We start from the raw sequence: 72,089 nt of genomic DNA, 5'->3' as shown, positions 1-72,089 counted from the left end.
GGCCTCCCAAAGTGCTGGGATTACAGGCGTGAGCCACACTACGTCCAGCTATCAATCTTTTGTTATGGTTTTAAATTCTATTTTTAAAATATTTGCTATACAAGGTAATATTCTGTCACATTACTTTCTGTTATATTTATTGTCCATCTTTCATATTTGGATCTATAATCTACATGAAAAGAATTGTTGTGTATTATATAAGGTAATTAATTTTTCCTCCAAACGGATATTTAATTATTATAGAGCCAATTATTGATAAAACAATTCTTTCTTTTTCACAAGTCAAGTGATAATGTATGTATAAGTCTGTTTATAAATTCTTTATTCTGTTCAGTAATTTGTCTATCCTTGCACCAATACCACCTAACATATTTGCTATAGCTTTACAATAAGTTTTAATACAATGCAAGTCTTCCAGCTTTCTCCTTCATACAGGTTGTCTTACTTATTCTTACCCCCATAGAATGTTATATACATTTTAGAATCAGCTTGTCAGTTTGTTAAAACTCATGGGATTTTTAATGGAAGTGCATTGACTCCATTTTTTATTTATTAATCTACTATAGATTGGTACTTTTACTATTTCTTGATAATGCAACAGTCTTAAACTACTTTAACACTGCTTATTTTTGTTTCTACTTTCGTGCTATAATTTTCAGGCATTTTAAGTTCTACATACTTTTAAACCCCAAAGACATTATTTGGTGGTTATTATAATACATAATAAATATTCATTTAGTATTTTTCCTTATCTTAGTGATATCTCAGTGAATATTCATTTAATTTATGCATATATTTACCTTTTGTACTGCTTTCATTTCCTCTGTCATTTTTGGACTTCCATCTGAGATCGTTTTTATTGGCTAAAGAATTCCTTTTAGCTTTTACTTTAGTGTATCAGCTGGTAGCAAATTCTCTCAACTTTTGTTTAAAAATGTCTTCATTTTGTCTTCATATTTGAAGGATATTTTGGTGGGTATAAAATTCTAGAATGGGAAATATTTTCTTTCTACATGTTAAATATCTCAGCCAATTGTCCATTTGGCTTCCAGTATTTCTGTTGAAAAGTTAACTGTCAGTCTTATTGCTGCTTCTTTAAGGTTAATGTAACTTTTTAATATGGTCTCTTTTAAGATTTTCTCTCGTCTTTGATTTTAAGCCATTTGACTAGGGCGTTCCTCATATGGTTTTATGTCTATTCATTCTACTTGATGTTTACAGTGTTTACTGAATTTGTGGCTGGATAATTTTCATCAGTTTTGGAAAAACCTCAGAGAGTATCTCTGAGAATGCTGCTTCTGTGTCATCTGCTCTTCTCTTTCATAATTTACACTTAGAGATATGTTAAAACTTTTCACCAAGTCCCGTGTGTCTCTTATGCCCTTTTGTGGTGGTTTCCAAACTTTTTTCCCTTTGTGCTTCACTGTGACATTTTCAACTGGCCTACTCTTAAGTTCTCTAATAATTTCTCCTGGTATGTCTATTTTTCTGTCAAATTCATCTACTATTTATTTCCATTGCTGTAGTTCTCAGTTGTGGAAATTCCATTTAATTCTTATTTATAGATTTCAGATCGCTGGTAAACTTCTCTGTTGTCTTCTACTTTTTGTACATATTAATCATAGTTAAGTACTGTATGCAATACCTTTACATCTGAATTGCCTGTGGGGCTGCTTCTATTGTGTGTTTCTTTCTCTTGCTTCTCTTTCTGGCATGTCTAGTGATTTTTAACTAACTGCTGAACACTATGTATAATAAATTGTGGATTTGGGTGATGTTACCTTTCTCCAGAGAAATTTTAATTTTCTTCTGGCTGGCAGTTAAAGTAGAAAAAAAAAATCATCTGCCTGAGTAATGATTGAAATGATTGAAGACTTGATTTTGGTTTTCATAAGGGCTCATCTATATTAGCTCTGCCCTTAATTTTGAGGTATAGCCTTTAGACATCTCAGGTGAAGACCTTAGTTTTTACAGGGCTCCTCTTATTTGTTGTATCCTGAATTCCAATGATTTCTACATCTCCCTGCAGTACCATGAGATTGCAGAAAGTTCTGTGCTGCTTTATAGTCTCTTGGTGTTGGTCCATGCAACTTAGAAACTGGCAAACACCTCAGGTGAAAGCGAGGCACAACAGAGACCTCACTTCTCGGAGGTTCTCTTTTCTCTGCGATCCTAATCTTCCAAACCCACAATCCAAATTTTGCCTATGAGATTGCCAAAAATTCTGATTCATTGTTTCACTCTCAATCTCTTGGCCTCATTCTCCTTATGAATCAGCCAATACCTCAGAAATGAAAGCACCAGAAAATACTGAGCTTGCCTTTTCCTCGGGACCATGGCCCCTCAAGGCCTGGCTGCTTTGGTTGTTCTCCAATGCCTTCAAGGAGTAGTTTTCTTTTTCATTTGTATACAGCTTTTATAGTTGTCCTCACTGGGAAATATATTCTCATGCAAGCTATTTTATCATAGCCCGAAGTAGAAGTTGATTGGTTATTTTTAAATCCTCCAGTTGGCTGTAATACGTGATCCTAATTAAGAAACTCTGTCCTAACTTGTCGTACTCTCTCATACACATGCAATTTCCTCTGCCAGGAAAACCGTTTTACATCCTCTGCTTGACTGACTTCTAGAGGAGTCTTTTCTTACCTAAGGACAGATGGGGTTAGTGGCCATTCTACACAAGCTCATAAAACATTATGTCTATCCCATTTCAGCATTTATCCCACTGTGTTCTAATTTGTGTGCTTTTGCATTTATCTCTTACATCAGACTAGGAGTTCCTTGTGGACAGGAGTTATCTCATTTTTTGTTGCATAGTGTAAGTATTTAATAAATTATTTTGAATATATCATATTGCTCTTTAGCAAGCAACCATCTCCCCAATTGGGCTGTCTTTCTCACTCTTCCCAAACAACAGACCTTTCTCCCTTTTCAATTCCATGGAATAGCTTTTGGATCCAGCCCAGCACATATGGCCTTTTGATCCTCTGAGGCCAATTTAACTTCTCACCTTCCTTGGCTTAATCAGTACAAAGCATTACTAATCCTACTACCAACCTTGAATATCCTTCATGCTTCCTCTTTTATTTTCATATATGCATGGCATTATCTTTCTATTAAATATACATATGTGTGTGTGTGTGTCTTTTTTGGCCATATTAATTCAATCAGTGAATAACCACAAATTGAACTAGTAATATAGTCACAGGCTGTGATGGAAGGTGTGGAAGTTCTTATTCTTCAAAACTCTGCTCAAAGATTATTACCTTTTGAAAATTTTTTTCCAGATCTGCTATGCTTTGGAATGGTAGTGTTCCTGTACCCAGAATTTATGGGCTAATAAGAAAAGTTAAATGACCTCCTTCTTCCACCCAGAAAGTGATGGAGACTATTTCCTGCATTACCCTAAGGTGTTCCTCTAATGCTGAAATAGTGATATCATGTAGAAATTTTTCTAGATCTATGCTGGGAGAATGGGGGAAAGGAAATCAAAACTTCTTGACAACCCATAGAAAAATATCTTCCCACCAGAGCAGCTGTTGCTAAGTTGAGTTAATGTGTGTCCTGTCAGTGAGAAAATGGAAGCTTTAAGTGTCTTTATATCGTTGTTTTATTGCTTGCCTATTTGAGTACTGATTCACTTGTTTTACAAGTGCATAGTTGGCAAGGTTTGTGTATGTTTGTGTGCATGTGTGTGTACATGCGTCTGTGCATTTGTGTGTGTGCACATGTGCTTGGGGTGGGGGAATGGGGAGAGCAACTGTCATCCTCATAGTTATGACTCTAGCTAGGCTCCTTTCATAGCCTTACTGTATTTTCTCCACTAGAATTGGAATAATGTTATGGGCAGTAACAAAATAGATTGTAGAGAGAATCTAGCCTCTTGTCCGTCCTGTCTTTTAAGCATCAAGTGTCTTTTTGTGATTCCCCTAGAGAGGAAAATGTAAATCCTGAGGCCACTCCATGACAGTCTCTCAAAGGTCAAACTCAGGTGCAGTAAAGACATCCTAGAGAAGGACACTAACTTCAAAATGAAGGATCCAGGTACATAGCTGCATTTCTCTTTTCAGGGAGCAGGAAACTTATTTCATTTATTTTTGTATTTACCTTAGAGAACTAGATAGATTGTCATCTGCCTTGGATGGATGGGATTTGACCCCAGTCAGAAGTATGGGAAGGTATCACATGAGCTCTCTGGAAACTTTTCAGCCCTGGAAGAAATAAAGTGAGACACCCTAATTCCCTTTCAGACTTCACCTATATTTCCCCTACTTAATTCTGTATATTTCCAGTTCTCTGTAGGTTGACAACAACCACCATATTCCAGACTAATGATTACCAATGGTTGCAACTATTAAGACTCCTTTTTCACGACAAAAAAATTCCTCTTGGGCATACACGTTGTAAGCTGGACTTTAAAAATCCACTGTTTGAGAAAACACATGACAAAATCAACTATGAATCTGGTATCACATTTTTAAGATATATAAATCAGAGTACCATCTGCACATATTTAAAAATTAGCATAAACATCTCTGTGTGACATTGTATATTAAGTTACAGACAATATTTGATGTACATATGGATTTTCAGATCACTTGACATAACTCCCATCCTTTGTTCCTTACTCTCTTCCTCAATCCCTTTTGCTCACATTTCCTTCGTCCTGTGGCACTCTTCCTCAGGAACCTCATCTTTCTTGAGTTTGAACCTGATTCTTTTCTGCCTCTAAAAAATTTGAGGTCTCATCTCCCTTTTTCTGTCCGGCCTGCCCTTCCTGCCCCTCTCCAATAGCCATTGCTTAGCCATCCCTTCCTTTGAAATCAAACTGTTTCCCGTGTCCTTTCAGAGGCCTCTCAAACTTCCTCAGCCTTGTGCAACCTTGGCTTGATTCCTGGCCATCAGCATCTCTCACTCACCTTGAATCCACCGAGCATAAGAGGTTTTCTTAAACTATCCTTCGTGTTTGATTGCCTATTCTGGCCCCAATTAATTCTGTTTTACAAGTGCTAATTTTGCAGGAATTCATCAGTGAGTATGTGGAGACCTCTAGTTATAACTATGTCCTTTGTGAGTGACTCAGTTCTAGGCCCTATGTCTTGAGAGGTTTCAAGGACCTCAGAGAGTTGAGATCCTTGAGGTTAAATATTTACTGGGAAGGATAACATTATGAAGTGGGTGACCTTTGTATTCTCAGATAACTGCTATTTACAGAACCTAACACATCTATGCAAATTAGATGAGAGCATTTTGTGCCCTGGTTTTATTGTCGAGGCCAACCCCAGACCAAGTCAAACCAACAGCATGGCAGCAAAGGGCTAAACTTAACCATCCTGTAACCTCCACTCCTACAGGTTTTATTTTGCCTCATGGATCCCACAGAACTAGCCTGTCCCTCAATTGGACAATTTTTCTGTTCCCCCTTTGTCTTCTCCCACCCACTTCTGGGGTTGGTGGTCAGATGGTCAGACCTTAGTAGTCTGACTGCTGACCTGATCATTCCCCTGTGAACATTCCCTTGCTCACCCACAACCCTCTTAAAGTGCAGAGCCCAGAATGGAAAAGTACCATTCAAGATGCAAAGAGGTGATACAGAGTGTGAGGAACAATTGCCTCCTCCACACTGATCATTATGGCTTAAACCCGCACCTCAGTTTACAAAAGCAGTGTTGGCATGGGTGTCATAAGACCCTCCATTTATAACTACCTACTGGTTGTACATCTTTAGAAAGAACTTTAGCTTTTCTGAGCTGCAGATTTCCAAGGAAAAAATATGCCCAACTCTATTTTTCACCAAAAAAGTGCAAATTTAAATCCACAGTGCAGTATACTAGAACTACTAGGAAGATTAAAACAACAGAGCCAACATCAAGTGATGGGGACGATGTGGAGCAACCAGAATTCACAAACATTACTCAAAGAGTAAACTGGTCATCACTTCTGAAAAACTGTTTGACAGCATCTTCCATAGCTGACCCGGCAATGCCATCCTTAAGGATATGCTCAAGAGAAAAAACTACACAGGTCCAAGAAGAGACATGCCCAAGAATGTCCACAGAAGCACTATTCACACCATCCCTAAATTGGAAATAACCGGAATATCCTCCAACAATAAACATAGTGATGTAATCACACGGTGGAATACTATAGGAAGTGAGAGTGAATGAACCCCATGTACAGGACTTAGTATGAATGAACCTCACAAACAAATGCTGATTGAAAAAAGCCAGATGGCTGGGCATGGTGGCTCACGCCTGTAATCCCAGCACTTTGGGAGGCCGAGGCGGATGGATCACCTGAGGTCAGGAGTTTGAGACCAGCCTGACCAACATGAAGAAACCTCGACTCTATAAAATAAATAAATAAATAAAATAAAAAGAAAAAAGAAAAAAGCCAGACATAAAAGAGCATGTAGTACATGGTTATATTTACATACAGCCCCAAATCAAACAAATTTATTCACTGCTGCTAGAAGTCAGAATGGTGGCTACTCGTAGGGGAGGAATTTTGACGAGAAGAGAGCATTACTTCATTGTATCTTCCCAATAACTCTGTAAAATGTGTAATCTCCACTTACCAATCAAGAAAGTAATACATAGAAAGATTAAGCTATTTGCCCAAAGGTAGACATGCTGAATTAGAACTTGGATTAGAGGTGAGACTGACCCATGCTCTTACCCACTAGACTTTTTGTCTTAAATCAGGTCCGGGAAGTGTTTGGATTGATGAAGTCTGACCCAACTTGCTTGCCTTGCAGGACTCCTGAACTTTGGTTTGCTTTTCACCCATATGTCTACCTGCATACTGCCCATCTAGTACTGATGCTGTGCCTTTTCCTGACCTGCAATGACCACACAACTCTAGACTCCTGGCTGGAAAACCAGAATAAACATGTGCTGAATGAATATTCTGCTTCCGGCATTCATCTAGTGGGCCCTGTTCATGGGTCTGGCACTGACAAGATGCCAAGAAGAAAACTGATAAAAAGAAAAGGTCACGCCCCAAAAGAAAGCCTTTGTATACTACAGGAAGCTCCAACTTTCAACCTGCAAATCTCTGGAGTTTTCAACCTTCATGACTGAGTCCAGAGAAGAAATCTGACTGAGAGCTGGAGACCACCCCCTGACAGAAAAAAAAAAAAAAAATTAAATCAAGTTCTCAAGTGTTCCTGGTTTTGGCTTTCAGCTGTATGGTATTTCAGAGATTTCTTGCTCTTCTTAAAATCTGTTAGCAATCCCCAAATCTACAAACAGGCTTTAGAAGAGAGGGATGGGGAGGGCAGTGAGAAAGATTGTTTCAGGAGCAATCCATCTGTAAGGAAAAGCTGAAACTTAAATTAGATACAGCTGAAAATATCTCAATCCTACAAGATGAGTCTTGACACAAGTCCTGCAGTAGAAGCATTCTGTGTGTTGAAGGAATTACTCTAAGATGTTTTTCCTTTCCTGTTGCCCAGTTACTGGCTCGAAAAGCCCTCTTTTGAAACTCTGTTTTACACCAGTGCAACACCTTTTTGGGTTACCATCCTCGATGGATTCCAACAGGAGACATCTTTTTCAGTGGGTGGAGATAATGATTAAACAGGCCCCCTGGAATTCTGGCTGACCTGAGCAAGTGTGAATCATCAACACTCTGAGAGGACCCAGCCCCAGCCAAGGAGACCAGAGTGACCACAACAAGACTAAAAATCATCCAAATTAAAATTGAACAGGACCAATGAACTCACTGGGTTTTCCCTCCAAGAAGCAGTACAGATTTTCTGTTTTACCTCTTTGGCTCAAAATGATCAAATACTCAACTTCTCACCACTTCCTCTTCGAAGTTCCTAAAATTTCAGAGTTTCACAGACAGGGATAATGTTTGCTGGGTCCTGATCCACGTCAGTGAAACAATCCATCCGCTCTTATTCTCAAGAATCCCTGTTTTCATCTCTGATTTTCAGTTTTCCAGATTTGTAAAATGGCAACTAACTAAAATGAGTCTGAGTTAAAAATGAAAGAAATGAAACTTCAGTTTATCACGATGTTTTCTCTTACTTCAAAGAAGGTCTGGGTGATACCAGATGCCTTAAAACCAAGTAGACCACAGGATATCAAGAAATTAAGGGACAGTGTTTGCAGATTCAGTCAAACTCCAACTCTCCTACAGGGTTTAGCCTCCCAAAATGCTGGTTCACTTCTTCCACATGCCAAAGAAAAGTTTCCATTTGCAAAATCAGCCAAATCTAATCTGAGCTCTCCTGTTTGTTGCAGCTATCTATAGTTACTGTGCTCCACCAACAGACCACTTCCTCCGGCACATTCTTCAGGAAAGTCATATAATTTATTGGCATAATGGTCCTTTTTCAAAAGAAGTATTTCATTTTAATAAAAATGTGCATCACCATATTTAATCAATCAGGCTGATTGACAACAGCAATAGTTGAGTCTTGCAGCAGATGCTGCTGCTACCTCATTCTTATTCCAGTTTCATTTCTCAATCAAATCCATGTGTAAAAAACATAATGTGCTGCCAACACAATGTAATAAAACCTCAACTGAAATGCACACCAGCACGTCAGAAACTGATAACTCAAAGTATGGGAAAAATTAACTTCAGAAAAATCACTTATGACACCCGGGTATTCAAGTTTTATGGACAAGAGATGCATCATCTCACTATAGCTAACATGAATAGGCCAAATTCATGGATTTGTCCTGAAACAGAAAATAATAATCTCTAAAGCAACATTTTCCAAAATCTGGCAGTAGAAGCCTTTTTAGGCAGCCCAGAAATCATCCTTAAAATTGGCTGAGTTTGTAAGGGATGCACCATTTGTGTCGAGGAGCAATAAATTAGAACTTGAGCAGCATTATTTTTTATGGTGGTAAAGACTGGTTAAAGATGATGTATCACTGGTTGTCACAGATAGAACCAGCAGTTTTCAAAGTTAATGATTCATAAAGGAATAAAGGTAACCTAATTATATCAATACCAGGGACAGACCCAGTTACTCAAATTTGAACTCCTCCAGATTTCAGACTGGGGGATGTACTTCCATAACACTTTATTCTTGTAAAAACCTGAGTTAGGGAGCAGAGATATGAGTCCCTGCAAAAAGTAATGGATCCATAGTCCAGAGACATGTAAGTGTACTGGGTTGAATGGTGTCCCTCCAAAATTTATGCTTACCCAGAACCTCAGCATGTGACCTTATTTAAAAATAGAATCATCACAGATGTAATTAGTTAAGACGAAGTCATTCTGGGGTAGGGTGGGCCCTATATACACTGACTGGTGCCCCTATAAGAAATCCACATGAACACATAAACATACATGAAGACAGACATGTGAAAACAGAGGCAGAAATTGGGGTGACACAGCTACAAGCCAAAGATTGCTAAGAATTGTCAGTCAGCAACCAGAAACTAGGAGGAGGCAAAGAAGGATTCCCAGAGCCTTTAGGGGGAACATGGCCCTGCAGACACCTTGACTTTGTACTTACAGCCTCCAGAACTGTGAAAGAATAATTTCCTATGGCTTTAAGCTATCCAGTTTGTGGTTGTTTGTTACAGCAGCTCTAGGCAACTAATACAGTAATAAGGAAAAACCAAGACCAAATGTCCAGAACCAAGGCAGGGGGCAAAAGTCAGTCACACGGATCAGAATGCCTTTCCAGGATAAGAAATGTAGGAAGCTGGGTTCCAAGGATGGCTTTCATCATGCTGTTTCCTCACTCAGAAATATTTCATGGCCCACATTACCTATGGAGAAACTCGTGATTCTTAAAAATTCAAACCTTCCACAATGAAGGTTCTCAAACCACGTCTCAACATGATAAACAGATCATAATATAATGTAATAATGTAAGCATTTAAACAATATCCACAGCTCAGCTAAGCAAACCTTGCATACAAAAACGAAGCCTGAGACCTTTTGCTGAGTTAGAGAGCAGGGATGTGAGTCCTGGATAAGAGAACAGATCCACAGTCCATCAGGGAAAACCACACATCTACAGCTGATTCTAGTCCTTTTATGCATGATCCGATCACACAGAAAGACATAGATATATTTCAGTACTTACACAGATATCATCTCCCACCACAACTAGTTTCTGAGTGCGACAAATTCTTACTCAACACCCAGCCAGGCATTGCCTGGGACTTCCGCAGACATTTGAGAGTGCTGACTGGCTTCACCCCCTTTCTGTGACACTGCTGGTGTTCACAATAAGCATCTATCTGAGGGCTGCCTACGCTTCCTTCTGGAATCAATGGGAAGCAATAAAGTGCATAAAGAGCCTCAAGTTCACAAACCAGCTGGGTTTTGAAGTACGTTTTGGTTGACCTATGCCCAAGGGCTGAGGTTCCAGCATGCCCCTGCAGTAGTGTCAGCTGCACCCAGGCCCTCCTGCTCTCATTTTCTTGGGTCTTTCCCAGGGCACAGGCTACCCCTGGATATAGGCGTGACTTTCACACAACTGGGGACTTTGGTCAGCATTTATTTGCCAGTCTTAGTCCTCAGGTTCTCTAATTATTAAAGCCACCGGTCCCCTTGATGTGTGCACACACCAACACAATATATTCATATATTACTGGAATCATTTTTTCTGAACCTTTGTCCCTCCCTTATCAGATATACACCCTTGGATGTCATCTTATGCTCCACTTTTCAGGAATCAGACTGGTCGAACCACAGTCTTTGGTCGGAGAAATCTCTGCCTCCACATTCCACTTGCTTAAAGTTTCGACAGCCCCAAAGGGATAGACAACCCTCCAAAAAGAGGAGAAGCCCAAGAGACTTTGTCCCATCTTGGCTTCAGTAGGAAGAAAGAAAATCTAACTCAGAAGCAAAAGAGAAAACCTAGAGTCATAGGCTTAAACGAACGACTCACATTAGAGTAAGACCAAGGAATATAAGAACAAGGTAAAAGCCAGGACACAAGGACACCAAGGGCTCCCTGCACAAGCATGGCCCTGGTGCTCCTATTTCTCACTTTCCTGCCAGAGGCTGCACTGAAAAGGGACAGGCACGAAGATGACTATGCATCCTCATCCAAGAGCATGCATGAGAGCTGTGCCTGCCACACACACAGACAGAAAGGCATCATCTGTGGAGACTACCGTAGCCTAGAAGGATTTTGTCAGACAAGAGGAAGGAGGAGAAAGTTTGGAGCAACAGCTGGACCGGGGGCCAGGAAGCAGATCACTGAGTTTATCACCTTGGTCGATGCCTTACCTTGCTAGGGCTTAGTTTCCTCACAAATAAAAGGAAGTAATACTTGTCCAAAAAGGATTGTGCAGTGGAAAGAGCTCAGCATTGGGGTTGATAGACCTGCTATTGCACTTAAGCTCTGCCATTTCCTAGCTTAGTATCTTAGACATTTTACGTAATTTCTGAGCCATAGTTTCTTCACCTAAAAATGGAGGTCATGAGAAAACACAATAAATCATATATATAAAGTTTCTGGCTTTACATAGAAAGTACTGTAAATGACAACTCTCATTATCTACCTCACAGTAATTATTTTTATTTTTATTTTTTATTGCATTTTAGGTTTTGGGGTACATGTGAAGAACATGCAAGATTGTTGCATAGGTACACACATGGCAGTGTGATTTGCTGCCTTCCTCCCCATTACCTATATCTGGCATGGGGAGAAATGCCAGATAATTTTTATTAACAGCAAAAAAGTTAATCCATGCTGGGTGATTATAAAACAGGGAGGCTCATTTTGTACATTGACTTGATTGTCATCCCTCTTATAATGGACACCTTGGGACAGCAGACACTTCAAATGATGCTGCCATTGCTCACCAAAAAAAGGAGACCCTCCACAGGAACAGAAAACCAAACACTGCATGCTCTCACTCATCAGTGGGAGTTGAAAGATGAGAACACATAGACACAGGGAAAGGAACATCAAACACCAGGGCCTGTCATGGGATGGAACCTAGAGGAGGGAGAGTATTAGGACAAATACCTAATTCATGTGGGGCTTAAAACCTGGATGATGGGTTGATGGCTGCAGCAAACCACAATGGCATATGTATACCTGTATAACAAACCTGAATGTTCTGCACACGTATCCCAGAACTTAAAAATAAAAAAAAGGAGATCCTCTCTTGTGGTTCTTACTCACAGCCTACAACCCTGTGTGAGAGTTTCAATAGCTAATTCAGAGACGTTCAGAGAGCAGTAAGAGTGAAATTAGGGAAAGAAGTTAGCAAAGTAATAATAAACATAATTCCAGAAGAGAAACAAAAATATTGATCAGAATTAATTAAAAGAAGACTAAGACCTCGCCATACCATGGTGAAATAGCAAATCACCCAGGATAGCACCCCTGAGATATTGGGTGGCCATGGGGAAATAAACAGGTAACTGTAAAGAAGTTTGAATCTAACTGGACCAGACTTCCAATCAGCAATGAAGGATGCTAGAAGACACTAGAATAAAGTCTTCAACATATGAAAGTAAAATTATTTTGGACCTAGAGTTCTATATCCAGCTTAAGAATAAGAAAAATACATCTTCAACATCTTATGGTTTCAAAGAAGAAAGAAACAAGGAAGAAAGAAAAAAGAAAGAAAGAAAGAAGCAAGAAAGAAAGGAAGGAAGGAAGGAATGGGAGAGGGAAGGGATGGAGGTAGGAGGGAGAGGGGGAGGGAGAGATGGAGGGAAGGAAGGAAGAAAACCAAAAAATAAGAAAAAAAAAATGCCATTTTCAGACAATCAAGGATTCAGAATATTTACCTCACCCATACATTTTCTAAAGAAATTACCTGGCCGAGCATGATAGCTCACCCTTGGAATCCCAGCACTTTGGGGGACCAAGATGGGACAATCACTTGAGTCCAAGAGTTCAAAGCCAGCCTGGGCAACATAGTGAGATCCCCACCTCTACAAAAAAATGAGAAAATTAGCTGGGTGCAGTGGTGCATGCCTGTAGTCCTAGATACTCAAGAGGCTGAGGTAGGAGGGTTGCTTGAGCCTGGGAGGTTGAGGCTGAGATTGTGCCATTGCACTTCAGCCTGGGTGACAGACCAAGATTCTGTCTCAAAAAATATATCTCTAAAAATTTACCTGAGGATATTCTCCCAATAAAAAAGGTGGGAGGGAAAAATGGGCAAAAACCAAGAAAGAGAGAACTATGGACCACAGAAAATTGTACAGCCAACCAGAATGTCAATGAAAAGAATTCATTGGATAGGAAGTCTACCAAAAGTCTTGAAGGCAATTATGGAAAACTACTGAGTTTCAAGAAGATTGTCTTAAGGATAAAAAATCTAAGAAATTAATAAAATTTCTACAGAGTTGGATGGCATTTGGAATATAGTCAGAGAGATGTATGTTGTTATACAAAAAAAAATGGGAAAAATCAAAACTCATGGAAATAAAATTTGTACAAGACCATTATGACATAAACAAAATACCAAAGGGAGATAAATTGTTATATCAAAAAGACACCTGTACTCATGTTTATTGCAGCCCTAGTCACATTAGTAAAACCATGGAATCAACCCAAGTGTCAACAGATAATTGGATACAGAAAATGCGGTGTATATGCACCATGGAATACTATGCAGCCACAAAAAGAATGAAATCATGTCTTTTGTAGCAATGTGGATGGAGCTGGGGCCATTATTCTAAGTGAATAAACTCAGAAACAGAAAATCAAATACCACATCTTCTCACTTACAAGTGTGAGCTAAACAATGGGTACACATGGACATAAAGATTAAAATAATAGACACTGCCTGTAATGCCAGCACTTTGGGAGTCCAAGGCGAGCAGATAACTTGAGGTTAGGAGTTCGAGACTAGCCTGACCAACATGGTGAAACCCTATGTCTACTAAAAATACAAAAATTATCTGGGGCATGGTGGCGGGTGCCTGTAATCCCAGCTACTCAGGAGGCTGAGGCAGGAGAATCACTTGAAACCCAGGAGGTAGAGGTTGCAGTGAGCTGAGATCATACCACTGCATTGTAGACTGGGAGACAGAGCAAGACTCTATCTCAAAAAAAAAAAAAACACTGGAACTTCACAATGGGAGAAAGAGTGAGAGGAATGAGGGTTAAAAAATTACTTATTGGTTACAATGTTCTGTATTTGGGTGAAGTGTTCCTAAGAAGCCCAAATCTCACCATTACACAATATACTCATATAAGAGACCTGCACATGTACCCCCATGAATCTAAAATCTAACATAAATAAATAAATAAATAGAAAGAATGAAAGAAAACTAAAATATAGTATAATTTTGAGCAATTAGAGGAGTTGGGGGAAGCACATTTGACCCTGCTGCTAGAAATGTTCTCTTTGACTAGCAAAGGATCTGTGATATTGGACCTGGAGAAAATTGAAAATGCACGCTCCTTAGTCCTGTACTAAACGATATCAACATAACATAGATGTTCATTTCTGGCTCTCAGTTTTCAGAAACTCTCGTAGACAAAGCATAGAAAACTGAGTGGCTACAAAACAGAATGTACAGGCTCTCCGCACTCATCGTGTAAAAAATAAAGGTTTAACTTGACAGAAACAAGGAGGTGAAAAGGGAGGGAAAAAAGGTTGGGAAGGAAACATCTTCATTTTGCAAAACAGGAGATCAAGAGATGCAGTTGAAAGTAACAGAACAAGAAATAGTAGTTTACATCTATTCCTTAAATGTATGTGGTAAGCAGTAGAGGAAGCTAAAAATATTAATAGAGCTAGCCAAAACGGGAGGAGAAAGGAAGGGGAGGTAGGGGTGGTGCAAGTGAGGGAAATCCTCATCTAGCCCATCGGGAAAAATAGATAATGTCTCCAGTTGACATAGTACCAAGAGTAACCTTAGCCTATTATTTTGAGGTATGGAGGTAACTATCAAAGTAAACCGAAGAGAATTAAAAGTTCTTGCCTCTAGGTATTGAGAGGAGGGACAAAGAGTGTTTAGGGAAACAAAATTGGTGACTCTTGTCATAAGTCCTTTCTGATGTTTTCACTATTACTATATGAAAATAATTTTCAAAATTAAAAACAAGTTTTATTTCACTGCTTTAAGCTGGGCAGGGTCCTGGCAGGAGACAGATGATACCCTCAACCCAAGTAACTGAACAGAATTTTAACAGAACCATTTGCAATTGTGTGGGTAGGCTAGGATAGGGAAACCCACAAGGCTGGCACAGTAGCCACCAGCATTAGGTTGCATTGACCACCCCCGACCTCAAAGGACAGGGGAAGGGAGTCTCCACTGAATCTGGCAAGAGGGTGGCTGTATGGCGAGGGCTGAGGCCTTTGCAGAGGACAGGATGATCCATGATGACCACACAGGGAGAGATCCCAGGGAAATACATAACCTTCTTCACCCTTCTTCTCCTCCCCAGGTTTCTCTTGATGCTTCTTGCTCGTCAGACCCAACCAGAAGCCAGAACTGTGCTGTCCAGTAAGAGAGCCAATAGCCACATGTAGCCATTTAAGTTAATCAAAATTAAATAAGGTTAAAAATTTAGTTTTTCAGTGCTCAGTAGCTAGTGGCTAGTGGCTCCCATCCTGAACAGGATATCTATAGGGCGCGTTCATCATCAGCAAAAGTTCTACTGGGCATAGACAATAAAGCATAAAAGAGGACCAAGGCCTTGTTCATGAAGCTTATCCTCTGGGGCACAGAGGAAAAGGAGAAGGATGGTGAGTAGATCCTGAGGGACAAACAGAAGGCGTACAGTCTGTACAGCACATTGAAATGCATCTTTTAATACAGATGCTGTATTAAAATATAATTAAAAACTGGAGTTTGGGAGCGTGTGTCAATGGTCAAATAAATGTTACAAACTCTACATACTGTTTCATTCTCATGGAGACTCAAGATACACATCAGCCTGGTAAAAGCTCTGGGAAATTCTGGAAATCTATTTAATGTTTGTTTAACAATAGGTGCTTCCCAAGTATTTTTGGCTAAGAAACTTCTTTTTTAATGGGAAGGGTTACAATACCAATTCACAAAGTTCTTTTGATAATGGACATTTATCATTTGTGGACTTCCAAGATCCAGTGATTCTCTTTATTCGGGGTGGGGGATCCCAAAGGAGACGGGAAGGTTGGATCTTTCTCCCCAGCACAGAAGCTGATTAGTAGCCAAGATGCCTGCTACCAAGGGACCTGAAATGCGGGGGCATCAGATCCCCCTCAGCCATCCTGTGGCTATGAAAGGCACCACTCAGATCTCCTGCTCTGGGGGGCATGATTGACAGCTCCAGCTGCTGCCTTCCTGATCCACCCTTGAGTTCACACCACCCTTGCCCTGCTGCTCCCAGCCAGAGACTGAGGGTCCTGCAGACACGGGTCCCTTTGAAGACATATTTGGCTTGAGCGCTTCTCAATGACCTGTCTGAGACCTTCCTATAGCCTGAGACACCCCTATGCACGCTCTCTTCCCCTGCCCCATTTCCCAGGTGTTACACCTGTACCTCTGTTTGAAAGCTCTCCCTGCCATTCTGGCTTCCTCTCCCTTTTCCTTCACAGGCATTGACCCCAGTAACTCTCCCACAAGTCTAATCAGGTCTTAGGGTCTACTTTCTGGAAGACCTGAACCAACACAACTCAAGATCTGGATGTTGAGTAGTGACTCCAATATGTGAGAACATACAGAAACAATTCAGGCCAGAGTCTAACGACGTGGGGGGTTCTTGGATGCAGCTTGTTTGGCAGGCTCAGTGTTTTCTTTTGGTCTGCTTTCACGAAATTTGAGTGTCTTTAAGTGTGGTCTGTGTTCTGCCCCACCTGCCACTACCCCCTATTATCTTACACCCATGCAAACTAGTTGTTCATATTACCTGCCTAACACATGCAGGTATTTGGACCTGAAATCTCTAACTTTATGTGTATATCTGCCTAGGGAGTGAGAAATCACACCGGATTGCTCACGGCTTTTCTGAATCCTAGCCCACTGACCCATGACCCCTACCCTCTGCCCACTGTTTTACAATGATTTAGAGGCCATTATGTTCTAGGTGATGTAATTGCCCCAGTTATCTTTTGCCCTCTTCATTGGACCTGGCTTCAGTTATTTTCCTATGTTAGAGATTCTCTTTGAGATACCTCTAAGTACTCCCTTCCCCGTCAGAACCTAATTTCTGGTTTCCAAGCCCTGGAGACGTTATCCCTGAGTATCTTCTGTCTCCCTTTCTCATCAAAGCCATCCCTACTGCCTGCCTCACGTCTGCCCCATGGTCTACCGCTTCAAACCTTGCCAATTAAATTCACCTCACCATGCGCAGCTCGTATCACTTTGGCTCTTAGCATGAATCCTAGAGGTCTGACTACACTCTGATTACGTGGTATGTGCTTTTATATGGGATGGATATAATTTACTTACAGTGAAATTTAAGTAGAGCTTGGACAATATATTAAAATCATTGAATCCTACATTGAGAAAATAATTATTTTTCAATCCCAATTATATCAAAGAGAAAGTTTTAGTTTGATGCTAGTTTAGTGGTTAAAAACACCACTCCAACTCTTTCTAATTTCCCTTTTCAATAAAGACCAAGCTGGCCTCAGACTCAGGGGCTTGGGCCAACCACATTGATCAGAATTTGATCATTTTTATTGTACTTATTTTTGTCATTACCTCCTTTGTCAGGGATATTTGTTTTCCTTTATAGTATTGATTTAAAGTTTATTTTTAAAGTAAGTTTATTTAGGGAAACAGTAAATCACTTTAAGAAAATATTGCTAATAGCACTAGTGGTATTAAACTGTTGCAAAAATCCTGAAACGGACAGATAGATAAATCAAGCAGGAGGAGTATTATCCTAATCAACCTGCATAGCCACAGTTCCACGCCTAGGTGCCTTCTATCTGGGTGCCAGTGGGTGATCTTTATTGATGAAGCCTGTTTAAGTTGGGCTTTCTTTTCTTTTTTTCCTTTTTTTTTTTTTTTTTGAGTTGAAGCCTCGCTCTGTTGCTCAAGCTGGAGTGCAGTGGCACAATCTGGGCTCAGTGCAACCTCCGCCTCCCGAGTTCAAGTGATTCTCCTGCCTCAGCCTCCCAAATAGCTTGGATTACAGGTGACCACTACCACGCCCAGCTAATGTTTGTATTTTTAGTAGAGATGGGGTTTCACCATGTTGGCCAGGCTAGTCTTGAACACCTGACCTCAGGTGATCCACCTACCTCAGCCTCCCAAAGTGCTGGGATCACAGGCGTGAGCCACTGCGTCTGGCCAAGGTTTTCTATAACTTATAACATAAACAGTCCTAATTAATTGAGGTTAAAGGAACATCAGTTAGAGTGCTTCTGCTCTCAAGGAGTAAGCAATCTAGCTGTGAAGCTGAGAACAGAGACTGGGTCTATTTACTCTTCTAAGCCCAACACCTAGCATGATGCACTAGACATAGAACAGGTGCTCAATAAATATTGTCAAAAATAAATGTAAATACAAGATGGGATGAATAATAGAAGACCTAATACCAGAACCATTGTGTGGTAATACAGTTGTCCCTCAGTATTCAGAGGAATTGGTTCCAGGACCCCCTGAGGCTACCCAAATACACAGAATCTCAAGTCCTTTATATAATATGATGCAATATTTGCATATAATCTACACATAACCTCCCATGTTCTTTAAATCATTTCTAGAACACTTATAATACATAATGCAATGCAAATGCTATGTAAAGATTTGTTACATTGTATACTTTACTGTTGGATTGTTATTTTCATTGTGCGGTTTTCTCAAATATTTTTGATTCACAGTTAGTTGAAATCCTGGTTGCAGAGTCTAAGATATGGAAGGCCAATTGGCTGCCAAATAAATGGGAGAGGCAACACATGCAGTGGCTTCAAAGGAGGAAGAGTCGAGTTTAAACTAATGAAGTAAAGGCAGGGATGGGAGACCAAAAGGAAGGAAGAAGCTAACATTTCTTCAGTGTGATTGTAAGCCACACACTGTGTTGGGTGCAGTGTATCTATCACCATGGTTAATACAACAACCCTTCCGGCTATGCATTGTTTAACCCCATTAGAAATAAAGCAACAGAGGCTCAGAGAATTGAAGGAACTTGATTAAGGTCACTCAGCAACTAGCCAGGCCAGACATATACCCAGGCTGACGGATGGCCAAGTTCACTAAGTCAGGCAGCTAGAATTGAGATCAGTGGTGTATTAGAATGAGAGCCATTGACATGAACATGGTTTACAAAATTTTAAAGGCTATAAAGATCATTCCAGAGGAATGTATGAACAAGGAGAGAATTGTGTCAACAAAAACTGGTGCATGGCAGGATTCCACTCATGTCCACAAACTTCAAAGGAAGAAGTAGCTAATTGAATCTGAAGTTTCATTCACCAGAAACTAATAGAGAATTTACAATAATTTCTATTGGATGGAAAGTAAGATCTATTGTGTACATGGTAGACAAGAGAAGCATTTAATCCCTTATCTTTCGAGTTAACATTGATCTTTAACACTGATTATGTGATAGTCTTCCTAATACAAATAGCAAGCGGGGATGGGATAGGGGAGCACATAGATAAGAAAAAAGTTCTCATGAGTTTTATGGAGATAGGAGGTAATTAATTTCCTCCATTTTTAAATGTATTTATTTATGTATTAATTAATTAATTAATTAATTAATTAATTTGAAATGAGGTCTCACTCTGTCTCCCAGGCCGGAGTGGAGTGGCGTGATCACAGCTCACTGTAGCTTCAACCTCCCGGGCTCAAGCAATCTTCCCACCTCAGCTTCCTAAGTAGCTCGGACCATAGGTGCGTTGGGGAGGCCAAGGTGGGTGGATCACTTGAGGTCAGGAGTTTGAGGTTAGCCTGGCCAACACGGTGAAACCCCATTTCTACTAAAAATAAAAATATATATATATTAGCCAGACGTGGTGGTGTGTGCCTGTAGTCCCAGATACTCAGGAGGCTGAGGCAGGTAAATCGCTAGAACCCAGGAGGCAGAGGTTGCAGTGAGCCAAGATCATGCCACTGCACTCCAGCCTGGGCGATAGAGTGAGACTCCAACTCAAAAAAAAAAAAAAAGGACAATTTTCATGTACTTCTTTTCCACCACCATATGTCAACTAGGAAAACCTCTACAATTGCAAAGCTTATCTGAAAATCTGACTATATTCAGGCAAGATTCAAGCCAAGAGAAGCCAAACCTAGAGACACACAGTTATGAACTATAAACCATTGATAAGGCCCTGGGGTTTTTCAGACTACTTGTGCCCTAACCAGCCTGTGGACTCCCACATTCATTATCCTCCCAAGTGTTAAGGCACATGGTATTAGGCATCCGGCAGTTTTTGTATTAGGAAGCCTGTCACATAAGCAGCATTCAAGATCAATGTTAACTAGCAAGATAAGGGATCAAATGCTTCTCTTGTCTAACATGTACACAATGGATCTTACTTTCCATCCAAAAGAAATTACTGTAAATTCTCCGACTATTAGTTTCTAGTGAATGAAACTTCAGATTTATTTAGCTTCCTTCTTTGAAGTTTGTGGAAGTGAGTGGAATCCTGCCATGTGCCAGACTTTGTTGACACAATTCTCTCCTTGTTCATACATTCCTCTGGAATGATCTTCATAGCCCTTAAAAGTTCTAAAATCATGTTCATATCAACGTTCTCATTCTATTTCACCACTGATCTCAATTCAGGCAATTTTTGTTGCACAAAACCTCAGAAGCTAAAACAATAAACATTATTTGTCACATGCCTGCTGGGCCCAGCACTGCTGTACACTGGGCTTGACCGGACAGCTCTGCTGATCTCGGCTGGGAGCACTGAGGCATCTGGGGGCTGGCTAGGGGTTGGCCAGTCTAGGCCAGCCTTGGCTGCAGTGACTCAGCTCTGCTCCAGTGTCTCTCGTCCACGTCAGGAATCAGCAGGCCAGCTCCGCATGTCATTCTCACAATGATGAAAGCCATGCAAGAGGAAAAGTGAAACAGGCAGGAGCTCTTGAGGCCGAGTACCTAGACTGGCACATCATCTTATCTGCCTTATTCCATTGACCACAATAAGTCACCAACCTTGAGGCCAGTGTTGGGGTAGGAAGGTGCTACACGGGGGCATGGCAATGGACATGGATATCATGAGGGTGAAGAATAGGGACCATTACTGGCTCCGATCACACCTAGTCTGCAAAAGACTTGGCTCACTCATTGGGCTACAAAGAGGTTCTCTGAGGATAATGACTATATCTATTTATATCATTTCATCTTTTCAATCACTCTGCAAAATAATATCATGGCCTCCAACTTATAAAAGAGGATATCAAGGCTCCAAAATATTATGAAATAAACTACTTTAAATCACCTGTCCTTTCACATTTTATAGCCATTGAAACGGAACTCTAGCACAAGTACCAGTTGCTAAAGTTCCCTATCCAGGGAGGGGCCTTGTTAATGGTCCAAATCTTAGCCAGGCATTATTCTTGTGACTGCAGGGAGTGTGCGGCTCTGCGCTGAGGCCACAGAGACTTTGATTAGTTCGAGAACCAGGCTTTAAGGAGAAGGAAACAATATTTTGAATACAAGGTGTTGCTCTTATCTTCTATCAATAGATAGAGTTTTGGGATATGCACCTTCCACTAAGGCTCACAAAGAAATTGGCAGCATTTAGAAAGGTCAAAACAAGTGATTCTTTCTTTTCCCTCTCTTTTAGGGTGAAGTAGCTGCATTGTTGGCCACTCTTGGTTCCCTACAGTGAAGACACCGCAGACTTTGAGGGTTTTTCTACAGAGGTGGTGGTCAGGATGGGTCCTGGGAGGTGGGAGGTGGGAGGTGGGTGCTGTGTCCAGCTCCGCAGCAGAGGTACTGTTGTGGCTGCCCTGGGGAAAGGCTGAGAACCTATGGGGAGTGTTGAGAAAAAATTTCCAGGAGCTTCATGGTGGCATCAGGCAGCAGGGAGTCCAGGGCTCCCCTCCACACACAGTGTGCCTCTGCCTACAATCCACACCATACTCTACCCTGTGTGCATATCACCTACTGAAGGAACCAAGCTTCAGTTCAGTTTGGTTCCAGCACCTTCAGCTGCTAATGCCATTTTGGGCATGGGAGATACTGAGATTAACCATAAATGGTCCTTTATAAAGATTACAGGATAGTGGGAACATCAGGAAAGAAAAAAACAGAAAGGAAAAGAGAAATGCTGTTGGGTGACACAGATTGAATAGCCGAGGCAGCGTGTAAGAGGCAGCAAGACTCTTCTGGAATGATGACTTCAAAGCTAGGAGTTGAAGTACAAGTGGAAATTTACCAGATAGAATCTGGAAGAGAGACTTCCAGAGAAAGAGAAGATGCTGACTCAATCCTGGCTATTAAAATGTCCACATTCCAAAAGCATGAGTATTGAATTCCAATGGCTGTCTAGAATCTCCAATGTATTGGACTCATCCAGACTCTCTGAGCCTTAGTTGCTTCATCTGTGAAATGGGAATAATCCTAAGTACCTGGCAGCAGTGTGCTGACAACTAAATGAAATACAGTACGTGAAAACATTTTATAGGCTCTAAAGTGTAACCTCTGCAGATGTTCATTGCTCTTATCGTCATTGTTAGTGCTACATACTATCAATCATTAATTTGGTGCCGGGGGGCTTAGTTGGAAACTAAGTATTCAGAGACAGATAAAGCAGATCACCCTGACCTCAAGGTGATCACAGTCTAATAATAATGTCACATTCTTGTGGGGCTTATTGTGTGCCATGTCCTGTTCCCAGCACTCTATAGCTATTACCTCATTTCATCCTCATGCCTGCCTGAGAAGCAGATGCAATGGTCATCTTCATTTTGCAGTTGGGGGAAACAGGAACACAGACGGGTAAAGGAACTTGTAGAAAGCCACTCAGCTCATGGGTGGTAGTGCCCAGATGTGAACCCAGACAAGGTGGCTCCAGAGAATGCACTTTCATCAGTACCCCACACAAGTAGACAGTCAGCTAAGAGAACCACAATGAAATGTCATAAAGGCTGTGAGCCTGTTATGATGCAGTAAGCCTGACTGATGTCCTGGGAGAATAAGGGAGTGTATGTTGAGTGAGGGGTTGGGGGAGTTGTCAGCAAAGTCTTCTTAGAGGAGATGGTTCCCGAACTGAGTTCTGGCTAAGAGGTGGGGCAAATTGTGCCCTACAAGAAGAGCAATATGAGCAAAGATCCCCAGTGCAGAGAGCAGAGCTGCCGTCCTCAGTGTGGGAGGGATAGAGAGAAGGGGCAGGGTATGGCTGAAGATGTGGCAAGAGCCAGGTCCCAAAGGGCTGGGGCACCAGGTTAAGAAGCCCCAACTGTCTTCTGAGGGCAGCACAGTGCAGAGGAGTACTATGTGTGGAGGGGAACCACGGATCTCCTTCTCCCGCCTGGTCCCACAATGAAGCTCTTGGTCATTTTTTGTCAAGCCTTCCTATAGGTTCTCAGCCTTTCCCCAGGGTGGCCCCATAGCACCTCTGCTGGGGAGCTAGATACAGCACCCACCTCCCACCTCCCACCTCCCAACATCCATCCTGACTTCCACCTTTGTAGAAAAACCCTCAGAAGACAGTCAGGGCTCCTTAGTATGTTTTCGGAGGCTCACTGCAACTGCAGTGTGGATAACGTACCAGGGGAGGGGATTATGGACAATAATAATCTCTGCTGGAGGCAGAGAGACAGTTCAAGGCCTGACACAGAAATCCAGCTGCCAGGACTGGTGTCTGAAGGTGGAGTTGTGGCAGAGGGGACAGAATGTTTGAGAACTGCTAAAATAAAGCAACTGATGAAAGAGAAAGAGGAAGACGAATCAAGAGTGACTACTGAAGCCCAGTCAACATAATAAGACCTCGTATCTACAAAAAATGAAAACAAATTAGCCAGGCTTCATGGTGCATGCCTGTAGTCCCAGCTACTCGGGAGGCTCAGGTGGGAGGATTATTTGAGCCTAGGAGGTAGAGGCTGCAGCAAGCTATGATCGCACCACTGGACTCCAGCCTGGGTGACAGAGAGAGATGAGAGATCCTGTCTAAAAATAAAAGGAGCCTGTTCTGGGTGACTGAGTGGGTCAGGATGGGAGGAAGCAGAATCTGAAGGTGAAGATCTGGGAAATGCTGACATTTAAGGGTGGGCCGAGGAGGCAGAACCCAGGGAAATCTGACACAAGTAAGCGAAAGAGAGGGAGAAAAACAAGCAAGTATCTTCCAAGAATTAAAAGGAAGTTGACAGGTGATGAATTTAGTTAGACACCAAGAATTTACTTCCAACAAGTGTTCTGAATCCTTAACTTAAGGAGAGTGTTTTTCCTTGTGATAGAAAAAGTCCTTGTTTTTAGTCTTATTTTTTTTTGTATTTGTCTTTGTCTCCCAGGCTTCACATTTCACTGCCTCACTCATTTAGTACTGTTTAATTAATTTCTCAATATCTTTGTCTACTCATTACTGTTCCCTGCACACACAGATGCAATGGGATGGAGGAGGAGGTTCTGCTGATTGGTATTTGCAATGTGCTGAGACTGATGAATGAACTGCTAAACACACTGTCACAATCACCAATAATAGTAGCAACTGACTCAGCCCCCATTTATTGAGCATCTATTACATACCAGGTGTTCTATTATGAGTTGCGAAAACATGGCCAATAACAAGGTGGACATGATGCTATTTCTCTTTTACAGAGGGAGAAACTAAGGCCTGGAAAAGTTAAGTGAGCAGCCGAATATCACATAGCAAATAATAAATGACAATGGAACATATGCATATAGCCCTGAGGCAGCCCCCCAAAATTTTCACCTAAAGACTTCCTTGCCATCCTTTCTGATTTGTGAGCAGAGGATGAGTTATGTGTGGAATGTGGAGAGGGGGTGAGAGTGGAGCTAAGCAAAGAGGGATATAAGAGGACCTAGGGAATGACTGTTTCCCAGCCCAATACTCTAGATCATTAGCTGTGCCCTCACTCACTTAGCACAGGCTCTTTCGGAAAACAGTAAGATTGCCATAGGAGAAACTGACCACACTGATGCAAAACTTTTGGCCAGCTTTCTTCCAGAACACAACTTATAAATCATTCGTTCATTTAACAAATATTTACCAAGCAACTTGTATGCCCAGTTCAATGCTTGAACTGGGCGTACAAAGACAAACAACAAACGAACCAACCAGTGGGTGAGAAAGAAGAGGATGTCTTCTTGGGTTGTCTCTGAGGAGGGGACACTTGGAGAGTGAGAATGGTGGGCAGGGGAGGTGGAGGGCCCTTTGGGCAGAGGAGCAGCTTGTCAAAGATCTCTCTTCTCACACTGGGTTTGCACCACTCCTCACCTCTTCACCTTGCAAACTCCAACTTATCCCTTAAAACTCTGGGAAGGTTTGCCTGACCTCCAGAGCTGGTTTCGCAGGTTTCCTGTGGTTCCTGTGAGTCCCGAACAAATCGCTCAGCTGTGAAATACATTGTGCACCCTGTGTGCAGTTCTGTAGTAACAGGTATTTGCAGACATCCCAGCCTGTCTGCCCCTAAGTCTGAGCTCTCTGGAGGAATGGTTGCGGGGGAGTCTTCTAGCTCTATGCCCCTAGTACGGGCTCTGAGTAGGTCATTGATAAACACAGTGGAAGTACTGCAGCATGCTGCAATTCATGTCTAAGGACACATCAGGACCCCTCGGGTGGTCTTGGGCAATACTGCCCAGTTAACCACTTTGCAGTTCCTTTTTGTGGAAAGTAATGGAAAGATTGGAGAACAGGCTCTGCCAGGGGACTTGAGCAAATCACTTAAGGTTTTGTTTTCCTCTTTTAACCAATGAGAGCGTTAGACCAACATTATGGGCCTGGAATGGTATATGGTTTCTCAGAACACATGGCTAGGGCTATTTGTGCAAGAGCAAGTCCAAGTTAGCCTAAAGTTACTGCTACTTTTTGACATTGTGATTTTCTTTGCAATGGTCAATGGTAGGTAGGATTGATTACTGTGGCTGTTCCATGGGCACTTGAAACTAAAATATATTCCCTCTAGTCCACATGGAGCAAAGAGCCCTTACAGAAGGAAACTAACAAGCACATTTGACATTTATTTAACTCTGACCTAAAATTCTGTGACATAATACTGCTCTTGTGTGTGATTCACTTGGAGTTTAATTTTGCAACAAGAACACAGCTCAAAGTGCCTAGTATAAACTAAAATATTGAACATTGGTAAGGAACTTCAATTTTTGAACAGATAAAATGATCACATGGTTCAAAAAGGAAAAATGACATAAAAGATGTACCTTGAGAACCTTGCCCCACTCATGCTTTTACCTGTCCCATTTCCTGCCCCCGTGAGTCACCAGCATCATTAGTTTCTCATCTGTCCTTCCAGAGCTTTTTAATGCAAATACAAGCATGTGTGGGATTTTGTCAAATGCATCTTCAGTATCTATAGAGATTATCACACAATAGTTTTTTTTTTCTCCTTAGGTCTATTTTGACAAACTGTCTTTTCATTCTTAGAATAAGCTGACTTGGTTATGAAGTATTATGCTTTAGGGATGCTGCTGCATTCTGATTGCTAATGTTTTACTTAAGATTTATGCATCAATATTCATGCGTGAGATTCATTTATCATTTCTTTTTTGTACAGCCTTTGTTATCAGCGTCACACTTGCTTGATAAAAAGAATCTGGAAATTTTTCTTTCCTTTTGTCTAGGCTCAGAAATGGTTGAAATAATGTTGGAGTCATCCATCTTTAAAGATTTGGTTAAATTTGATGGAGAAACTTCTAGTTCTGGTGCTTTTATTAGTTCCTTCTTAATTTTCTCTAGTTTTTTTCTATGAAAATCAGTCTATTTGTATGTTTTAGAGTTGGTTTCAGCAAATTATATTAACCTAGAAAAGTAGTGATATCTTTTAGATTCATAATTTTATGTACATGAAATTGTGCAAAATAGCTTTAAATATCTCCTTGGTTTCTGAATTATCTTCTTCTGGTTATTTTTGTGTTTGTTCTTTCATTCTGGATTTTCAATAACACTTTCCTATTTTGCTGTTTGGATTCATCCAATGATCCAGTTATTCACTTATCATTTAATTTGCTCTTCCCTCTGCTACTTAACTCATTTGATCCTTTTATTTCTACTTTCTTCCTTCTAGTTTTCTTTGTGGTTTCCTGTTCCTCTTTTTTTTCTATTTTTGGGGGTTCATTCTTAATTTCTTCAATTTCATTCCCTTTATAAAATTTTTTAGGCTATGACTATTTTAGGCTATTATTTATGCTTTAGTTCTTTCCTCTAGATTCAGAACCTAATATGTAGCATTTTCATTATCATTGTTTTTTAGGACTCTGCAAATTGGATTTGTAGCCGACTTTGACCCAAAATTTGTTTAAATGACAACTTTCATAAACTTCTCCAATTTTGCATTAATTTTTAGTTTTACTGCATTGTGAACAGAAAATGGTATCTACATTATTGCTACTTTTTGACACTGTGGTTTTCTTTGCAATGGTCAATGGTAGGATCAATTACTGTGGCTGTTCCATGGGCACTTGAAACTAAAATATATTCCCTACCTTCAGGACACATGGTACAACATCTATCCATCATATCTACATTTATGATTATGTCGCTTAGGTCTTTTTATATCTTTATTCATTCACAGTCAAATTGATTTGAGAGGATGTGCTGCTTTTTCGACAGTGAGATGTGGAGAGGTTAAGGAGCCAGTTTCTGGGGAGAAGTGGAGTGTAGAGAAATCACAAGGTCTGTAGATCATATCCAATCACACATCACTCCAGCCATATAAAAAGCCCCCTGCCCCAAAATTCAACAGGTCTTTATTTTCTAATTTTTATTGGTACTATTTGAAAGGAGGAAGAATCAATTTTTTATTCAATGATAATTTTTTATTGTTTTCTAACTTTGCCATAAATAAATTTTGTCTCCCAAATCAAGTTGGAAAATTCAGTCCTCCTTTTATAGCTTCATGATGGGTAGGACAAAGTCCTACTCATGGCTTGATGGGAGGATTTTAAATGGTGATGTTGGTAATAATTACACCTAAGCACTTACTATGAGACAAGTTCATACTTCATATGTTTTAGATTATTTAATTGTTACATCAATGTTAGCACCACCATTTTACAATTTTTTTTTTTTAAGTAAGGCACGTGGATCTAAAATAACTTGCCCAGGTTCAGACTGGTAGTGAGAGGCAGAGCCAGGACCCCAGCCAGAGCCACTGTGCTCTATTGCTTCTTTTAGAGATCAGCTCACCCACTGGCTTCACTACATGTGCAAAGAAACAGAGACTTGAGTCTGCTAGCAAGCTGCCGGCAGAGCTAAAACTGGACCCCTGGTATTTGGAGCTTTATCCAGAGCCTTCCTGCTGTGCAGCACTGCCCCTCACTATGCACAGAAGCTGTATTTGTGGTAGCAAGAGGTTGTCATTTGCTGGATGACATGGGTTAGTGGTTTAATAGCAGCTCCTGTCTACCTCACCCCAGAGGGCTGCAGAGCCAACACTATAGAAAATATAAAGATGATATAATCAAATGCTGTCTAAATAATGTATATTTTTTGAGTCCTGAATAAATCATTCAGCTGTGAAATACATTCACGTTTAATATTATTAGGATACATAAAATGAATTAGGATTGGGGGGATTGTAAGCAAAGAAAACTAAAATTCCACAAGGGCTAAATCCTTCTAGGTGGGAAGACTTGTATTTTTTCTAAGTACCTCCTCTCTCTCCAGTTCCCATGCACATGACCTTCATTCTTTGTTTATAGATTGTGGGTGTCACCCTTGGAAACAGGCACTTTCCCAGAACAAGTAAGAACTAATGTTAGCCAATAGAAGAGAATACTAGTCAGCCCTCAGGGGAGAGGATGGCCATTAAAATACGGTGCATAAAGGGATGAGCTGCTTGTGTTTATCCCCGAGTCCAGCTCGCGGAGTCGCTCTCTGTTGCCAAAAGTGATCTAACATCTCCCTGCATAGCTTGGCTTCAGATGGTGAGATTTTCTTTATATTTTCGTTCCATTCCACATTCATTCCAGTAATTATGAAAAAAAGAAAGGAGTTTATGACATATTCGGGGAGACTGACCCAGTGTATCAACTTTACTAAGAAAGGACATAATGGTTTTGGCAAGATAAGAGAATTTCATTTGGAAATTCCAAAGACATACTATCTCAATGGAATTACTTGACTCGCCAAAAATCAAAGTTGTTTAGCTGGCTGGGGCAGGGACCTAAGCCAGATGACTAAGGGTGACACTCCTGGACAACCCACACAAGAGGCTTTCAGAAAGGGATTCTGATGCTGTGGCTGGTAGTGTTCCACCTGCATTCATTCATGATGAGCCAGCAAGGTGGGATCAAAGCAAGCCCCAGAAACGCTGGCCCTCTAGTGACACAGAGTCTCTGTGAGGCATGGGAACAGAAACAGTGGTCTTTCTCTCAAATCGTGACACTATAAAGTAGTCCCACTACCTACCTGCTTTTGGCCCTACAGTAGAAACTGAATAAAATGTGTTCCTATTATCTTAAAGACCAAATTGACTCCCAAGCCCTCTAACCTAATATTAATATGTGGTAAATGCCAGATGAAGATGAAAGCAGCTAAAAATTTGGGATGAATTGCTTGGAGAGATTCTAGAATTTCCTTTCCCAGTTCTCCTAGTTTTCATTTCAAACAAGATTCTGAAATGGTTTCCTTGTGGTTCAGCTCAGCTTCAGGAAAATTGCTTCATTGGTGTCTCCAGCCCCTTTGGCCTAAATGTTCTTACTTGCAAAGAAGATTCCACTTAAAAGGAAGTACGGCCAGTTCATGCTTAACCACAGCAACTCCTCCTTTACACCAAATGAGAAAGTTGGGCTGGGTGGAAAAATGGCTGAAAATGGTGAGTTTTGCATGAAACTGAGTGAAGGTATTGTTTGAAAACCAGAGAACCCCAGAACCTTAAATTTCACGGACCTCCAAGATCATTTACTTCAAACCATACATCTAATTGCGTCAAAACGAATAAATAAAAAACAATCTCTGATCTGTATTGCAAGCAGGTTTCTCTTCCCACAGAGGAACACAGTTAACCATAGGGCAAGTATAACCTATATGTCACCGGAATCCAGCCTTACTTGGTAAAGGGAACATTAGCCAACCATCTTAGTCATGGTCATTTGTTTACAAAGAACAGAAAACCACTCAATTTTTAAATCATTTTTAAAGAGTTTATTGGAAGGAAAGCACAGGTTTCAGGGGAAGTAGAAAGACACATGCTCTCTCGCTCTCTCTCTCCCTCCCTCCCTCCCTCCCGCTCTCCCCCGTCCTCCCCTTTTCCTCATCTCCTGCCTCTGTTTCTCTCTGTAACTCATGCCTTTCTCTCACTTTTGTAGCTTCTACTTCATTATGATTTTTTGGCTCTGACATACGACGGTTTTTTGTTGTTGTTGTTTGTTTTGTTTTCTGTTTTTTGCATTTACCCTCATTTTTTTCATCATATTTTAAAACCAAAGCCATGGGAATTGGTTTTCAGCAATGGACACCTGACCTGACCAAAGCCAATAAATCATGAGACTTTTGCTGAGACTTCAGAGAGGTGGGATGTGGATGGGGGAGGACACGAGGCTGGAGCTGCCAAAGCCATTCTTCCCCTCTGAAGCGCAAGACTAAGGCCAACACAGCAGAAAGGGCGAAGGGCTGGAAAGAAGCTAAGTCTTGACGAAGTCCGAATCCCAGCTGTCTGTAAGATCAGTCCTGCTTTTCGATTTGAGAACCAATCACTTTATTTCTTGCCTAAGCCATCCATTAATACAGCTGTCAGCCTTGGATTTGCCATTGAGTCGACCCCATTTCTCCACCTGGCCTTGCGCTCCAGTTTCCCAAGTAGCCTGCTTAAGAAGGATGTGCTCAGGGAGGATTGCAGTTTAATTTCTAGTATATTCTTCCCAGAGTAAATGGGGGCAGAGGAAGAAAAAACAATCAACCTCTTCCATTTATATTCATTAATCAGAGTCCTTGATGTGACAAGTAGCCTAATCATATTTCTACTGTCCTGTCTTCACTAAGGTCACAAATGTCAAAATATAAAAGATCAAAGTAAGCAGAAGTCACTTAAAACTTCATAAATAATGCTTGTGATTTTTTTTCATATGCAAGTCTAATGAAAACTTAGAAAAAGATGTGAGTATTTCATAGTTATTCTCTTGTGAGCATGCCAACTTAAAACTGAAGGCTATATTTAATGACTTAAAGGTTCAAATTTAAGTCATAAATGAAATTGCACCTGTAAGGTGTACTTTACATTCTGCTTCTTCATTATAAGACCATATAATCCAATTATTTGACATGGAAATATCTCTACTTTAATAAGTTATGATGCAAATAATCTTTCACCTCACCTCGTTTCAAGACTTCCAACTTAACTGCACCACAAAAAAACTAAATCTCAGACTCAGAACTTTCTTTGTCAAGAATTATATTAGTGAAGTTGTTCATTGCCTCAATTAAAACTTACATTTGTTTAGAAAAGGCAAGAGCATAACTTTCACATATATCAGTTTAAGTTCCACATCTAACATTGTATAGGAATAAACCAGATTCCACCAACTTTCTCTGTTGACCCACAGGCAGTGCAGATTGCATCCTGGGAAGAACAAGGGCCTGGCTCCATCCCAGCTGTACATACTAGCTGTGTGGCCTTAGCAGGTTGTGTATAATCTCTCTAAGCCTCTGTTTCTTCACATATGAAGTACTGACCTTATACTTTACAGATAGTAATAACAACCTTATAGGTTTATTGGGGTCATGAAATGAGGTGGTGTCTGTAATGCATGTAATAGACACTCAGTGTTGGTTACCAGCTTCTACTTAAGGTAATAATTGCCCTTCATAATAGAAACATTCATAATTCATAAATGCGCATTTCCTACCAGTTGTCAACATATATGCCATGTTGCTGTAAACCTTGCATAGTTATAAAATTAAATTTCCATCTTTCATGAATTGAAATGTTAATGTCCTGCTAAAGCTACTGAAATGTCTGATTCTGCCACTGACTGGTTGTATAACTTGGGACAAACATGTAATCAATGTGTGGTTTTGCTTCTGCATTTGTAAAATGACAAGATTGGACTGTTCTAAATGAATTTTAGTGTCTCTTCCCACTCCACCATTCTTCTCTCTGAGTCTTATATGTCAGTTAAATTGCTGTTTAATATATACGAGTCATCACGGGATAACTGCATGTTTATTTTAAAGAAACTCATAGTCCTCTCAGAGGAAGAAAAACTGTTGACATCTAAAATTAGTCTCTCAAATAATATTACCTCATGAAAGAGAAAAAGAGGGGGTGGTGGTACAATTCGTGCTGAGATTTTGTAATTTGGGAAATGTCTAAAAATTGAGAGATGTAAGAGGTGATGACAGAACAATTCACATGCTTACATTTTGCAATTTTGGAAATCTCTAAAAATTATTTTCAAAAGTAGAAAGTGAAATTGAAGTTAGGGACATAGAAATAGTCAAAGAAAAGTGTGTAGCAGAACATACCATTAGGTTTACAATCTGCAACTCCATAGATAAGCCTCCAAACCCAAGTTTCCTTAGTTATTGGAAATCCTAATGACTGACATATTTCTATTTTTCTGGAAATGCAAAACAGACTTGTGTAATTAACTATTCTTTTGGTATTTATTTTGAAACCAACTGTGCGTTTCTTGGCCTCTTCACATACAAATAATGCCAACGCCTACGCAATTCCACAGAATTCTTGTGCAGTTCTCACTCGCTCTGCCCATTTTTTTTTCTTGCCGTCTTCTCCATTACTTCACAAATGGTGAACATTTCAGAAATGACAATCCCATTAGAAGAAGTCTCTGCATGTTTGCCTATAAGGCATGAGAGGAAAAATTCAAAAGATGAAATTTGCATAAAAGTGGGAAAGGGAGCAGAAATGAAATTTCTAATGGACACAGCAATGCAAGAAAGCGCTGTGCATGAAGAACCCAGCTTCTCTCTGACAGATGGTACACCGTGCATGCAGCTAGCTGGGCAGCGTTCAGGGGCTTGCTCCATTGCAAATATAGAAACAACAAAAATGCTTATTAATTTTTAAAGAGATGTGTAATTAAGTATGACATTCTAACTGATAGGGGTTTATCAAGGCAGAACAGCCGGATTTGAGGGGTTCCAATATAGGATACTGTTTAATTTATTTAAATGGTAAATTTTATTTAAATTTACCATTCCTAGAATGGTAAAACTTTAAGAACTTCAGTTTGTCTGTATGTGTGTCTCTGTGTCTGTTGGTTTATGTCTGTGTGCACGCATGTGAACACAATTGTATCTACGGCTTTAGGTGGTGCATACCCATTTGAAATTTTCTTGGAGCTTAGAAAAGCAAAGTTTGCAACCCTTATACTCAGTTGCCTTGGGCAAGCAAGAAAAATATCTGTCAAGACTCAGGTCTTGCTGTTGAGGCTGGAGTTGAGAAATGCCCTCCAAATGCCTTCAAGTCAACATTAGCTATGACAGAAGCAAGACTATTATTTAACAGTAGCAGCAAACGTCAAAAACAAACTGTGCCTGGCATTTTGACAAGACACTATTGAAAGAGAACCACTTTTTCAGCACTTGTGTAACCGTGGGGGAGAATCGACAATTAATATCCTGAGGTCTGGTAATAGGATTTCCAGGCTGCTTGGTGGTTTCCTTCTGATACAAATGAAAGGAGTAGGCAAGTGGAGGACATGGGCAAAAATAATTCGCAACAATGAGGCCTGGAGAAAAGGACTGATACATCAGAAATCAGGTACCTTGTGGCTAATTAAAACGTAACTCCTCCCTCAGGAGACTGCACTCTCGTGGTGGTGACACTATAAAGTATGAGGACAGAGCCATCATCCCTAGGTGAAAATAAGATGCTGACAAAACCCATCTCCTACCTCCCATCTCCTTTCCTTGCTCTCCAGCAGCCTCGTGCCACCCCACCGAGCTTCCCTCCATGGAAGCAGCCCCTGCTTGACCTGGTCAAACCTCAGCCCTGCCATCAATCAATTAATCAGTGTAATAACAACCAGCCAGTTTCTTTCCTACATCCTTAGGAACTTGCTCCCTGTTAACTAACAGATGAGTGGAGCTGTGGCAAGCCGTCACCAGGCAGTGATTGGTGTACTGTGCTTCCTCTCATTTTGACAGAAACATTAGGGAAGCAACCTAATCCAAAGAAAATGACAATGTGCTGGCTCCACACTCATGCTTTGAAGTGAATGAGAAGAGAGGGAAAGGAACTGATATTTAATTGGATGGCCCTTATGAGCTAAGCCTTTGAAATGTTATCACATTCAATGTTAACAGCGCTCAGACAAAGGTAGTATTGTGTCTCCATCTTATAGGTAGAAACCTGAAGTTTAGAAAGCATGAGAAACGTGCCTGGCGTCCCAGTCGGTAACTCACCCAGAGTTAAAAAGCCTGCATTATCTCACTCCCACAACTGACTCTTCCCTGGCTCTCTCCACCACAACCCAAGATCACACTTTGATCAGACTCAGAATGTTCTTTTTCAATAAGAGCCTGACAATGATGCTGCTTGAAAAGGGAACACCATGAACTGTGTTGGGTGCGGCAGTCTTACTTGCAGGCCTCCTAAAAGGAATCCCCATGGGCAGCTGTAGATCCTGCCTGAGCAGACACATGCCTGCCTGAGAAGAAACATGAGTATAGGTTTTACAGGAGCCACTTAAATCCTGAAAAAGAAGCCAATCCTTATGTTTTAAAAGTCCTCCCTTCTACCCACTTCCTCTACCTGCAGCCTTTACTACCTCCAGACCAGACTTTCGGTTCTTGAGAGTACATGCACGTATCTGTCCACATGGGTTTCCTGTCCACCATATCCAAGGAGAAAGGCCTTGGCCGCCTCCAGCTGGGTCTGCCCCTTCCTTTGAACTGCATCAGTACCTGTGCCCACACCTTTCAGAGCTTTCCTCACCAGTGTTAACACGCTGCTCTTCCTCTTAGAGAACGCACCATCAATACAGTCCAGGCACACGACTCCCACAAAACTAGCACTTACATAGTATGGGTCACATAAAAAATTGACAGCACCCAGCACAACCATTCATACATACTTCTGTCACACTAAACCTTTTTACAAGGTGAGAAGTCAAAACCTGTGAAAACTGTCTCTTTACAGCTGGTTGCAGTGGCTCACTCCTGAAATCCCAGCACTTTGGGAGGCTGAGGCAGAAGGATCGCTTGACCCCAGGAGTTTGAGACCAGCCTGGGCAACACAGCGAGACCCCACATCAACAAAAACTAGCATTCTACAAAAAGTAAACAAAATTAGCCAGGCACGCACCTGAGGTCCCAGCTACTAGGGAGGCTGAGGTGGGAGGACTGCTTGCCCCGGCTGAAGGTTGAGGCTGTAGTGAGCCATGATCACACAACTGCACCACTGCACTCCAGCCTGGGTGTCAAAGGAAGACTCCATCTCTAAAAAAAACCAACAACAAAAAACTATCTCTTTCCTATCTGTCAGATTTCCACATGCTATGGAAAGGGGCTTGAGGTCCAAGTCAAGGACATTCCCAGGCTTTCTATAAATGCTTTTATTAACTTTCTAAAGAAACTCAGACTCCAGAGTAGAGAACACATTCAACATGAATATGTCTACAAAGTCTTCCACTTCTATACTAAAAAGCTAAGATTCTATTCATACCAGAATGCCTACAATTGCAACTCACTTATTCTAAGCAACAGCATTAGAACTCTGTCAGAAATGCATATGCAACATGAGGCAGGAGCAGTGAAGGGACTTTCAGGGATGACAGACAGGTCTGTGGTGATGAGGAAAGTCTTGGGTCACTGGAGTGAAGTCAAACCAGGGTCTGAAACTCAGTGCTGTGCCACCCAGAAAAATGTGGACGTCGTCAGCCGTAAAATGAGGTCAATACCCACAAGAGTAGGCTGGGGAATATTCCCAGGAGGCACCAGGGAGATGCTCGGTTCATTCCCTCCCACACATTTTTTCTTTTAGATAAGACGAAAAGATGAAAGTGAACCCCTTTCTTCTTTCTCACCACTCCAAGAACTTAGATACAAAGTTTACATTTTATGCATTTTAGAGACCATAATTTTGTTTTAAACTTTGCCACCAAAAATATTTTCTTATAGTCATGTTCACTATGAATCACTAAGGGAGAAAAATATTCCAGTGATCACCAACATTTGGTTCTCCTCTCCCTTTGGAGGAAGGGTTATACATCCAGCCCCCTTGGAGTTAGGGCCACAGGATTAGTTCTGGCCAATGTGAGGAGCAGCACGTTGCCTCTAGGCCCAAGCAGAGAAGAGTGAGTATGCGAACCTAGGCCCATTCTTCCCCTGCCTTGGCAATGAATGAGGCTGCCTGTCTGCAGTGGGGCACAGTCTCCCACAAACCAGACTGTATGTCACGTAAGTGGGAAACAAAACCTGGCTATGTAAAGTCAAGTTGCCATTTCAAGTTGCTTTCATCAATGAAAGCAAGCTGCCATTTCAAAATCAGATTATCAAACATTTAAGGAGCACTAATTTATTCTTTCTGGGGAAAAAAGCTGAACTAAACTCAACTTTAGTATGAATTTTACATATATTCTTGGAAGATATGTTTCAACGTGCCCTGATGTGCCTTCTCAAGGACAGGCATGATCTTGATATGCACTAGGATCTGGGACTTTGAAAATTCCACAAAGATTTGTCTTTATAAACATCTTTGAGCTTCATCTTAAATTTGTCAGTCTGCAAGCTTCCCAAGTCCAGGGTGTGAAACTAAGCACCCTAGGTGCATCCAGCTGATTCTGAGGTGATGGGCCAGCACTTGGCCTCTCTGTAATGTCCTGCTGGAAAACCTCAAGCTTTTTTTTTTATTAATATAAGCAGAAAGAATCATTTCAAAACAGAACTGCCACTGTCATACTTTGGTGGAGCAGACATTCCCAAAAGATCCAGGAGTGACATGTGGTGACTATAAAGGGAATAGAAATGAGTTTGATCCAATGGCAGAAACTCCCAGGGAATGCATTTTAGAAATTTTTCTTCTGAAACAGTTTCAGCACTTGGGTTCTTTCTTTGCTTTGTCTACTCAATTGCTCATCAAAATGAATTGGTCCATGAGCACATTCTGTGCAAGTTTTCTCAAAAAGTGTTTCTAAAAGAGAAACAAATCTTGCAAATGAAACAGTCTCATGGAAGCACAGTAGCAGTGGGTGGATTTATGGATTTCAGAATGGCAATCGAAAACTATTGTTTTTAAATGGCAATATGTTTCCCAAGTGCTCCTTACTTTTAAAGCCCACCTTTGGGAAGGCTATAGAATGATTAGCAGCTACAAATGCTGCCATGTGAAAGCAGAGGACACAGTTACTAGAGCACAACTTTGATTTGGAATCAGAATTGCCCTTGTTCATGAAAATCCTCACAGAAACTGAAACCAGGGAAACAGTGAAAAGGAAAAATAGCCCATATATGGCAATCAGTTTTGACACGAGGCTCATCAATAGCCCAGTCTTTCCAAGGCACATCATTATCTATCTGATCTGCCAAATCCGATACTTAACAACATTGTCTTCAGAACAGTTGACATAGCCTGGAAAAGTCTATCTTGTAAATCACAAAGAAAGATGACAGGTTTCACAGATCTCATCAGTGATAAAAAGAAGGGAGGCATAAAAGAGCAGATGCCAGTATACTTGCTGGCACAATGAACTGAATGAACTATATATATTTCAAGGAGGAAAAAAAACCTCTATATCACAATTTTTATTGAGGCCCAGTAAGAAACCACTGGCTTAATCTATTTATCTCGGCTCCTAACTAAACCGAGTTTTTGAAACATAAAGACAAATGATCAGGCAGATGGGATGATTTTGTGGTATAAAAAAGTGGTGTGGAGGGCTGAATCAGGTCAGCAGGGTAGACATGCTGCAGCTTCTTCCACCTACCCCAAATCCATAGAAATAACAAAAATAAAAGAGATTTTTTAAAAAGAAAAGGAATCCACAACTATATGCAAAATTAGTATGTTCTGTGAACCAGAAACTACAAGGAATCCCCAAAAGCAAGAAACAATTGTGGGCAGCTGGATGGAGGGAAACCACAGCTTGAAATACTCAAGGAGAGGACTTGCTAAATATGAAACCAGGGGCATCCTAAGCTCAGAGGTAGCTTATGCTGGGAGCTGGAAATGCCAAGTACAACTGACCTAATGGGTTCGACCAGGCTTCTGTGAAAGCAGCCAGTCTGGCCAACCTTTCTACACTCCTCCTACTCGCCAACCTTGGACCATGCAGAGACAGCATAGTATCTATTCCATGATGTGAGTGGTAAGTGTGGACAGTCTCAAGAAGCATGGTAATGTGCCCAAGCCAAACCAGGGGGCACTCACATCCAGAGACCAGCTGGTGACAGGCTCATCCCACCCCTCCCTGCAATGGCTCTTTAGAATTACTTAGAACTTTAGAAGAGCAACAAATATCCTGAGAAAAACACAAGAATGGCAATATACTTCCATTTAAAAGTACAGCAAACTTAGAAATTAAAATTGCTTTCAATAAAATTAAAAATTCAGCTGATGGGCTGAATGGATACAGCTGAAGAGCAACTCGCTGAGCTGGAACACCAGTTATGTAATTCTTCTAGAAGGTAGTGCAACAAAGAAAAGCCTTAGGGATATACAAAAAAACAGAAACAAGGGCAAATATATCTAGAAGACTTTTAGAAAAAAAGAATAGAGAAAGGGAACAAAGGAATACTAACAACAAATACAAAAGGAAATTTCCCAGAATTCAAAAGATATGTCTGACTGAACAGGATTACCAGGAAAATACCAACTCCTAAACATATTCTGGTAAAATTTCAGAACACCTAGGATGATAAATATCTAATAAATCAATAAATAATAAAAGAAGGGGAAAGGGATTCTAATTAGAATCCCAATATAATCAAGGCACTGATATAAGTACCTACTCAAATGGTCAAAAAGAGTATAAATGACACCCTTCCTTCCCACCTGACCTTTGAGATCACTCCAGGTAACATCAATACCAACATCAAAAATCTGTTCACCCATGCATTGGACCTCTACTCCACTGCTGTTCATCTCTACCCACTTCAGTGAACTATGTAAATACAGTTCTTTAGATCACTCCTTGGACCTCATCAAGATATGGAAATGTTCCACTATATTCCTCTCTGCTTACAAACCCCAAACCTACCACACTTACCCTTAAACTGGATTTTTAATCTCAACACTTGCAGTCATTTGACTTCACCCTATTTCCTCAGGCAATCAGGTCAGCACTGCTGATTCAACTTCCTTCCCCAATTTGCCTGGATCCCATGATAATGTCTGTGGATATTTCACTGGGAGCCTCTATTAATTTTTCACATATTCTTGTGCCATGCCTACCAGTGAATTCTCAGCTAGAGTCAACCTATTGCATCATGACAGGTCTACACTCCTGGGCTGCTGAGCCCACTAAGACATGGCATAACAATGTCAATTGGCTCTACTGCAAATACCTCTATCCACACATGGATCCTTGATGGCCTCAAAACTGTCTGGCAATTTTTTCTTCATCTCTGGTCAGTTCCTATTTCCATGTTTCAAAGATGTCGTCCAAATGTCCACCATTCTTTAAAAGTTCTCTAGTTGCCCCAAGTCCCCTCACTCCCAATAAAAGACTCAGTATATAATCAGGCTTTTCTTTAAGATATTTTGTGAGCTATTTTATTAGTACACAGGGAGATATTTTATATATCAAGATATAGCAGTTTAGAAAAACATTTTCAATGTAAAACAACATCTCCTTTATCATGATTAATACATCCTTCCAATTGTACTTCACTGTACCAGTAACTCTCCGCCTGAAACTTCCTCCTGCCTTGACTTCATCCCATCACTCTTCTGGTTTTCCTCCTACTCTTGATTGCTCTTCTCTTTTCACCATAACATGCTCCCTATGTGATTTCATCTACTCCTAAGGCATCATTTATTATTGTCACATGCTGATGACTCCTCATTTACATCCAACAGCCCAGACTCAAATATCCAAGTGCTTACGACACCTTTATCAGATGTGCCCTACAGAACTCAACCTCAACATATCAAACCAAACTTGTTAACTTTATCCACTCACCTGCTTCTCTACATTCTCTTTTAGTTTATGGAAATATCCACCTAGTTTCTCAAGATAAAAAAAATGAACTTACCATTGATTCTTCCTCATCCTTAACCTTCACACCCAAGTCACTAAGTTCAGGTGATTTTATTCCAAAACGTGCCCCTCATTCTTCATTTCCAATGTCATTACCCTTCTCATCTCTCTCACCTGGACTCTCCCCATTATTTTACACATAACTACACTGATGAGTGGCAACCTGGGCTGCATATCAGAATCACTTGGGGAAATTTTAAAAATCCTAATGCTCAGGGCATACCCCAGACTAATTATATCAGAGTCTCTGAGGGTAGAACCCAGACACCAGCATTTTCTATAGGTCCCAAGTGATTCCAATATGCAGGTACATTTAAGAATTTTCCAGAATTGAAAACATGAGCCCACAGATTGAAAGTGCACACCAAATACCCAGCAAAAATAAAAATAAAAACAAATCTACAACTAGCCAAATCATAATGAAACTTAAAAATGTTAGAGGTTGGAGAGAAAATCATGCAAATCTCCTAGAGTGAAAAAATAGATTACCTACAAAGGAAAGAAAACAATGGTAATGGCCTACTCTTCTGCAACATTAGGTGACAGAAGACAATGAGTTAAAAATCTTCAAAGTACTGAGGGAGGGGAAAAAAAAAAAAACTATGAACCTAGAATTCTACAGCCTGCTAAATTATTCAAGAATGAAATAGACCTTTTCAGATACACAAAGTTAAGACTCTACTATTCAGACCATCACTGGAAGAACTACCTTACACAGAATATACTTCATTAAAAGGTAAGTGAGCCAATAGGAGTACAGAAGTATTTATTGCTATTAACCAAGTCTGGCTTCTGCCTCGAAAACACAAGATGTATGAAATATGTGCATCATTGAGAGGTCCCAATGTCCTTAATAAAGGTAAAACAGCTCAGTGCAAATAAATAAATTTTACAATAAAAGTATTAGCAGGGCTCTGGCTAATTTGAATTGTTTTCTTACATGTTTGTAGAATTTATTCCCAGTTTTCAACTGTGCAAATTTCTATAACTTTAAATAATAAAAGAAAGCACTGCCAATATAGCAATGTTAAAAAGTTTCCCGTTTTCTTTCATTGAAAAAAATAGGTTTTATACATTTATATATTTATCAAAATATCAAAACAATTTTATTTTTTGCTATAATTAACTTATTTTCTAGATGATCTAAAAATAATTTAAGAACTCCACTGACAATCATTCAATCTCATCAATACTATATATAGTTGACCCTTGAACAACATGGTTTTCAACTGTGTGGGTCCACTAATATGCAAATTTTCTTCCACCCCTGTGACAGCAAGACCAACTGCTCCTCTTCCTCCTCCTCACCCTACTATTCAATGTGAAGACAGCATGAGTGAGGATGGTCCACTTCCACTTAATGAGTAGTAAATACATTTTCTTTTCCTTATGATTTTCTTAATAACATTTTCTTTTCCTTAGCTTACATTATTGTAAGAATACTGCATATAATACATATACCATATACAATATGTGTTGATCAACTGTTTATTATTGGTAAGGGTTCCAATCAAGAGTAGGCTATTTGTAGTTAAGTTTTGGAGGAGTCAAAAGTTATACATGGATTTTCAACTATGTGGGGAAGTGGTGCCCCTAACTCCTGATGTTCAAAGGTCAACTGTATTTCGTTTCTTTTCATCATTTCTTGGTAACTTCAACCATACATGTTAATTTTATTAGATTAATCCACAGTACCATATTCTAAGACTTACCACAAGGAAGAAAAACAGACTCTTAACCCAGATGATAATTACATATTTAATACATGTTGCTTTTAACAGCAATTTTTTAGGTAAATACATCATAGACCTTATAACTTATTAAGGATTTTATAGTACTTACAAAGTTGATTCTAAAAATATACCTTATTTGCTCTAAATGAATAACATTATCTGGAAGATATAATAATAAATTATAGTAGTATGCTTTCCTCCACAATAGTTAAGATTGTGTGCACATATTCAATATAAAATCCTCTTAGGATTTTCACACCTTCAGCCTGAAAACATAAAAGCAGATTAAAGTTTGGCATACAAGATCTCAGTCTGACAGTAATTGTTTTAAAACTAAAAATGTAAAAATATCTATTCAACATTCTAGGAAAGCATGGGCACATGCACAGACACATTCTCTCACCCACTCACTCCAACACACACAAGTGTGCACACATACACACATCCCAGAGTACTCAGAAGATCTTGCCCTTGTGGATCAGACAACTGCCATCAATTTCAAAAACTGATGGAAAAAATTAGCTAAGAATATGTTTAAACCATATTTAAGTGTTGCTAGGTGCCATAAAGATCTTTAACATGCAGAGGATGCCACCTCAGTACATTCTTAAACAGACTTGAACTATTCACTGATGGACATATGAATAAGAAATTATGTGCCCATCCACTTCCCAGTCTGCATATAAGATGAAAAACTAGGCATTCCACTAACAATGAATCATATGACTGAACCCAGCTAAAGCTAAAGTGGTCTGCTTCATAGAATCCAATAGATGACAGAACTCAACAGAATTAGAAACTTCATTTTGATCTGTTTGGAGTTTCCTATATGTTTCATGTGCAAAAGCAATGAGATTCTGTATTGCAAATGACAGCTAATATCACTTCGCACTTTAGTGACACTGCAAGAGGTCACTGTATTTCCAAAAAGTATATTTATTCTAATTAAATACTCTAATGGTCCTTACTTTTTAATTATATAGTGTTCCAAATATAGAACCAAAACAATTTAATGCTGATGATCTCTTCTGCTTATCACATATCCTTCCAGTAAAATCTATCAAAACAGAAAATTACTCTTTGGGCTGTCTCCAGTAATGCAGGTTTGAAACCAGAAGTTCATTTTCACCCTGTATCAAAACTCTCAAACTCTATGAAACATTAAAATAGAAATTAACCACATATTAGGGCACTCATAACTCATACTGCTGTGATTAGAATAATAAAAAGGCACAACAGTAAGCTAAAGAGAAAATACCAGCTTCCCATATGCTTTTTGTTTGTTTTTGGCTTTCCTCTTATTTTATTTCACTAAGTTTACAAATTTTCAAAGCATTCTTTTACTCTGCATGACAGCAACAGTATTTTGGCACATTAACATTGTGATACAATGTATGGCATGTTTAAAAAATTAATTTAAAAATTTCATCTATTAATCAACACTTTTTAACGTAGTACATATATATCTTACAGTTATTTAAGTCAAATACATAAAGGTTTGTAACTGATTTACAGATGAAGCAATCACAGATTGCAGTAATATGTGTGTGTATACGTGTATATTTACCCATATATACACACACATCAATCAAGGGAAAAACTGCATCCTGGCAATGTTACAGTCTGAAGTTTTGTTGGTATATCTACCATTTCACATCCTTTTCATCTTGTTTTTCTGTACAAAAGATATTTTTTTGCCTTCTTCACTCCTGATGAGATTTTTCTGCGATAACTTTACATTCATACTGCAAAAATTAAAAGGTTAAAAGGTTAACAGATTAAGATTTCTTTGAATAGCAACATCCAAATACCCTAAAAAGCTCTAAAAATGAACAGTTTATGAATATGTGCCCATTTATTCCTCAAAGAATCTGAGGAATAGTTACATAATTACTATGATTAAATGACAAATGTGACAGGGAAAAAGATAATTCACATTCTGAAAGTGAAAAAGCCATAGTCAAAAGCAGGAGAAAGATGAGATTTCTGCATTACAAGCAAACAGTGGCAGTATATGATTTAGAATTTAGATCAATCTTTTAATATGAAAGGAAGCAAAGTAGGTTTCTTTGAGTACTCAGTAAGGCAAATCAGCAAAGAATAGTTCATTAACTTAAGGACAGGGCTGCTGTGGTGAACTCAGATCACTGTATTTTCAAATCACTTTATGATATAAAGAAAAAATCTTTTACATTAACAAAAACTTCCAGTCGAAATAATATTCTTAAAGTACAGCTATAAAAATGTACACTCACAACTCAAAATAAAGGAAACCAATAGGGTAAGATAATTGGTTGGCTATTTTACCAAAAATACAGCAAAGTAAATCACTCAATTCTCCTAACCTGGCTAAAAAGGTAAAAGTGACAGCATTTATTAATAAAACTGCTGTGGCCTCTGAATGCCACCCCCAACCCTCGCCATCCATGACTGGAATTATAAACAATGTTCTTTTCCTTCATAACTAAAATGATCAAATGTGTTGATTTGTTAGAGACAGTCCTAATTTATACCTATTGTAGCAACACAGTTATTAATAGTGACCTTTTTAACTTTTAAAACTGTCCCTTTTTGATATAGTGGAAACCTGTAGATTAGTTTTTTTAAAGTCACTAATATCCCCATATGGTCAATAAATCATATTGCCCTATCCATAACACATTTTGAGCTTTTCTCTCCAGTGGCTCCTCAACTTTTGAAACACTTGTGATTAAATTCTGCCAAATGATTTATTTCAATGCAAGTACAAAAGAGAAATCAAAGAATGCTGTCTTCACAAATTGCTTTCCCTTAAAGGACTACCATTTAGAGAAAATTCGTCATACATCTCATTCAGAAAAGTGATCAATAAGCATCAGCTTACCATTGCCAGTTGTCGACCAATGTTTCCCATTGTTATGCCTCCAGCAAAAAATATACATGGTAACCAAGAACGAACATAGAGGAAATCTGGAGATGTATATCTGGAATAATAGACATGTCTTTAATACCCACACAGGAACTGCAAGGACACTTAAGATCATTACAATGAAAATAAACTACTCTGTAGAGCAAACTGGCTAACCTCATTTCATAATCTCAATTTTGAAAGCAGTTATCATTTATTTATCTAGCAAACAAGCACCAAAAGAATTAAGGATTAATACTTACTGATAAACACCATTATATACTAGCAATTGAGTGACCACGGTTGCCAAGAAAGCGATTCCTACTCCAAGGCCAAAACCACTTCTAGATCTATCAAAAGTCCACCACAGTCCAATGGATAATGCAGCCAGTGTGAGAGACAACTGTATGTTGTTATCAAAATCCACTTTCTGAGATCAGTGTTAAGAAGTCATCTTAAAACTTATAACCAAATAATATCATCTGTTCATTTTTCTAAATAAGAGATGCCTCTGTTGAGAAGGGAATTAATTGCTTCTACTCAAATACATTCTCTTAGTACAACGTACAAAGCTAGGTAGGATTAAAACTGTCTCCGGTATTTACTTAATACCAGATACACAAAAGACATTAATCACTAGATGCTACCAACCTGTAACTCCTCAAAAAAAAAAAAAAAAAAAAGTCTACGTACATTCCCAATTATAAGGCTTTACCCATTATTTAAGAAATGCTTTCTTTGCTAAAAATGTAACTGGAAGCCTCAGAACACAAGTATCGCTAAAGGAACACACTTTTGCAAAAAAAAAGGAAACCAATATTACTTCTCCAACAGGTTTAGAATTACTTGAGAATCATACAGGAACTTGAAAATAGAAGAGTTGACAGCTATTTAACAGGGTACCACATTCTCTCTATGATTTACTGACAGACACATTTTATAATAATGCAGTTCAGAAACAAGAGTACCAAGGACACAGTATCCCTTTCTATTATGTCAACTGTTCTAGTTTTAATTTGTTGAGGATAAAGCCTTGAAGTGAACATTATCTTACAACCTGCCAAGCTATTTTGGTGCCTGAGACTTTCTGGTATAGGACAGTTTGCTCAAATGATATTTTATTTTCATCACCTACTTAAGCATCTATTCACAAATGTATGGCCCTTTTCTATACCAAAATCTCTGGGTAAAATGAAGCTTTACAAATTCAGTTTTCTCATCTCTGTGCTAGAGGATTACACTAAAGAAATTAATTTCAAGTGTCATTAAGGGCATTATCTATGTCCCAAAGGCCACATCTTGGCTCTATAACCAGTATCTGGGGAAGCCAGGGAAGGTTGGGAGGAACACATATCACCAAACCGGCTATGCTACAAGTATAGAGAAGTCCAACAAAAAAAAAAAACAACATGCATATAAAGCCATTTCCCACTTCCTTCAACACTCTGTTTTTTACTGTTTCCCCACTCCTACCAAGCCAGTATCCTAAACACCCAGGTTGCTTATTTCTCAGCATCTCAGGACTATTGTAAGCAACTCCCTCAAAGTCCTTCCTTGTTAAGGCTTGATTTAAAAAGAAACCTACAGTTCATATGGGTATGCCTTCTGGAAAAGCTTTTCTGATTCTTTAGCTGTCATTATACTTAAAGTTCAAAGAAAAGGTTTAGAGCTCTAATTTCCCTATGAAATAAACACTCATGTAAAGAGTGGAATTTGGTATTAAATGAGTTTCATGTTTGCTAACTAAACTTCATTAAAAGTCACAGCAAAGCAAGGAGGCTTCCAGAGTAAACTGATATATCAATCTTAAAACAGTGCCATATGATTTTGGAAAGTCTAAGTAACCTAATATTAGAAGTGCATGCTATAAATTTGGTAAATATTTTGGACTTTGCTTAAAGGACAACAGAACATCTAAGATTGCTATATTTAAGTATTTCATTGAGAAAGAAAGTGAACAAAGCAAGGAATTTAAATTTATTAAGTTTTTACAATTTCAGAAAAGGCTATTTAAATTTCTCTGCTTAAAAACAAAAATCAAAGTGGAAATGTCTGAGAGAGAAAGGTCTAATCTACCTGATAGGAACTGACACAGTTATGAGGCTCCTGGGTAAGAAAATGAGATGTTCATAGACTTGAGTCAGGCTCTCTAGGGACTGTTCTCAGCTCGGCTGCAACGTCGCAGTCTAAATGACTTAGTAAATTACCTAACCTCTCTAGCCTCCATTTGTCTTATTAACTTTACAAAGAAAATGTGGAACTAGGTGATTTCTAAGTTCTCCTCTAGATATAATAGTATATGATCTTATCTTTTTAAGCCCTCCTGACCACTAGATATTTTATAAAATCTTAAATCTCAAAACGTTTGCCAAAATAAACATGGAAATGTCCTCAATACAAAAGGAAATTAATAATAACAGCTATTGAGGGACTTACAAATTCACAGACCTCCAACAGCCGGCACAACTGTGCAGAGGAAGGCAGACGTGTTTTCAGAATCTAGGACCCTGCTCCTTTCCATGGTTTCTGCCCCCAAGCTTACCCAAAACACCTCAATACTTTTTGTGAAAGATGCAGGGATCTACTTGATATATGGCCAACACTCTCTCTCCAGCTAACTCTGCCAGCCCTGAGTCCAGTGCAGAGTTACAAGAGCAAACTTTTGGCAGCCTGGGTCACACTTCTTGCTCTTCCAAGTACCCGAGTCTCCTGCCACCTTCATTGTCTAAACATCTCCTAGAAAAAGACAGGAATAACATTTCCCAGTTCCTCTTCTACCAAGGAAAGTCAGAAAGAATGCAGAGGAAGTAGAAGAGACGAAACAAGGGGGATGACAGGAGGAAAACTTTATGAGGGCAAACATTTTTTTCTGGACACAGAAGGTAGAAGGGAGAAAAGAAATAGGAGTTACCTGGGACACTGTAAAAATACTCAATAATCATCAAATAAAATGTCCAAATCTTTAAACAATAAAACTTTAAAAAGATGTACCTTAGGGAAAAAACTTATTTTTGGCCAAGGTCTAAGTTGGATATTTCTACTTATGCCATTTGTGTGGTTTGTTGGTATTGATTAAAACCAATGCATCTACCTTAAAAAAAAAATAGCTTCTTTAAGTTAAGAAAAATAAAAGACAAACAAAATAGCACCTGAAGCTACCACATGTCCTTATTGGCAATTCTTAAATGAAGAAAGAAATAGAGAAAAAAATTCCTTTGAAAGTGTACCAGTTTCAATTTTAGAATTAACTACATGGAAGTAATTAAGTAACCAAATTTAAGACAAACAAGTAAATTTTTTAAATGTGCAAAGTTTCTAAGTGATACTGAAAAATACAAATTTAAATGAAAGGCTATACCCCACTCTATAATTGCATAGCTGCTACTCTGATATTTCAACAATATGGTTCACATTCTTCTTCTGACTAAGTAGGCATATCACAATTTGACAACACTGAAGGTGCAAGGGGCTGTTTAACCTTTGGTTTGTTGGAAGCTGCTTTCTTATTATGCATTTCATTACAGAGTAAAGGATACAGCACTGGCATGATTTATACCAACAAAGACTGCTACACACCGCATTACACTGGACCACTCTCTTTTAAATTTATGTGGTTCTCCTAGATGTCTGTCAATGCAGGGGTATAATAACCCAATCACAGCTGTGGGAAAAAAGAGAAAGAAAATTAAGTTATCTCCAATGTTGCACTAGCAACACTTAAAGTAAAAGAATCACTACAACCACCACAAGCATTTTAAAGATTTTAAAAAAAGAAACCAAATAAGCTATTTCACATCAATCACTGATATTTTTTAACTTACCTTCCAAAATAAACAAAATAAGGATAACACCAATGAAGAAAGTACTGCGAGTGATTACAACATTCTAAATTATAATAAACAAAACACTCTTCAAATGTATGATTCATAATTTAGCAGACTAGACTAGATGATTTGTGCTACTTTTCTACTACTGATATCTACGAGACCTGAAAAGTATCAAAACAGCAGTTAAGTCATGTTCTCTCTAAACCACAAACCATAAAATAGGTATTACATGCAACAATTCTAAAGAGACTCTAGAAGCATAAAAGTATGCAACAAGCTCATCACACACACAATGTTCTGATGGTTCTGGCTGGCCTCTTACATAGATCAGTCTCACCCCTACCAGCTTCCCGTCAGTCTTCTGCATCTAGCACCTTTTACTGACACTCCTTTCCACTCTGGCCCTTTAACGAGGCTGTAGGTCATATTGTCGAAGCAGAAAAACTCACAATAGAAATCTACAGGTAAGACTCATTCTACACATAGAAACAATGGAGGAAACAAGGTGTACAGGAATTTAAAATTTTCAGTTAAATTTTAAATGCACAGTTAAAAGAGAAGAAATCATCTTAGTACTTTTCTTAGTTTTGGAAAGAACACCTTGAATGCTGTGTCAGTAGTTACACATAACTGTATATAAAATGTCAATGATTGAGTCCCAAAATATTCTTATCCCTTTCTTAAATATTTCTCAAGCCTCAATATTTTATTCATTTAGTAGGAAAGAATTTTAAATGCTAAATTAGTTATTAAGAAGACTATTTGAAAACACTCTAACCTTCCTAAAACAGAATGATTATGTTGTGCCATTCTGTCAATAAAGACACTATTGTCACATTAGTTGAAAAGCATGTTTAAAATATCCAATACCACTTAAGAGGAATCATGAAATTACAATGCCAAAATCTAAGTGCTTCAGGGATGGGAAGCCCTCCCTCTACCCAGTATTAGCTAGCTATATCTCACAGGCAATGTACTCACTCTTCAAAGAAAAACTGAATCCAATTAGTATCAAAAATCACAGGCTAGCAGATCAATGGCACAGCATTTAAAAAAGGCTGTGTGACCATCCTTCTATCTCAAGATGAGATGCTGCAATACTGTATGCATTTTCTAGTCCACAACTCTTTTGAGTTAGGCATTTGATGAGTATAGATGGCTCACAGAACTTCAAGAGATTAACAACATATCTCAGCAATGCAGAACTCCAATAACTATCAGTAAATCTAGAAGTTTCATATTATATTCCTATTTAAAAGGCTGCTCCAAAATCCTGTGAAGATTAACTGACAGCATTTCTAAATTTCTGTATTACAAATAAAACATCCCTGACAGTTGAAATGTAATTAAATGAATACACCTCTGTTTTTCTCAAGGGGTCATAAAACTAACAGCTCATTTGCCACCCCTCCCACCCATATATATATCCTCCCTTTGCCTGTTGCTGAGCAAAGTCAACTAAAAGCAGACATTCCAAGTCAATTTTTTTTAGCAACTGATGCCATAGGTAAAGAATTATCACATAGAGAATACTGACATGCGCATGCAAAGATCTAAATAAGTAAAATTGACTGTATTTTTATGCATGTGATGTCAGACTTGCAAGTGAGAGACAACTGAGGAGAGAAAGCAAAAACACAAAAAGAAATTTAAACTGCCACATTGCCAACCCTGGGATTTGCCAATAAAAATCAAATCCATTGAGTATGCATGGTTCTCAGTTGCTCACTGAGAGGAAGAATTCGAAGAAGCTTGTCACTTCCTATTAAATGTCTTCTTTCTTTCCTTTAAATAAAGGCATGGCAGAGTCTGATAGCAATATATACAACACTGTGAGTTTCCCCTGTTTGAGAGCTCAGCAGAATATATCTGGGCCTCTTTTCCTCTTCCTGTACTTTTTTTTTAAAAAAGAAACAAGAAAGACTGTTAAAATCATGCCTGTGTAAAATCATATGCAAACACAGTCCTGCTTATAAATCAAATGGTTCTCTGATGCAAAAATCACATTTCTTGTGATATCTTTAAGTTATTTCCTAGTGACTAGTTACAGTCTACCAAAGCTAAACACTAAAGAAGTTTGTAAAACATCAAGTAGTAAGCCATCTTTTTTTTATGGAGTGTGCTTAATGCAGTGAGGCACTAAAAGGAACACAGTTAAAGCCAGACATTTTGTAAGAAAACAGGAACTAAATAAACGAAAACACTCCATGAGATATACTTTGATGGAAAACTACAAGATAGGATTTTCCTTCAACAAATACTTAAGCCCTGACAATATGTCTGGTTATTTGGTATTTGCTGGAGATTTAAAAAATCAAGGTTGGGTGTGGTGGCTCATGCCTGTAATCCCAGAACTTTGGGAGGCAAAGACGGGCGAATCACGAGGTCAGGAGTTCGAGACCAGCCTGGCCAACATGGTGAAACCCCATCTCTACTAAAAATACAAAAAATTAGCTGGGCATAGTAGCAGGCACCTGTAATCTCGGCTACAAGGGAGGCTGAGGCAGAAGAATCGCTTGAACCCGGGAGGCAGAGGTTGCAGAGAGCCGAGATTGTGCCACTGCACTCCAGCCCAGGCGACAGAGTGAGACTCTATCTCAAAACAACAACAAAAAGGCAAACAGCAAGATATGATTCTGACTCCAAAGTGACCACAGAAACAATTAAATACGATCCTGTATTAACGGGAGTGCTGACAGGACACAGAGGGGTCCCAGGCTTCTCCTTGCCTGTGCTGGGGGAAGGCAAGGTGCTGGGCTGTCAGAAAAGCTTCCCAGAAAGAGGTGACCTTTGCGGCAGGAACATTCAGCAGTAAATGGCACAGAAACAGTCCTCTCATCAAAGGGAGATGACTGAGGACAAGCGTGGACAACTAGAAACTGCTGGTGTTAGAGGAAGCTGTAAGCTTCCGACACAAAGGGAGCTGCAGGGTCCAGAAAGACTGAGGAAGATAAAAGCAGGCAAGGGCCATATTATTAAGACTTTACCCTACAGACAACGGGGAATCAGGAAAACAATGTCATCACTGTTGTACCTCAGAGAGGCCATCTTCTTAGCAGTGAGGGTACCACACAAGGGGGCTGGGTACAAAACTAGAGGCAGGAAGAGAAAAGATTAAAGACTCCAAGCACAGCCGTTGAGGGGTGGACCAAGAAAAAGACAGAGGAAAGATGTAAAACTTGGAAACTGGCTGTAGAAAGGAAGAAAAAGGAAGGAATCTTACAAGGCTCCACAGGGCAATGGACTGCACAACCAAACAGGAAAGATTTTTCTCTTCTTTTTACATTAGACATTACTTTCATGCATTTGGACACAACCAGGCTACTTGTGATTTTTGAGGCAACTTCTCTACTTATTTTATCCACACAAGTTGTCTTTTTTCTATTTATTCTTTGGAAAGATTTCTTTGTGGCCCTTAATAATGCTGAAAAGATTTCTAATTCCTATTCTAGTCCACGGCATACATAAGGAAGTTAACTTGTAACATCAGCATTATCAAACTAAAAATATGGAATTAAGAAAAAAAAAGTCATCAAAATTAGTTTACCAAAGTTCTCTATTAGTTGTCCCTCCAGAAGCACCACTAGCAAATTTTCCAGGATTGTGCTATAGAGAAAAGTGGCAAATAACCAGGAGCACTTTCTACACACAGAAGGTGGTGATTCTGGTGCCCCTCCAAAAGGCAGCTGCTCAGTCTATGAATGTTAGCTGAACAGGAAAATCAAAGGATGACTATCAGTTTTTCTGACTTAGGATGGTAAGAACGTAGAGGGGTCTTGAAAATGCCTGCCAATACATATACACAAAAACATATACATATTACATACACACACAAACTCAAATACACTATGTTTCTTACATCGTTCACTTCTTTCCCATTATACTTTCCCTAAAATAATGATGCAGGGGATGGCAGAGCAGAGATTTTGCAAGAATCCATTTTCCATCTTTGGCACCTTACACAAATCTGATACCTTTCACTTTCGTCTACTAAACACCACAACTTAACTAACAAAATTGGTAGCAGAATTGGCTGGAATCTAAATGTCCTAATGCCTCTCTACTTTCTTTTGCCCAAGTACCTTATGATATAAACTGCTTTCAGAAGAAATACTTAAGCAAGTAATGTAATTGGAAATGCCCCAAATGAAAAGGTATGAGGCTAAGTTTGTAAGCGTGGCAAACCTAGTGGCTGGGAATAGAAAGGAAAGTAGTGGCTGAACTGTGGTATTGGCATTTGAAATTTTCCTTCCTAAAATCTAAGTTTATGGCAAAAGTGCTGACATTACAGAGGCAGAAGGACCACACAGCAGGTGCAGCCCCATTACTCTTCATAGCGGAGGTACAATGAAACCTCAGCTAAGTTCTCCTGCCCCAGCCCTGAATGCACAACACATGCCAGGGAATTCCATCGAGGTCTGGCACCCAGTCTGGAGACTTGAAAAGAGGCATCCTGAGCAGGGGAAAGTGTGAGCAGCTTCCTCTTCCTTCCCTAGCATGTGACATATGGGCCCCAGTCACACCATTCACTGGCTCTGGGACTCTGGGTTCACTGGTTTTCTTTCTTTATCTCAGTGAGTGTCCTCATCCTCCCAAAACAGGCACAATGCCAAACATCTCTCTCCCAAAGTTACTCTACAGAACCCTGGGATTAGAGGATGAACCTAGCACATTAGCAGACATTGAATAAGCAACACTTTCCCTTTTTTGACCTTCCCTTTGTTCTGTCCTGAAAAGACACATATGTTCTTCCATGTTCCAAAAAGCTTCTACTGGCAGCCAGACTATACCACAGAAGAAAAGAAACAAAGAACTAAAAAAAGTTGAGAAAACTTTTTTCCTCTGATTTAAATGCAAGAAAAATGCATGAGGACCAGCACATACAACAGAGAGTGATACAGTATAGCTTGTTTTTTTATTTGGACTGTTTGGCCTTTTCTCTTGGAGGATGATAACCCTGGGGAAACTAAGAATCACTGCCTTCATGACTTCACTTTTAATGTGGAACACAGTAATAGTGAGACATCAGTATATAAACACACTGAAACCTTACTACAACAATGCCCCGCTATCCATCCAACAGGATTCTGTAATTGCCCAGTAAGTTTCACAAGGCTATTCTAACACTTCTCTAAACTGCAACCTCCAGCTCTTGGATGGAAGCCAAGAAGGACTTATATTATGTTGCAAGATATTCATGCATGTGTGTTTAGTATGAGACACCCAATGGGTATTTAAAAAAGCAATTTTCTTCCTCAATCAGAATTATCTTCTGCCACATAATTATGGTTTCCCATTACTTTATTATTAAAAACAGTATTAATCTATTGGTCTTGGTCATTAGAAAATGCTAAAGAGCTATTCACTGTGGAAGTATGGCATCAATAAACTATTGAGAAATGTTCTACTCTATGCATTCATTGCATACTGCCCACCACCAAAAAAATATCTAAAGTAACAAACAGGATAATAATTTTTTTTTTTTTTTGAGATGCAGTCTCTCTCTGTCACCAGGCTGGAGTGCAGTGGCACAATCTCGGCTCACTGTAACCTCCGCCTCCCTGGTTCAAGCGATTCTCCTGCCTCAGCCTCCCAAGTAGCTGGGACTATAAGGCGTGTGCCACCACACCCAGCTAATTTTTGTATTTTTAGTAAAGACAGGGTTTCACCATGCTGGCCTGGATGATCTCGATCTCTTGACCTAGTGATCCACCCGCCTCAGTCTCCCAAAGTGCTGGGATTACAGGCATGTGCCACCGTGCCCAGCCTAACAGGGTAATAATTTTAAGCAGAGAGAGTCTACCTTATCGATATCTTTAAACATTTATTATTCTTAAGGTACATATAAAAACAAGATACCAATAAGAAAAGCATATCCAAAAATCTAAAAAAATACAACACGAAGTTTTAAACTTGAATTATTCAAGTTTTCAGGTTTTTATTACTTCAGAAACAAGACCACAACACACACATCAAACCCTTAAAACCAAATGGTGGTGCTCACCATCAAAATAACTTAAAATAACACTTAGATGAGTTGAAGAAAGAACAAAATTAAGAGGTTAAATGCTTCACCCCTAAGGGAAACGAGATTGTTTTTAGAATTAAATGTTAAAAGTTTACAGGACAGACAGAAATGAGACACAAAGGAGTACACACTTTATGAGTCCACTTATACTGCATTCCAGAACAGAGAGAAATAATTCATCGCAACAGAAAGCAGATTAGTGGTAGCCTGAGGCTGGGGGTGGGGGATGGACTGCAAGAGGCCACCAGAGACTCTGGAGGGTGATGGAAATGTTCCACAGCTAGATTGGCAGTGGCCACAGGACTGTATGCATTTGCCCAAACACATCAAGTTGTTCACTTAAAACAGGTCTAATGTATTATATCTAAATTACATCTCAACATATTTTCTTTTAAAAAAAAGGTTTATTGTTCAGACAATGTCCATGATCATTTACCCTACTTCCTTTCTAAGCATTACAGAAACATCCTACACATACCTGAAGCTGTGCCACAGCAGGGTGGTACCCACCATGCAGAAGAAAAGATGCTTGCAATCACATCAGGTGGAAAGAGCGTCACATTTCTCTGAATCTGAAGTAAATTTAACACTAATGCAAGAAATACGCCAATAAAAAATAGCACTACTCCTCGAATCATCAAGTTCACACTCTGGCTAGTGACAGATGAGATATATGGGCCACACTTTTTGGGCCCAGGTGACTCTGTCTCTCCTTCCGCCATGGTTTCATAGGTTCAGTAAGCCGTTAAAAAAAAAAAAAAAAAGGAAAAAAAGAAAGCCTTCCCAGCTGAAAAGCTCAACTGTCTGTGAATCAAAGACTGACGTTTCAACAGTACCACCACATCTTGTCCTAAAGTAGGACCTACCAGAAATCCTGCAAGAGAGATAAGAAAAAAGAAATTAATGTGTATCTAATACATGATTATTATAATTTTACCGATTTCAATGCCAGTTAATTTAAATGGACAAATAAGAAAATGACAAGTATATACACTAATTTCTTCAAATTATTAACAGTTATTTGTTGAATAAGAAAAAGGTTTTAAAGTATTCTTATATGCAAGATGTAACAAAAAATAAAGTACTACCTTTACATTTACTAGGACAGAAAAAGTGACCTAAGAGACCTAAAGGTTAGAATCATAGTAAAAACAGCTTGCTCCATCTCTGAGAAAAGCAGAACAGGTAATCTGACACCTCCACTAGAATCTGGAGGGTCAAAACTCTGCTCTCTATTTTTTCTCCCTAAATCTCTAAGCCCATCAGTTACAATAGTGTATTTTACATTTTACAGATAAGCATATTATGACTGAAGACGCTGTATTTTCGCAATAAAATGTGACTTGCTTATGAGGACAACTTCCAAAGAAAAGCAAAATGACCTGTTGCAATGTTTATTGCTTATATATTTGGATATCTGCACAAAAACATTCTACAAAACCAGATCACCGTGCACACACCCACATATACACCAACCACAGAAACCAGACCTGACTCGCTCTCCCCAGGGGCACAGCTGTCCCCCACCCCTGCCTCAACAGTCTGCCCTTGTTGCAATCACAGAAGGGACTGTAAGAAAGCTGGAGCATGAAGCAAAAGAAAGTAAGTGAAGAAAATGAAGAACAATCTAATGGCTAGATTCTAAGGAGTTTTATCCACCTTGCCCCTGACTCCTAAAACCCAAAACTTTGCTACCACAATCAGTCTAGGTATTTGTTCGTTCTTCTAACCAAAGTGATCTTTCCTTTTAGGGCTTTCTATGTGCTATTTTAAGCACCTGACATATGGTAATTCATTTAACCCTCACAATAACCTTCAGAGGTAAGTGCAATTATTATGCCCATTTTATAGGTGAGGCAAAAAAGCAAAGCAAGGTTAAGTCACTTGACCTAGTTCACACCTCCAGTAACATGCAAACCTGGGATTCAAAACCATGCAGTCTGATTCCAAAGCCCTCATTCTTACCCTGATGTTCAGTCTCCCGAACTATAACATATTCGATGTGTTTTCTATGAATACTAACATACTACACAGGCTATTTTGTAATTTGCTTTTATCCCATCCAACAATGTATCTTGGGCACTTTCATAAGTCAGCACAGAAATGATATTTCCTTCAACCTGAAAGCAGTTTATTTTTAAAAGTATAGCACTTATAATGACTATAATTACAGGTACAGTTGCTTTATGGATTGTAAATGTTTTATGAAGGTCTTATTCACTATTATATTAATATCACTGTGTCTATGCACCCAGAAAAGTTCCTGCTTAGTTCACAATGGGAGCGCCACATAATCATATTTGCTTAACTACACTGGGTTAACTCTTTCTGAATCAAACCATATAGGGTAAACTAGGCCTTTCTGAGAGCAAACCTAGCTTCTAATCATCACTTAAAATATATAAATTTCCTTTAAGTTTTCCAGTCGCAAATAACCTTCAAACGAATTTTGGAACAAAACCCTCAGGTAAACTGCAGAGAATGGGGCTAAATTACAAGTAATTAGTAAGAAAATGAGAATATTTGTAAGTACTAGTAACTTCCATAGCATATCAGTTCCATGTGATAAACACTTAGACAATGGGCCTTTTTACTGAGGCTGTGCCACATCAAAGCTCTATGTCCAACATTCAAGAGGAAATTCTGTTCCCAAGCTAGTTCTCACTGATCTACTTAAGTCTATAATGTAATCGAACTCTATGGCTTAAAGAACTAAAGAACAGTATAGTTAATTCATGGGAAAACATACTCTAAATACCAACTGAAAATGCCCAGAAAACATCTGCACCTGACCTGGTCCTGCAGACCATTCCTCACTGTGGAATCCAGGCATAAGAGCATGCCATGCACTCTGGTTGCTTTTAGCAAGGTTCAGTAGCTACAAAACTCTCTATCATTATTATCATCTGGTTGCTTTTAGCAAGGTTCAGTAGCTACAGAATCTCCATCATCATCATCATCATCATCATCATCCTTTATAGGGCACCCATTTATAGAGGGCCTACTCCATGCCAGACATATAGTAACTCTACACTTAAAAATAATCATAAAGGTAGGAATTATCCTCATTTTACAGATGCAGCTACCAAGTCAAAGAGATTCAGCAACTTGCTTATGGTTACATGACATGCAGTATCAAAACTGAAATTTCATCTCAGGTATAACTGACTCCAAAACCCATCCTCTTGCCTCTATACCTTGAATCCCATTCCATCTCAACTACTCAGACTTCTATTTGGCACATGGATCTATATAAAGGTGTTTGGTTACTGAAGAGATGGTTAGATGTTGAAATGCCATCTCAACTACAATTCACTCTAAGATACCAAGCCAATACAAGTAGGTGACTATACAAGTGCACAAAGACAATGAGAATAAATGCACAAACACCTTGACATTTTCTTTAAAAGTACTAGATGAAGGTGTAAAAAAATGTTTTAAAGTAAAAAGAAAAAATAGCAAACCAACACACTATATGAGAACATTAGTTGACTATTTACTTCCCAAAATCCCAATAGACACAACACATTCCCTCATCTGCTGCTAACAGCTACTAGAAGATGGGCATAGTTTCTGAGTAACCCAAAGTGAGACGGTATATCATTTGTTTCTGTTTTTGATTTTTCCAAAAGGGAATTAATGGAAAGGGGTATTTTATGTTTAATAGTATTTTTTAAAAAGCAAAATAACTTCAGTTTAAAAAAGCTATTTCAGTCATGCTAGCCCCCATCTCACACTCACCAGCATTTGTCAAAGGCACTGGCATTTTAGGCAGTACAATTATTTGCTGTGTGAAACTGTTCTTGTAAAACATTTAGCATCCCTGGCTCCCACCCACTAAATGCCGCCCTCCCCTATTTATGATAACCAAAATTGTCCCCACAATGAGAGCCACTGATTGCTAGAGACTTCTTCATTCTATTTCAAGACAGCTAGACTTTCTAAACTGCTTATGTTTTCTGCCACAGCTGTTTATTTAACCTTTCCTGGCAGTGCTTGTTGAGTTTTCTACTCCACCCCAAAAGTTTTCTTTAAAAATAACACACTTGTTTGATGTTTATTTGAATGAGATTCAAAAAGCTAATTTTGTAACTACATCATAATACAATAGTATATAATTACTGGGGACAAAAAATAAAAGCTTTAAGAAATAGCAGGGAACTAGGAGATCATCTATTCCAAGGGGTATGAGACCCCCATGCAAAACAAAACAAAAAAGTTGTGTATATGTGCATTTTTCTGGGATGGTTCCACAATTCATACCAGGTACTCAAAAAAGTCCATAATCCAAACAAAGTAAAGAACCAGTAATCTAACAGTTCTCTCACTCTACTATCAAGGCCAATGAGATGCAAAGTGGTCAACTGGAATAGCAAGATCAAGACAGTACCATCAGTTCTTATCACCACGAACATCTATAGTGAATGCCCAAAAATGACCAGACTCATCAAATGGATAGAGGCTTCCACAAAACCATATTACCCCCTACCATGCAACAATGAAATTCCTTTAAAAGCATGTTTATAATATCAGTCACACACTAGAGGAGAGGGTTATTTTCAAGGGAAAGTAAGTTCCTTTAAGTTTATTTTGAAGTTTGTTTTTCTAATTATGTACTGACACCATTTTCTTAAAACAAAATGTATCTATACCTTTAAATATTAGTCTTACATTAATGATAAACTTGATGCTCCAAAAAATTTTTTAATCTATATTTGAAAAATTTAGATTACTTGATAAATAATTTGCTGACCAGGGAGGAAGTCTCTGGTATAAAGATACTGTTTAAAGGACAAGATCTCAACAGATTCTCGAAAATAATCCTGGTACATAGGCAGGTGCTATTAGTTCTCATTTTATGAAATCAAATAGGTTAGTAACTTTCTAAGATCACAGAACTGTTACCAGGTAGCACCAGGACTAGGCCCACCCACTCTGCCCCAGGTCGAGTTCTTCCTGCTTCACCATATTGCTTCCACCCACAAACATGGTACAAAACAATTTAAGTGCCACACAAGAAACCATTTTTAAAATCATGTTGGTAAACTACCATTAATACCAAAATAATGTTTTCAACAATTCACAAAGAAAAACTTTCCACCAGAATTGAAAAATTCTACCTTGAGCTCTGGCCTAAAATTTCTGGAAAGTATAGTACTGAACAAAAAGAAAAACAGTTCAAATAATTTGCTTAGGTCAATGATGAATCATCAATGCTGGAAAAAACATTATTCCAGGTGTATGGCTGCCTATTAATGGATTGATAGTATTACTTTTAGTTTAAAAAAGAAGATTTACAAGTGATTATGGGCTTTGTGAATAAAAATTGAAGTTCATGTTGGCCACTGAAACAACTTAGAAGCAACAAGCATTTGAAAACACGCACACAAAATCTTCTAGTAACCTTAAGAACCTGTTGCATTGTAACAACTGCAACACCCCCAAAACCAAATGACCAGGCCATTCCTTCCAATGATTAGCAGTCACAGAAGCATTTTTACTCCCTCAGATAACTCTGTCTCTTCAGGTGCTTAGGTCACATAACGCTACTAAAAGATAAACTTAAATCACTATCTCACATCTTTTTCTTCATATACTCTCTCAATAAGATTAGCATTCTCGAAATAGAATAAGCACTAACATTAGCAAAAAACAGACTTAAATCAATGAAACAGTTTAATTCTCCCTAAATAAAAACACATCTACATGTATCATGGGCTAGGGACGTTAAAAACTTCTAGGAAGAAAAAAATTTATTTGCCTTATAAACACTCCAACTCTTTCAACTTTAAAACCCAAACACAGAAACCAGTAAGCTAGCTGCATTTACACCCCATTACAGCTTTTAAATATCACATCTCAGTGCCTAAAAAAGATACTCCATCGTTTCGAGATAAGTTTCCGAGAACAAAGAAAACTCTTTAAATTACTGAACTATATTTAATCCTTTCCTTTTCCGTGTGACCATCTGCAAAAGCAACAGTTGTCAATTAAACAGAATCAACCTCTTTCCCAAATGTACATGAGTCACTGCTTGGTCACTGAATAGCAGATATGAACTGAGAACTATGACATAACACAATGACAAACCACAGTACTGAGCACAAAGTCCAGGAAAAGAAAGAAAAAGAGAAACAGGAAGAGCACACGGCTATTTTTTTTCCTGGGGCCCCCATTAATAGCATTCCCTTCATCCATCTTCATTCAGTGCTTCACTAACAGGACCAGACCCAAAAGTTAGAAAGAACCATCTAGCTACTGTTCCGCTGCTTTTATTTTTTCTGCAGCAGGAATGGAGCACGCATTCCCCTGCAGTCCTCAGCTCCACCGCAATACTGATACCAAACAGTTTCACCGGCCCAGCTGCCAAGCCTAACCATTCCTTCTTAAAGCACTTCTTTATCAATCCTATAAAACAACAAGTTCTTCGTGGTATATTTTCCTAGACTATCTAGCTAATATCATACTTTAACAACTTTTTCCAATGTTAACTGGACACGGGTCATATCACTTAAGTGTCAGCACCATTGCCGGCGCCCACCCCCGTAATCCACACTGCTTTCCTTCTCCATGTTGCCAGTCTCCACTGAGCGACCCTAAAATCCAGTAACTATCATCAAATCCACCTCTAGGCCCTGGCAAGAATTCTTTGGCTTTACCCAAACACCTATTCCAAAGGTATCCAATTACAGTCCAAAATGCCAGAGTCCTACTCCTCAACCCAATGCCCTATCTTTCTAGTGGATTCTAAACTTACTATGATATCTACTTTCTTTGGATCCATCCCCCGCCCAAGCCTGAGTCTTGTCTCCCAGGCTACAAGCCTCCCATTCCTGGCAGTTCTATGTTTGACAGCTCGCTGACCTCCACCTCATCAGACCTTTGGGTCGCCCTTCCCGCCGTCCTCCAGCCTTCTTCCCGCTCAGACACTCATCCACAGTCCGAGGGGCCTCAACGCCTCCTATGACCCCTCCCCGACCCCGCAGTCCCCTACTGGACCTAGCGGACTCCTCTCAGGTAAGCGTAGCCCCTGGCCCTGCAGGCCCATCAGTGGTCCTGGCTCCCCGCACCTGCCACCAGGGTTCCCAGGCTGCAAAAACACAAGTAGTTCTTCTTCCCGAGGGCCACCCTTCTCCTCAGGCCGCTTCCCTCAGCACCACGTCACCCGCGCTTAGCCGGGAGACCCCCAACTCACCCCCGCCTCCGCCATCTTCTGGGACCAGCCCCCGTACCCCCCACCGCCTCTTCCTCCTCCACTCCCACAACTCCGCCCGAGCTCCACTGCGCTTGTGCAGCTAACGCGGCCACGCGCAGGCGATCGGGGCAGAGGAGCTTCCGGTTCCTGCCGGCAATAAGGGATGAACCAGCGAGTCGGGGCAAAAGGGCTTCCGGTCTGCGGAAAACGGGCTGCTAGCGGTGGGCGTGGATAGTCGAGGTGACTGGAGGCCGTCGGATCAGCTGTTTTTTGCTGACCAGGCAGTCGTGGGTAATGATGGATGCCCAGACCCTGTGGGCGGAGTAAGGGAATCATGCAATGAGACACGCACACTCACCGGGAGGCGCGGCCGCCTGCGTGACCCTCATCTCGTAGCCTAAAGGGGCGCGCTCCGGAGCAGGCCGCCGAGTACTTCCAGCAGAACACCGGGCATTATACTCTGCTCCTTTTCCTCCCCTAGTAAGTTATAACTTATTTTGAGAGGAGAGCATAGTTGTCCCTCTTCTCCATGCTACAACACTTTATGCACTTTTCATTCAAAATCGTTTCTCGAAGACTACCAAGTAACGTGATTGGGAGGTGGGGCAGTTTTCATAAGAAGGGCTTTAGAAGTTTACAGCAACAGAGAAAATTTTAAAACCTTTAACCGCTTATTTGTCAGAAGTATTATTTTTCGTTTAAAACCATACTTTTAGAACATGAAACCAAACCAAACAGATCTTTGGAATTGTACAGGTGAACTTTCTTTTTTTTTTTTTTTTTTTATGAAAGTGGTGCCATCATTGCAAAAGCAAGCCCTTATAAGTGCCGAAAGGTATTCATCATAAGGAGTTGCTTCTCTACTCTGAATTTGTTTTTTTAAGCAACTCTTTTTTAAAAAGAGAGAAAAAAAATCTCTCTTGAATGTATTACGTTACTGGGCTGTTCCATTTGGGGTAGGATAACCCAAAACATGTTATGGATGTGGTGAGGTTACAATGGACTTGAATATTCTAGATGAAATCTGGGCCGAGAGTAAATGCATAATAGTTTTCCAAAGGACTGTCTCCTTTCATTTACTTTGAACTGATAAACGATAAGATGGATTTTTATTTTTCTGACCTTTTTGTCTACATTTATTTCTGAAAGTTGAAAAAGAATCAATTTCCAACAAAATGTTTCTAGGCAAGTATTGTATAATGCTTCTCTAATGTTTACTATAGCTCTTAGTGTTTTCGCTAATGTTTTTTATCGCTCTCAAATTTCACTCCTGTAAGATCTTACACTACCAGTAAGAAAGACCTCGGCCAATTATACAGAATGGACGATAATTTTTAAAAGAAAAGAGAAAGCATTCAGAAAAGAGACAATAATTTCACAGTGTTCTGACATCACGTATTTCCTTAAAGCAATACAAGTCCTGTATGTCCAGTTCATGCCTACTCCAACCGAGCTTTTTTCAGACACTTAGAAATTGCCTTCAAGAAAATTCTTACGGAAAATTTTAACCTAGAGGGGCATTTACTTTAGCTTAAATATTTATTAATTGCAAGTAGTGACAGAACCTAAAAAGCAAAAGCCATATAATAACAGTTCCCAAGATTCCTACATCCAATGCAGTTATTCCTATCACAGTACAAGGCAGAATGTAAAACCCCCAGGAGAAATACAAAGGGCCATTGTCTTCTTTGACCAGATTTGAGGGCAGTTTTCATGGAAGATGTGGTCTTTCAGTGGGCATTGAGGATAAATATGCAGATATGGTAAGCCTGTGCATTCTGGTGGAAGCTCAGAGTTAGAAAAACATGAAATGGATTGTAGAATCTGGCATGTAGAAAGAGGTATGGTGAGACATGTAAGTTCTAAACATCAAGCTCATGAATTTGGACTAAATTTTTGTTACGGAAACATTGAAATCCTAAATTGATGCCAGAATATAAATTGGTTAAGAACATCAAGAAATCATAGTAACTTTGAGTTATTTTGAAGTTGGTGTAATGCAGTCAATGGAATGCTGGTGAATGATCCTTGAAACCTGGATTGTAGTTTGGCACTATGACAGCATGTGTGTAATCACATCCAATAAATTCGGTTTTTTTAGGCTTTCTTTTTTTCATCTGTAAAATGAGAGATTGGTCTGTATAATTTCTGAGGTCTTTTTCATAGGTGAAAGTATCAACAATTTTGTAATTATTGACTTCAAGAAAGGTTTTTTCCCATTAGCTTTATATGTTGTTTGGTCTCTCAACAGAACAGATCAAAAGATAAGTTAGAAAACAAAAAGCCCTTTACTTAGCTAATACAAACACCCACAGAAGTGTTTTGACCTTGCTGGAGTGAGATACTGTGGGACTCATCTTAATTATTGCCTACAGGTTGATGACTAAGACATTCAGTAAGCCTCTAAGAACTTTGAACTTGGAAACATTACCCAAATTAAAAACACCCAAAATAATATTTTTTTAAAATACTGCAGTTTTCCTACTCAGTAGCTAGAATTCCACACACTAGAGACCATTCTACTTTTTTGGTTTTGATTTTTATTATGGTGTTTCGATGTGAGATATTGTTGAGGGACACAGAAAGTCAAGAAATTTTGCTTTTTGGAAATATCAGGATGGATTATTTATTATTCCAGCTATCACCTGAGCACCTGGCAGGTTCCAGACACTTGGCACTGGACTTTAGGAGGAAATCAATGCAGACAAGGCACCATCCCTTGTGAAGCTACAGTCCTGTGGGGGAAACACAGTAAATGGTGGAATTAATATATAATTACAAACTGAGATAAGTGCCATGAAGATAGAACATACTGTGAGGGAGAATAAAGGGGAATGCCTGGAGACTATGGGTTAGTTGAAGTTTGAGAGGGATCTGCTAAGAGCAGGATAAAGAACGGGTGTGAGGGCACAATAGCTGAAAAACTTGGTGCATTCTGGGGATTGAAAGAAAGGCAGAGCTGGGGTAGCAGTTGAAAAGAAAATTATAAATTGAAGTTGTATTTTAACATTATGATTGATGTTAATCACTTTCTGTGTGCCAGGCACTGTGCTAAGTAAAATCTCATTTTACATGCTCAAAACCCATTTGAAATAGACACCAAATAGTAGATGAGAAATTAAGGCTAAAAGCAGTGATTCTTACCTTTGGCTGCATATTAGGATCATCCATAGATACATTAAAAGTTTTAGTGCCTGAGCCCCACCCTTTGTTTATTCTGTGCTCTTTTAATAAATTCCTTGTATAATTCTAATGTGTAGCCAGTGTTGAGAATCACCAGCTTAATGTTAATTTGTCCGAGGTTACTTTGTAACTAAGTGGCAGAGAAGGCAGAAATTGAAGCTAGATCTATTGGATTCTAAACCTGATGCTCTTAGCCACTCACTAGTGCCCTGTCAACATTCAAAACATAGAGTAAACAGCAGTTCTGTGTGGGGACTCTGTTAAACACTGAGATACAACGATGAGTAAGACAGAGCTCTTGCCATCAATAAATTCACAGACTAGTAAAGCAGAAGTTAGGCCAGCCCACATGTACAGAAGCAAGTCAGCTGAGAACTCTTAATGAAGTCAGATATGTTTTTCCTTTTTAAGCTAGATTGGTGTAGGTAACTGATGGCAGAGTATCTGCGTAGGCTGCTAGTGGGATTGTCAGCTGAGAGGTGGTGTAAACTGAAAAAAGGCAATGGCAGAGGATACAAAGAATCGTCAGGATTTGCTGACTGCTAATGTTGAGAGTGAAGAAAAGACGGTGGAAGATGATTTCAAGGTTTTGAGTTTGAGAGACTAAGCGAAAGTAACATCATTGATCTAGAACTAGTACAAGAATTGAATTTCAGGATGAATGAGTTCGAAATACTTGTTGAACATTCAGATAAAAATGTCTGGTAGAGCAGTGGAAATGTGCATCTGGAGTCTGAATCAGCAAATTGGTCTAGAAATGAAGATCTGGAATTACTGACTTATAGGAGGTAGTTGAAACCATGCTTTGCATAACACGTATGCAGCGTATGGAATTTGTTTAAAGACAGTAGAGTTAGGAGAAAGAAAAAACCCTGACATTGCCATACTTGAATATGTCAATAAAGCTATTTTTTATCTACAGTGATATTAAACACAATCAATTCATGATTATCCATGATGAGTTTTTAATACTTTCTAGACTTTCCTTGGCCACATAGCAAATGTAATAGATGAGATGTAGCCAGGGAATGCAAACCAATTTTAAATATTGGCTAAATATTTAAGAAGAATGTCATACAATGCATTCAGAAATGCAGTAGGAATATTCTAGAACAGTGTTTTCACACAAATAATTTTTATATACCCCTCATATTGACTTAAATTATTTTGATCATAATATTACTTAAACCTGGAAAAGCTACAATGTTCTAAACATTAAAACTAGAGAGAGAATTCTTAGGCTTAAGCTTAAAGCAAAACATTTGCAAAATAACTATGAAAAAAAGCAAAAAGTAAGTAAGCGTAAAAGTATAGTAATGTTAAAGGACATCTTGAAATTGATGTATAAGTCATCAATATTGAGGTGAGTAGTGGAGGGCAGGGGGAGGTTTGCACATCAAAAGCTCCAAAAAAGGAGGAGAATGAGGACATTTATCTTTTAGTGGCATAGCACTTTGGGGGCATTTTTGAACGGGTCTGTACAGAAGCAATGACAACTAAAGTCAATAAATTGAATGTATATAATGTCAAATGGTCCCTGTAAGGCTTGGTATGTATCATCAGGCAACAAATAAACTAAACAAAGCCCAAATGAGGTCACTATGGATGAGCAAGCAAATGCAAAATACACCTCTAAGACAAAGCCACTGAGGTGTAAAACATCAGAGTGAGAAGACACCTGGAAAGATTATAGACTATAAATTCTTTGTCAGAGAGGCAATGATAGAGACTCAGAATATAAAAGCAACACTAGCTATTAATTATTACAAGGGCCCATACTATTTGAGGTCAAAAAACATAACAAGGTGTTCTCTAAGAGATTTTTGTCTTGCTAATTCACCATACCGTTGTTGCAGCTGTGGACATTCCATTCAAACTGAACTCACACACAGGAGGGTTTATATAATGTTAGGTCCCTCCCAAAGACAATGTATGTATTCTTATCTCTAACTGAACTTAAGCTAGGCTCATGGTTGTCTAAGAGCGTATATTATTTTTGTAAGACACTGATGGAAGTTTCAGAGAATTTCCACTGACTTGCTAATTATATGTTTGTGTATATGTATATGCATTCGTTCACAAAAGCAAAGGGTTTCATTTGATAGCAGATGAAGGACACGATGATCCAATAATTAAACTTACCCAAAAGAAATATGTATAAAGCTAGCTGATGTAACAGACATGAAACACACTATAGAAACTCAGGGACTTGAATTTAGATTTGTTCTGGGATTGAGACTTCCCAAAACCAAAAACTATCAAAAGAATTTCCCATCAAAGTAAAGAAATTATGTGAAATGATTTTAAATTTAATCCCCTTGGAAGTTGAGAAAGATTGCTTTTTTTAAAGGCTAGGAATTAATACTTTAGTAATGATTGGAGAAAAGTAAAAGAACATAAACTTTAAGAAGCAGATCTTAGATTCATAAAATTAATTTTAGTATTGAGCTATGTTAGAACCATCATCTGAAAAGACATTCCAAACTGAGAAACAGTATGTGTATCTCATAGATGGCCTGGAGATTCCTGGCGATGCTTAATATTCTCAGAGGATGTATTAGATACTCTAGCTTCAGTAGATCCCATTTATCCTTCTAGAGATTGATCCACTGTCCTCTCCTGGAAATAAGAGCTCAGTCGTATTTGAGGAAGCCTTGGGCCTGTGCACTGTTTAGAATAAGGCATATCTGCGTTGCAGGCTGTGCTCTCCACAACCAACTAGGTATTCTGGGACAAGGTATTTCTCTGTTCTTCCATTTCTTCATCATACAAGTGCCTCCTGTAAGGAATAAGTGTGATGAAGTAGTGGTAAAAGGTCATAGTTTTGCAGATTTATTCTTAATCACTTTGATATTATCCTTGACGAATGACCTTCCTATGTCTGTTGAATGCCTTCAGGATTGGAAATTCCTCACCTCTTGAGGAAACTGCTTTTATCTTTGCATAGATCCAGGTTCAAGAGAGTTTTTCCTAGGCTTCTAGTGTCCCCAGCTTCTTTATAGCTCCCACCCATTCCCACTCAATTCTGCATGCCAGCCTTTAAATTGTTAAATCCTCCTCCAGCTCCATGCTCCCTGAAGATCCTTGTCCTGTCTAAATATACCTAGTTTCTTCAGTCATTTTCCATATGACTTGTTCTCCATCCCTTAACTATAATGGTTGCTTTCTTCTGGACATGCTTCGGTCTGTCACTATCCCTTCATAGGACCACTTCCAGAATAAACATCAGAGCTGCACCATCACATCTTTTGTTCTGTATACTTCTTTTAACACAACATCCCATCACAGTGGCATTTTTGGCAGCCACATCCCACTATTAAGTTGTATTGAGCTGTTAAATTTAGACAACTCTTAAATCCTTTCCATGTGTACAAACCACATTTTCTCTATCCTATTCCTTTATTGTTGGGGTAAAATTTTGTGGGCATTTGGATTTATTTTTTCTATTGGGAGCAAGGGGAAGGTGCCTAAACAAAAGGACTTATAAGTTCCCTGTTGAATTTCTTCTTGCTAAAAGCTGTCCATAGTTACTACCTATCAAGATGTTTTTGGTACAGATTCCAGCATTCAGTATAATGGTGCGCCCTGCAACCTGCATCAGCATGCCGTCATGCTGTCAGAACCTTATTTGTAATAAACATTTTCAGTAATGCAACACCAAGGACAGGGGCCTGTGGTGGACTCTGAAGGTGTGTCTTTTGGTTAACTAAATCCATTCATCAGAAATAATTATTTGCCTACAGCTATTCTCACTGTGTGCCCAGCTCATATTCAGAATCATGTCATTAGAGATTGGTAAATTCATACAGAAATTCAGGTTAACCACTTCGTCTTCACGAACTCATGCTGACTCCTTTGCTGAGAGCTTATAAACCATCCTTCTGAGGATTTGTTCTGGAAGATAACCCAGATCTGAAGCTCGGCTACCTAGGGTTCACAGGATTCACCTCTGTTTTAATAAGAAGACATTTACCCATTTTCAGGTTTCCCTAATTCTCAAGATTCTTCGTAATGATTGACAGGAGTTATGTTTTATCCCAAAGTTCTTTTGGTGTCTGAGAAATGTATCTCATGTAGGTCAGAGACTTACAAACAGCTTCAGTAGCCAGTGCTTACTTATAGGTTCCTCACCTACCTTATTTTTTAAAACCAACGTAAGTGCTGCCCTTCTCTATATGACAGTTGTTCATCTGGAGGGAAAATAGGAATTAAAGCAGTTAGGGAGTTCTCCTTTCCTCCTGTTATCTGTTAATATTGTAAGTATCTGGGACTATCAGGCTCCTTTGACCTTTGGAACATTTCTGTGTCACACATAAAAATGCACCTTGCATGGCTCATCACATCAGCCCTGACCCAAGTACACTGGTATTGTTCATAGAGTACAGTCATGAATGCTTGCGCTCCATAGCCTGACCTGTTTCCAGCCTGATCTTAATACTTATTTTCATCTTTCACTCTTACTTCCCTCCTTAGACCTGATACTTGTCACACTTTGAATTTGTTCTTTGGTCTTTTCTCTGGGTGGATACTCTCTGGTCTGACATTCTCACCAGGTGTTTCAGTTATTCATTGCTTTGTATCAGACAAGGTAGCAGCTGTATCACCTTTTAAGTTACACTGGTCACTTCTGCCATACTGTGTTGGAGAGCCAATCACTGAGATTATCCCAGAGAGGAGAGAAGAGGAGATCTGGACTCCACCTCTCAATGAGAGGAGAGTGAGCATTTGCAGACAAGTTTTAAAGCCTCCACACGAGGATTAGCAGAGCCCAACAAACAGATTGTAGGCTCCATGCAGTGAAGATATTTGTTACTTGTTCTCCCTTCTCCATAGAAGTGTAGGCTTCCTTTTACTAACTAACGTGTTTCATATAGCTCACTTACATTCTGGACATTAGCATCTAATATTCTTACAGGTTTATATTGCTACTTTATCTTTAAATGTGATTACTTGTCTATTTTCTGTTTAAATTCTTCAAAGAACATCCTCTGAGCCTATATTAGTTTCTTAGGAGCTCCTCCATTGGTTCCAGCCCACTGTATTGCCAAAAATTAAGCTTTGAAAATATCATTCCTTTTCTTAGTGCCTCTTTAAATGGATTCTACCAATCCTTTTCTTATTCTTTCTGCACAACTCACTTTTACACACTAGATATTTGCATCTTGTTAATGCTCGCCATCCCTTTCTTAGGCCAAAGAGAGTATAATGGAGTGGTTAAGAGTAAGACAGACATGGGTTTTAATTCCTGCTCTCCCTTACCATCTGTGTAATCTTGAGAGCATTATTTTACCTCTTTGAACTTCAATTAATTGTATGTGATAGTCGGAGATTATAAGGGGATTAAATGACAGTGGTATTAAGTGAGAGAATATAAGTACATAGTAGGCACTCATTAAATGGTAGCTCTTAACAGTATTCATCTCTTATCTTTTTAATTGACAACTGCAATAGTCTCCTCCATTCTGTGCTTCAGGTCTGCCTAAAACATACAAAATACCCTGGCAGGTGATTTTATAATGTCATGTTTTCTTTGTGAGCTGTTGCATATGTTTTTGCCTGGTTTTGTTTTTGTTTTTGTTTTTGAGACAGAGTCTTGCTGTATCACCAGGCTGGAGTGCAGTGGCGCAATCTCGGCTCACCATAACCTCCAACTCCCTAGTTCAAGCCATTCTCCTCCCTCAGCCTCCAGAGTAGCTAGGATTACAGGCACATGCCATCACGCCCGGCTAATTTTTGTATTTTTAGTAGAGACAGACAGGGTTTCACCATGTTGGCCAAGATGATCTCGATCTCCTGACCTTGTGATCCACCTGCCTCAGCCTCCCAGAGTACTGGGATTACAGGCATGAGCCACTACACCCAGCTTTGCCTGGTTTTACCAACAATTTTAGCAAGGTCTGCTAGGGTCAGATTCATCCACTCTTTCTCTTCTTTTGTAATCTTTCTAGCCCCTAGCTCAGGCTCGAGCTAAAATGTCTAGAGGTGCATTCTAGATTATATAAACTGCTCTCACATTCAACAATTGAGTGTCAGAGCCAAGACTGACTGTTGCCCCAAATTCTCTCTGCAAACAGCTCTAAGACACCTTCCTACAGGGAAGCTAATGTAGAGGAATGTTGCTTGTCTGGAATGATTGCAGTGCTTGCAGGTGTATAATTAGTCACTAGTCAGTGTATAAATACACTGTAAATTGCTTTATTTGTTAATGTGAAAAGCTCTGCAGAAATACAAGGTATTATAGGAACCAAGGCTGAACATAGGAGATAAGGTATTGTGGGAGAAGAACAAGTGAGTGAGGCGTAACTGTGTGTCATGTATCCCTCTGCTGGGACGAAGCTTATAGGTTCTCCCCCTCTCATTTTCTAAGAACACCGACTCCCCTGGGTGAATAATTTAAAGGACAAATTACCACTCTTCTGGGTACCAAAGCCAGCCATAAGCTGAAATTAAATTAATCCATAAAGCCCTACAAGAAACTGAGGGAAGAGTCAGAAATAAAAAAAAAAACCAAGGGAATCCAGAGCTAAGGATGAAATATTAGAGTCAGTGCGATGTCCTTGCCTTCCTGTGCTGATGAAGTAAAAAACTGAAAACCACCCTGGTACAGACTTAAAGGACCACCATCAAATATCCATTGTTAAGTACTTGGCAGTGGCTATTGCAATGATTTCAATTCCGATGGGGTATTGGAGGGAGGTAGGAGAGAGAACACTAGATCAACTTCAAGTCCTTGTACTTAAGCTAACTAGCTAGGTGACCTTGAGCCAGCCACTACCCAATCTGGGCCTTTGTTTCCTTCATCTCTAGATTGAAATAAATGTAATCAGAGTTTGGGTTTCTATTTTGTTCCCCATATCAGCTCAGCGATCATAGTGAGCTAATAAAACACATATACAATTTGCCAATTAAAATATTGAGAGCTTATTATCTTTTCTCAGAGCACAAGCCCTATTACCACAGTAAAAAGTTTCCCTGTACTCCTTAGTAAGGGACCAGGAGATAGAAGGGCAACTGTGGAAGTGGAAGACCTTAAGGTTTTGCTAAAACACTGTGTCCTCACAGTTTCCTCCAGAGGGAAATGAGTAC

The 72,089-nt window shown here is 39.3% G+C and overlaps 1 protein-coding gene across 2 annotated transcripts; it reads right to left on the bottom strand.

The window, feature by feature from the left end:
• Positions 1–30,237: 30,237 nt before the first annotated feature.
• Positions 30,238–61,899, bottom strand: INSIG2 (insulin induced gene 2). Of its 2 annotated transcripts, XR_010344628.1 has the most exons (7): positions 61,821–61,899; positions 55,104–55,499; positions 48,307–48,431; positions 45,034–45,200; positions 44,747–44,846; positions 43,531–43,628; positions 30,238–32,788 (listed from the first exon to the last, which is right to left on the bottom strand). XR_010344628.1 is itself a non-coding variant. In XM_012468397.3 (6 exons), exons 2-6 carry the CDS (start codon positions 55,345–55,347, stop codon positions 43,587–43,589), a joined length of 678 nt encoding a protein of 225 aa, XP_012323820.1. In that variant the 5' UTR covers positions 55,348–55,499; positions 61,821–61,899; the 3' UTR covers positions 41,890–43,586. The 2 variants fall into 2 exon arrangements, 1 of the variants encoding a protein (XP_012323820.1); XM_012468397.3 differs by lacking the exon at positions 30,238–32,788 and having other exon boundaries at positions 41,890–43,628.
• Positions 61,900–72,089: the final 10,190 nt, after the last annotated feature.

The sequence above is a fragment of the Aotus nancymaae genome, unplaced genomic scaffold (genome assembly GCF_030222135.1).
Source record: "Aotus nancymaae isolate 86718 unplaced genomic scaffold, 86718_ANA_hifiasm-v0.15.2.pri h1tg000029l, whole genome shotgun sequence".
NCBI lineage: Eukaryota > Metazoa > Chordata > Mammalia > Primates > Aotidae > Aotus > Aotus nancymaae.
The sequence above is the reverse complement of the archived record's forward strand: the minus strand, read 5'-3'. Positions and strand labels throughout refer to the sequence as shown.

Bases quoted from the DNA above. Each gene is read 5' to 3' on its own strand.
- INSIG2 (XM_012468397.3), bottom strand. From the start codon at position 55,347: ATGGCGGAAGGAGAGACAGAGTCACCTGGGCCCAAAAAGTGTGGCCCA. The intron at 44,847-45,033 runs GTAAGTATTAAT...CTATTATTCCAG, and splicing joins GTATATAATGGTGTTTATCA to ATATACATCTCCAGATTTCC. The intron at 43,629-44,746 runs GTAAGCTGATGC...TAATTTTTGCAG, and splicing joins TTGGTCGACAACTGGCAATG to TATGAATGTAAAGTTATCGC.